The 70135-nt window shown below is 36.8% G+C and overlaps 7 protein-coding genes across 12 annotated transcripts in view; 1 reads left to right on the forward strand and 6 right to left on the reverse strand.

The window, feature by feature from the left end:
- Positions 1 to 1659: 1659 nt before the first annotated feature.
- Positions 1660 to 2446, reverse strand: ETH (ecdysis triggering hormone). The gene is made up of 3 exons (XM_028301014.1): positions 2139 to 2446; positions 1969 to 2032; positions 1660 to 1880 (listed from the first exon to the last, which is right to left on the reverse strand). Exons 1-3 carry the CDS (start codon positions 2340 to 2342, stop codon positions 1807 to 1809), a joined length of 342 nt encoding a protein of 113 aa, XP_028156815.1. The 5' UTR covers positions 2343 to 2446; the 3' UTR covers positions 1660 to 1806.
- Positions 2447 to 3692: 1246 nt separating this feature from the next.
- Positions 3693 to 12817, reverse strand: LOC114350282 (uncharacterized). 2 transcript variants are annotated; one of them, XR_003655691.1, is made up of 9 exons: positions 12278 to 12817; positions 11766 to 12177; positions 11240 to 11385; positions 9272 to 9367; positions 8952 to 8989; positions 8035 to 8122; positions 6870 to 7081; positions 4783 to 5077; positions 3693 to 4280 (listed from the first exon to the last, which is right to left on the reverse strand). XR_003655691.1 is itself a non-coding variant. In XM_028301016.1 (9 exons), the coding sequence occupies exons 1-9, from the start codon at positions 12491 to 12493 to the stop codon at positions 4160 to 4162; spliced, it is 1335 nt and encodes a 444-aa protein (XP_028156817.1). In that variant the 5' UTR covers positions 12494 to 12804; the 3' UTR covers positions 3695 to 4159. The 2 variants fall into 2 exon arrangements, 1 of the variants encoding a protein (XP_028156817.1); XM_028301016.1 differs by lacking the exon at positions 4783 to 5077 and adding an exon at positions 6086 to 6091 and having other exon boundaries at positions 3695 to 4280; positions 12278 to 12804.
- A 154-nt stretch (positions 12818 to 12971) lies between these two features.
- On the forward strand, positions 12972 to 32361 carry LOC114350269 (uncharacterized). 5 transcript variants are annotated; one of them, XM_028300997.1, is made up of 15 exons: positions 12972 to 12989; positions 13258 to 13299; positions 14657 to 14983; positions 15052 to 15126; positions 16220 to 16564; positions 17388 to 17438; positions 18789 to 19106; positions 19193 to 19252; positions 21319 to 21387; positions 22168 to 22725; positions 27114 to 27201; positions 27519 to 27761; positions 28736 to 28905; positions 29605 to 30045; positions 30763 to 32361. In XM_028300997.1, exons 2-15 carry the CDS (start codon positions 13271 to 13273, stop codon positions 31694 to 31696), a joined length of 3708 nt encoding a protein of 1235 aa, XP_028156798.1. In that variant the 5' UTR covers positions 12972 to 12989; positions 13258 to 13270; the 3' UTR covers positions 31697 to 32361. The 5 variants fall into 5 exon arrangements, with proteins under 5 accessions (XP_028156798.1, XP_028156796.1, XP_028156799.1 ...); XM_028300995.1 differs by lacking the exon at positions 12972 to 12989 and adding an exon at positions 13005 to 13160; XM_028300998.1 differs by lacking the exons at positions 12972 to 12989; positions 15052 to 15126 and having other exon boundaries at positions 13005 to 13299.
- Positions 32362 to 40022: 7661 nt separating this feature from the next.
- trsn (translin) lies at positions 40023 to 48132 on the reverse strand. The gene is made up of 7 exons (XM_028301010.1): positions 47966 to 48132; positions 47699 to 47786; positions 47515 to 47611; positions 47216 to 47331; positions 41791 to 41873; positions 41124 to 41215; positions 40023 to 40277 (listed from the first exon to the last, which is right to left on the reverse strand). Exons 1-7 carry the CDS (start codon positions 48041 to 48043, stop codon positions 40115 to 40117), a joined length of 717 nt encoding a protein of 238 aa, XP_028156811.1. The 5' UTR covers positions 48044 to 48132; the 3' UTR covers positions 40023 to 40114.
- Positions 48133 to 54111: 5979 nt separating this feature from the next.
- HINT1 (histidine triad nucleotide binding protein 1) lies at positions 54112 to 56956 on the reverse strand. Its single transcript, XM_028301011.1, has 3 exons — positions 56802 to 56956; positions 56275 to 56386; positions 54112 to 54352 (listed from the first exon to the last, which is right to left on the reverse strand). The coding sequence occupies exons 1-3, from the start codon at positions 56913 to 56915 to the stop codon at positions 54192 to 54194; spliced, it is 387 nt and encodes a 128-aa protein (XP_028156812.1). The 5' UTR covers positions 56916 to 56956; the 3' UTR covers positions 54112 to 54191.
- Positions 56957 to 57108: 152 nt separating this feature from the next.
- On the reverse strand, positions 57109 to 58757 carry LOC114350278 (histidine triad nucleotide-binding protein 2, mitochondrial-like). The gene is made up of 3 exons (XM_028301012.1): positions 58546 to 58757; positions 58095 to 58209; positions 57109 to 57466 (listed from the first exon to the last, which is right to left on the reverse strand). Exons 1-3 carry the CDS (start codon positions 58627 to 58629, stop codon positions 57300 to 57302), a joined length of 366 nt encoding a protein of 121 aa, XP_028156813.1. The 5' UTR covers positions 58630 to 58757; the 3' UTR covers positions 57109 to 57299.
- A 7449-nt stretch (positions 58758 to 66206) lies between these two features.
- gly (acetylglucosaminyltransferase) overlaps positions 66207 to 70135 on the reverse strand; it is an 18639-nt gene continuing 14710 nt past the window's right edge. The window contains exons 4-9 of the mRNA XM_028301013.1: positions 69405 to 69483; positions 68463 to 68612; positions 67760 to 67850; positions 67472 to 67576; positions 66900 to 67073; positions 66207 to 66454 (exon numbers count right to left, since the gene is read on the reverse strand). Of these exons, the coding sequence (XP_028156814.1) occupies positions 66341 to 66454; positions 66900 to 67073; positions 67472 to 67576; positions 67760 to 67850; positions 68463 to 68612; positions 69405 to 69483 (713 nt within the window). The 3' untranslated portion in view covers positions 66207 to 66340. The remainder of the gene's footprint in view (positions 66455 to 66899; positions 67074 to 67471; positions 67577 to 67759; positions 67851 to 68462; positions 68613 to 69404; positions 69484 to 70135) is intronic.

Here is a 70135-nt window from a genome sequence, read left to right on the forward strand (position 1 = left end):
AAAGTGGAGTGAAAGTAAAAATCGTTCAAAATTTTAAGGAAATAAAATATTTTGATTAACTTTTGTGTAAAAACTGCAAGGATTCTGGGGGTTTTAAGAGTTGGGGTGAACAGCAGCACTACTTAAGTTGCCGATATAAACAGAAAACCAGGAATAATTGAAAAATTGTGGTCGTGGTAATGTAATATATCATAAGGGGTGTCAATTTTCGTTGAATTTCATAATTTATTGTGTAAGTAAAAAAATAATTGAGATAGATTTTTTTCCTTATTTTTCCTAAAGTAGTCATGACTATGTCCATCCTGTGGCGTCGGCTTATCCTTGAATTTTGGGACACGTTGTATACATAGTTGGTCAGGGAATTTTAAAAAAATTGTCAGGGAAAGTCAGGGAAAAGTCAGGGAATTTTTTCGAACATTTGCAGTGGACACCCTGGTAATGCAAAACAGTTCTATTATTGTCGTGAAAGAAAAGTGGTTCACAATGTGTTAAAGTATTTGTCGAAGAGAAATGCTAAGGGTTCGGACAATATTTTCATTGAATAATGTTTCCGACAAAGGTTGTCAAATTGACTGACATGTTTATCGTATAGTACAGTCCACTATGAAAATTTGCTGTGGTTTGTTTCAACTACCTATTTTAAAGATTTTGTCACTTTCTAAGAATTGAATTTTATAGGATTGGGAGAGAAGTACCGAGTTTGAAGCGTTCATAAGCAGACATTGCAGTTGAATATTCAAGTTCTGAATTTGATTATTGATGAATAATAAAATAAATCTACTAGCTCGATTGATGGTTTCATTTAATTTATTAAAATCAAGTTACCTATAATAATGTTTTTTCGTTAATTTATGAAAATATCAAATTAGCCCGTAATCCTGAATCCTGATACATAAAGTTAGCCTATTAATTTAACACAGGTACGACTGTACTCAGTGTTGCACTATCAAATGCAATTGACGCGCCTCTATGCCAGGGTTTTTATGTTCCTGGTCAGGCTATAACTGCAGCACATTAAATTATAGCCTGACCAGGAACATAAAAACCCTCGCCATGTTGCGGAAAACTAATGGTACTAATTTCTTTTAATGGCAACAGTAACTGAAAACTTCATTGACATGTCACCTTGCATGTCAGTCTATTGCTGTCAAAGTGTAAACAAACTTTATTTTAAATGTGCGCAATTGACATATTTATCGTATAGTACAGTCCACTATGAAAATTAGCTGTGGTTTGTTTCAACTACCTATTTTTAAAAAAATTGTCACTTTCTAAGTGTTGAATTTTATGGGATTGGGAAAGAAGTACCGAGTTTGAAGCGTTCATGAGCAGACATTGCAGTTGAATATTCAAGTTCTGAATTTGATTATTGATGAATAATTAAATAAATTCTACTAGCTCGATTGATGGTTTCATTTAATTTATTTAAATCAGGTAACCTATAATAATATATTTTCGTTAATTTATGAAAATATCAAATTAGCCCGTAATCCTGAATCCTGATACATAAAGTTAGCCTATTAATTTAACACAGGTACGACTGTACTCAGTGTTGCACTATCAAATGCAATTGACGCGCCTCCATGCCAGGGTTTTTATGTTCCTGGTCAGGCTATATATTAATTAATCAATAAACAGCGTATTAGTTTTATAATGCGTATAATTCCAATATAGCACAGTGCGCTGTTAAGACGAAACAAAAGTTATAAAGTATAATGAGTCGAAGTACTCGCAGAATCCAGTCCGTATTTCAGTCCCTATCTGTTTATTTAGAACAATTACTTAGCTCTCTACATCAACATCTTTTTATTTCTTCATGTTTTCCAAGCGGTTATCGTAAATGCCTTCAAGATATTCTTGGTTGTAGCTGGGGCGGCTCTCTAAAATAAATAGTTGAGCTAGATAACATTAACAAGTAGATAGAACTAAATTCAGTAAAATAATGCAAAGAAGAGGTATCTTTATTACCTGCATATTGCTCAAATGCTTCTTCAGGCAACTGATAGAACTTTGGAATGTCGTTGCGATTGCCCTGTTGAACAAAATATTTTAATTAAAAAAAAATAACCGGCATTTCTTGATTAACAAAAGTAACACCCTGTAGACACTCTAACGTGGCGCTAAACAGTCATACTCACCGAATCATAGTTCCTCCGGCCCATTCGTGGTATATTTTTGTTCGTTTTGATAACATAACCCATTTCTTGATCAAACGGGCCAGCACTTTCGTCACTCCTTCCAATTCTAGGTATATTATTTGGCTTAACAATCGAACAATCTACTTTCACCAAAACGTAGAGTAGGCAGTATGCTGCTAAAACGTAAGCCAGACTAGATTTCATTTTAAAAAGTTAGGTTAAAATGGCGGGAACTCCGAACGAACTTCGTGAATGTTTTCCAACTTGTGATGAATTTAGGATTTTGGCTGCTGGTTTTATACAGGACATATTCGATTGATCCCGTATTTTTGTGAGATCGTATCATCTTGGATCGAATTAGAATACAAATCGACAGTTAGATGTAATCTATAAAATGCGGGCATCGGAAAAGTTGGATTTTATGAGCACTATTTTGCGAATAGATTGACTGATAGTGATAATGTGAGTTGTAAAACTAACAGATCGCAATCTCTGTTACATAGGCAATTGGTTTCGCATCACAATAAAGCTACGACAGTGGTATTTTCAAAATAGGCAGCCACTAGCCTCTATGTAACATTGTAGTCATAGACCTATAATACAAGTTTTAGAGGTCCATGATTCTAGTGATAAATTCAGTTTTGTGATCGCTTTGTTACATCTAACGTTTCATCATAATTCTGAAAAAAAAAAAACAGTTGGCATAGGTTTCAATAAAACGAGAAAAATTTAATGGAAAATAATGTGTATTTTGCTTAATTTTTTAAATGTATTTTACATCTCTACAATGGTAGTTAATCATTTACCATCATTTCTCGCTCCTTTAAAAGGAAAATACAAAATAAACCTTAAGTAGTAAAGGTCAAGAAGTAGATCACAAAATAATCACTTTTATAAGAAACTATATTTAGAAACTTTATGACAATATAAAGTTCAGAAGGATTGCAAAATATTGTTATGTACACTGGTATAGATCGTTTCATCCACGAAGACGCGCCCCAACTAGGGTTGCCAGGTGTCCGGCTTTAGCCGGACATGTTTGGCTTTTTACGGTCTTGTCCGGCCAAATATTGGCTTGTCCGGCCGGTCCGGCTTTAGGCTTTTTGTTTGGTTGCCGCACCAGGCGAAAGTCGAAGCGCACGCATCAGGATGTTGGGCAACTGATGATGATCGTACTCACTCGTGTCGTGACTATGACCCCCTGTCACATGTCCGGCTTTTAGGGTAAAATGTCCGGCCAAATGAAGCACAGAGTCCGGCTTTTGTGTTTTTGGACCTGGCAACCCTAGCCCCAACATTTTTCCGCTAATGTTTGAGTATCCATGAGTGCACACGCACACTACAATAATGCCTTACGGATTGCTCGGATCAAACTCCCCGCACCCCGCGCGACCGAGACCAAAAATTGGGGGGCGCGTCTTCGTGGATGGAACGATCTGCTACTGCGCACCTGGCGGGCGTGACGTCACATCGACGCTCTGGTACGGACAGGGCGAACGCGGGGAGGTACAGTAGCGGCGTTAGGGGGGGGCGGTGGGGGCGGTCCGCCCCGGGTGCCAAGCATTAGGGGGTGACACAAGTCGCGCAGATCAGTACTCACTGGCGCATCTGCATGGAAAATCTGCGATTGTCTTTGAATCGGTAGGTAACCCCAAAATCCTGGGGGGTGTACCAGGGGGTGCCTTAGGACTTATGACGGGGGGAGGGGGGTGATCGCCCCGGGTGCCAACCCATGCTACGCCGCCACTGGGGAGGTATGCGGGTGAGTGAGAAGGAGAGTCGCATTCCAGCGAGATGCGCAGTTAACTCGATCGGGATAGGCAGATCAGCCGGCCTAGGATGCGCGCCGTGATAAAATCTTATCGATCATTTTAGACAAATGTATGGGCTTATCGCGTAAAATCGATAAATTAGCACGACAAAAATATATCGCGGCGCGAATCCTAGGCCCGTCACCTTTAGGCTATTATCGCCTCTCAGCTAGTTGACTTAACGGCTACATTCCTATCAAATGATATGGCCTATCTCTCCCACTGCAAGTCAGCGGGTATGAACACTTTGTACTTGGGTGTGACTCCGCCCTTTTCTATGACGGCGCGCGCTAAGGAGAAGGGATCCAACTTCTTCTTCACCACTAGGAACCTGGGGACAAGAGGGGAATACTTAGTTTGGTCAAACGCCACACACAATAAAAATTTACCCCAGTTAGAAAAAATCTTAGATCTGTAACTGGTTCGCTCTTTTATTGCGTCGGGAAATACTTTGCGTATACCCATTGGCCGATGGGGACAGTCAGTGGGTTACGTGGGACTCTCCCCGCCAGGGCGGGGCCTACCCACTAACCCGACGGAGTCCTCCGGGGCAATTGAAACGAAGCCGCGAGTTATTGTCCTGTACCTTTCTCTGTCTGCCCCATAGCCAGTCGTGCAAGCTGTCTCAAATGTTTTCTCGGTTAGAAAAAAAACGTAGATCTGTGGCTGGTGTGAGTACGTGTTCGTTACAACTCTCGCTGCGCGACTTGCGGTTAGCGTCAAATAGTTTGTGACACCCAAAGTGACCAATAAGTTCGCACACGTCTTTTGGAATTGGAATAAGGTTGTATTGTCAACTTTTGGCCACGCTGGGCACTGAATTATCTACCCACCTGTCTTTGTCCGCGCCATAGCTCTTTGACTGGAGCCCAGCGCGCTGCGCCGCCTGGTGTAGGGTCGCGCGCTCGTCCTTACTGAACTCGGAACTGAACACCAGGTCTAAGTGTAAAGTGTCTGAGGCGAGGTAGCGCCGCATGAGCTCGTGTCACACAGTACACCCATCTGTCTCTATAGCTGCTCGTGTCATTAGTACACCCACTTGTCTCAAACGCTGGGAAATCGCTAGATTTTTGGCTGATGTAAGTACGTTTTCGCCTCAACTCTCGCTGCGAGACTTGAACCACCCACCTGTCTTTGTCCGCGCCATAGCTCCGCGACTGGAGCCCAGCGCGCTGCGCCGCCTGGTGTAGGGTCGCGCGCTCGTCCTTACTGAACTCGGAACTGAACACCAGGTCCAAGTCTAAGGTGTCGGAGGCGAGGAAACGCCGCATGAGCTCGTGTCACACAGTACACCCACTTGTCTCAATCCGCGCCATAGCTGCTCGTGTCATTAGTACACCCACTTGTATCAAACGCTGGGAAATCGCTAGATTTTTTGCTGATGTGAGTACGTTTTCGCCTCAACTCTCGCTGCGAGACTTGCACCTCCCACGTGTCTCTACCCGCGCCATAGCTGCTCGTGTCATTAGTTAGTACACCCACATGTCTCAAACCCTGGGAAATCGCTAGATTTTCGGCTGATGTGAGTACGTTTTCGTCACAACTCTCGCTGCGAGACTAGCACCACGCACCTGTCTTTGTCCGCGCCATAGCTCCTTGACTGGAGCCCAGCGCGCTGCGCCGCCTGGTGTAGGGTCGCGCGCTCGTCCTTACTGAACTCGGAACTGAACACCAGGTCTAAGTCTAAGGTGTCTGAGGCGAGGTAGCGCCGCATGAGCTCGTGTCACACAGTACACCCACCTGTCTCTAATGCTGGCAGGCAGAGTGCGCTACAGTAAAATATTGCCCCGTTTATAAAAATACATACATCTGTGGCTGCTTCGTTTCAACTCTCGCTGCGCAAGTTGTAACACCCACCTGTCTTTGTCCGCGCCATAGCTCCGCGACTGGAGCCCAGCGCGCTGCGCCGCCTGGTGTAGGGTCGCGCGCTCGTCCTTACTGAACTCGGAACTGAACACCAGGTCTAAGTCTAAAGTGTCTGAGGCGAGGTAGCGCCGCATGAGCTCGTGTCACACAGTACATCCACCTGTCTCTAACGCTGGGAGGGGGTGCTATGGTGCTTATTGTTACAAAAAAATCGTAGATCTGACTAGTTTGAGTACGTGTTCGCTTCAACTCTCTCTGCGCGACCTATACCTGTCTCTGTCCACGCCATAGCTCCGCAACTGAAGGTAGACGCTAGTCTTTGCTGAACTCCTGAACACCAGGTCCAGATCCAGAGTTATTTAAGACACTACAGCCACCCACCTGTCCGTATCAGCGCCATAGCTGCTCGTGTCATAGTACATCCACCTGTCTCAAACGCTGGCAAGCAGAGTGCGCTACAGTAAAATATTGCCCCGTTTATAAAAATACATACATCTGTGGCTGCTTCGTTTCAACTCTCGCTGCGCAAGTTGTAACACCCACTTGTCTTTGTCCGCGCCATAGCTCCTTGACTGGAGCCCAGCGCGCTGCGCCGCCTGGTGTAGGGTCGCGCGCTCGTCCTTACTGAACTCGGAACTGAACACCAGGTCTCAGTCTAAAGTGTCTGAGGCGAGGAAACGCCGCATTAGCTCGTGTCACACAGTACACCCATCTGTCTCTAACGCTGGGAGGGGGCGCTATATCGCTTTTTTGTAACCGGGGTCAAGTAAGTACACCCACCTGTTTCTGTCCACGCCATAGCCGCTCGTGCAACCTGTCTCAAACACTGGGAGGGGGCGCTACAGTAAAATGTTTCCTCGGTTAGAAAAAAAATCGTAGATCTGTGGCTGGTGTGAGTACGTGTTCGTTACAACTCTGGCTGCGCGACTTGCGGTTAGCGTCAAATAGTTTGTGACACCCAAAGTGACCAATAAGTTCGCACACGTCTTTTGGAATTGAAATAAGGTTGTATTGTCAACTTTTGGCCACGCTGGATACTGAATTATCTACCCACCGGTCTTTGTCCGCGCCATAGCTCCTTGACTGGAGCCCAGCGCGCTGCGCCGCCTGGTGTAGGGTCGCGCGCTCGTCCTTACTGAACTCCGAACTGAACACCAGGTCTAAGTCTAAAGTGTCTGAGGCGAGGTAGCGTCGCATTAGCTCGTGGGCCGCGCGGCGTAGCTGACGCGTGTCGGACGAGCCGCTGCCTAGGCCGGCCCTGTTCACCTGAAAGATAAATAAATAAATATCCTTGGACATTTTACACTGTACTTCTAGTCCCAAACTAAGCAAAGCTTGTACTATGGGTACTAGACAACGGATATAAACATACTTAAAAGCCTTTTTTTTTGTAAATACATACATATTACACATAGAAAACACCCAGTCCAATACAAACAAATACTTTCATGCACACAAATGTTTGTACTGTGCGAGAATCGAACCCACAACCTCCGGAATAGTAGTCCGTTTCGAACCACTACACCAAATGGCCGACAAGATAACAACACGGTTTCCACCAAGGCAGAGCGGCCTTTTCCTGAGATGCGGATTTTTACACGCGTACGGAACTGTTCCGCATTTAATTATTTCATACATGGGAAATGATGTTTAATGATCAAAAAATAATGTAGTGTACTTTTATGTTGTGTCTTATGATTCGCATGACAGGAAAAAGGCACTAAACTGTAGTCTCCAGCTCGACGTCTTGAGTTTTGACGAAGCCTCCAAGGAAGATGAGTTGTGCATATCTTTAACCTTTTCAACGCCAATGACGGATACATGCGTACATCAGGTTGACGCCAACGACGGATTAATCCGCCTTAAAAATGATGTCAGTAATAGGCTAGATGTAAACTGAATAATAATGAATCATCATCATTTCAGCCACAGGACGTCCCCACACGGCAGTAATGAATACAATTATTATATTGATATCATAATTTAACAAGCGTGGCGTCAGAGTGATGGCTTTTGTATTTGACGTGGCGCTGAAAAGGTTCCTACAAGGTCCTAGTCATATTTTATAATGTTTGTTAGGTATAACATGATAAATGACACCTTGAGATTATTGTGAAGAAGAAGAAGAGTTATAAAGATTTGAGAATGCCTAGGTCAATGAACAAAATAAAATCATGCATATTCGATGATCGTCCGTCCAGCAGGTAGTTAACACTTACCAGCTGCATGTTGGGCTTGATGGGCTCGGCGATGCCTTGAGCGTCTGCACCTAGCCCGCCGCCTTTCCAACCCATAAGCTTCATCATTCTGTGGACGTGAATGTTATTATAATTACTGATCCAACATATTATACTACTATACCAACCAAAATGAAAACTTTAGTCAGTGTGCTTAGTGCAAGTGTGCGCCGATCACCGGCGGTCGATGCTGACGGTGCAGCAGAATGTACGATCGTGCTCGTACAGCAAGTATACACCAAAAGTCAAGCGAAAAAAAAAATTTTCATGGATTTATTAATGCTCTGATGACTGATTGACGACGTTCAATACAAACTTGCACTAAGCACAGTTTTTAGAAATATGTGTTTTACCAAGTCGAAATCTACTAAGTTTTTTCCAAATAAGAAAAATTTAATAAAAATCTCACTGATTACAATATTATTTTTAAGTACCTACTATGTATTTTAATAATAATCTTCTATACAAATAAAGACTCAATGTGATTGCATGGACAATCTCATAGATCTCGTCTCTACCGTTGTTAGAGTTGTGTCGCGCAGCGAGAAATGGGGCGAACAACATCTGTTCATTCTGTATACGCTCGCTGAGCTGACGTCATGCGTAGCCTACCTAACTGACAAGTGCTTTCTCCCGTCTCGGTCTCCTCTCTGTCTGGTGCGAACAGCCCACCAGCCCACCTTAACTTTCGCTGCGCGACACTACACAGTTTGGGAACCACTAAAGTCCGGTCGCCGAGCACGTAGAATTTCGTCCAATGACCCCAAGTTACCCATTCTTATCTTATCTTATGCTGTCGCGAATGTGCGACGGGCTGTGCGAGCGCAACAGCAATAAAGCGCAACAGCCATTGAACGAAATTCAACGTGCTAGGCGACCGGACTTTAGACTGGACATACTTGGTAGCGACGCTGTTCTCGATGGGCGCTCCGAAGATGTCCGGGCGCGCCGTCACCTCGCTCATGGAGATGCGCTCGCCCTGAGCCAGATACTGCTCCTTCACCAACACGCTGCTGGCTCGCTAGCGGAGCCCTAGCTTCAGTACATACTTGGTAGCGACGCTGCTGGCTCGCTAGCGGAGCCCTAGCTTCAGTACATACTTGGTAGCGACGCTGCTGGCTCGCTAGCGGAGCCCTAGCTTCAGTACATACTTGGTAGCGACGCTGCTGGCTCGCTAGCGGAGCCCTAGCTTCAGNTTCTCGATGGGCGCTCCGAAGATGTCCGGGCGCGCCGTCACCTCGCTCATGGAGATGCGCTCGCCCTGAGCCAGATACTGCTCCTTCACCAACACGCTGATGGCTTGCTTGCGGAGTTTCTGAATACAAAACAAATACAAAATCAAAATCAAAATTAAAAAAAAAATCAAATCAAAATCGCACTAAATAATTTAATTTACACGTGTTTTCATGCGATGGCCAAGTCAATATATTTATGTAAAACGTTAAAGATTTCCTGGCCTGGACTTGGTATTACATGGATCTCACAACTTTTTACCGTAGAACAACTGAGTTGCGAGACTTGGTTTTTTTGACAAGTATTGTTTTTGATGGGATCTCCGCTGATCGTAGAGACCTGAAACTTGGACGGTGTGTTCTTTGTAAGACGTAAGCATCTGATAAGAAAGGATTTTCCAAAATTCTACCCCTAAGGAGGTAAAAAGGGGGGGCAAAGTTTGTATGGGATAACGAGATTCCTTCGTTCAATTCATAAGCATTCTATAACAGAATTAATGGAAGATGTGTTTCGTATTTTAGTGAAATGCACCCCCTAACTATGTTAAAAAGGGGTAGAAAGTTATTTTAGTGGTGATTTGCTTCAAAGTTGATATTAATTACTCATTAGTGCATTTTTTTTACAATCATGTCATGTTAAAGACTATCATACTCTAGGGGCTTAACCTCGGAGTGGGTGCCCGCTGCGTGCGCTCGCCTAACAATGCATAGTAATGCATGACGGTCAATTCATGCCGCGGGCACCTGCTTGCGCTGTGTACATAAACTCATTTTCGCGCGAGAGTTTTGGCGGAGGCCCTCGAGGTAGTGGGAGTAGTCTTGAGGAAGAGCTCCTTCTCCCACGGCCAGTGGCATGCTAGAAGCTTGGTGATTCTAGCACCCGTAGGAAAATAAAAAAAAAGTTTACCAATAATACTGCGGTAGGTGTAGTTTTCGATTTCGTTGTAAAAAGATAATACCACCGATCAAAGGCCGAGCTGCATATTCATAAAATATAAGAAAATTTTATTTTCATGTTTATTTAACCTTTAAGATTTTTATATTTTATAAGTATTCAAACATTTCGATAATAACGTTAAAAACATTTAAAAATCGTATGAGAACGTTTTCGACTTCTCCGCGGACGAAGTCGCGGGCAAAAGCTATTTGTAAAATAATTAGACTAAATTATTAAAAGTGCCTACCCAAAGTCATTACAATGCCTGCATAGCTAATGAAAATTCAGCCTTCTAGTTTTATCCACAACGAAGTTACAAGCAGTCGAAAATGGCCTGAATTGCTTCGAGAAAAGGATGGTACGGCCGTGCCGCTTTTTTGCTCGACTTGGTGGGGGCACTGCCGTGCCCCCAGACTGACTGGCTGTCTTGAACTGACTTGACCCAAACTGGTAGGGACTTGTAAAAGAGCTTTTTATGAGCCTATTTTGAATTTGAAAATCCCCATTATTAAAGTTAAAAAAACTTTTTTTACTCTAATAATGAGAATTTTCAAAGTGAAACAATAAACTTGTATTTTTAACCATGCATGAGCTCATCACAATTTTTTTCATTTTTGTTAAAAAAGTGGACTTTCAAATAAACCTTTATCCATTATTTTAACCATTAGGCTAAGAACTCACGGCGCGATTTTCAAGTCTACTTCTACCTAAATCACTGGTACAAAATGGTCACCCGCCGATCGATCGCAGAGCGCGCGGGCAGAAACCACCGAGGCTGCGGTTACCGCGGCCCGCGCGATTCTACTATTTGCCCGCCGGTGCCGCGGGACCCGCATACAACCGCGCCCGCTGCGGGCGCAAACCGCGTCGTGAGTTGTGCATTAGTTTCTACATAAGTATCTGCATTCTACAGAAGCTGCGGGCCCGCAACCGCCGCGATCGCGGGTGAAAATCGCGCCATGAGTTCTTAGCCTTAGCTTTCTAAATTATTAGAAACTATTAAAATTGTTGAACTTACATCCCAAGCCATCTTTTCCACTTGACTCCGGGCGTTGGCTTTGGACTCTCCCTTCCACTTAGCCAGCTCCTTTCCGTTGACGGTCATTGTGTAAGCGCCATTCTCGTAGGCGCTTTGTACTGCAACACCACTCAACTGGAAGCTGGCTGAAATATTATGTAGATTGTTGGGGCTTTTTTTCCTTGTTTGCTTGTGAAAAAACCTACTTAAACATCTTACATTTTAACTAATTATAAATAACTAAATGGACATGGTAGAGGATAGAAAAGAGGTTAAATAATAAATAAATGATAAAAGTTTATTTGAACAAATTGTTACATCGGCTATCATCAACAGGTACAAAGTAATTTATTGGCTACATAATGATGAGATATGGTTGAACTTTATAAAGTTTACACTGCATGTCTTTTGCTTGGGTTAGAAGGAAGCATAAAATATAAAACTATCCATAGCAATTTTCAGTCTTTTTAGAAGTACTTATAATAGTAACTCAAAATATTCAAAGAATAAAAGCTATGTACTTTACCTTGAATATTGTTCAAAAGGCCAGCCCACGGCCGTATGATCAACACCATCCTCCCGAAAGGAGTCTGGAACATGCTCTCTCTAAATGATCTAACGTCTAAACATTCCATTTGGAACAACTCCTGTAAGTACTCGCTACTGTAATTTTGTTCAGTTGTTTTCTCTTTCTCCTGAACTGTGTTGTCTTTTTCAGGCTGTTTTTCAATTTCATTTTCATCGTTTTTCGTTTCAGTGTCCGGTATTTCCTGGCCGGGTCTTACGAATTCAATTCTAGCAGATTTACTCTGTGGACCTTCCGTTACCACGCCACCTTGACGTTTGACTCCCTTCGCGCGGTCTTCCGCAGCTGTAGAAGCGGATACAAACGTTCTTTGCAGTTTGTTTTTCTTTGAATTGCGGTAAGATTGCGCTATCTGTAACCGGCAACAAGTTTCGTTGATAAATTCATACCAAAACAAACTTTGTCAAAACAAGTACTGAGGTTTTGATATCGTCAGTATAAAGGTAGCATACCTCATGTGAGAGCCCCGCAACTTCGTGCATGAGCTCACTAGGATATCTGCAGCCCATGAACTCCATATTTGTGAAGACTCTGGCCAAACAAACCAGTCTTTCTTCAGGATAATCTTGTTTCCACCTCTCTATAAAAGCTCGCCGCAACTGCCAGTGTTCTTCGCTTTCATGCTCTTCCCTGTACTGGTCTATATTCCAGTTGACGTCAAAAGACATTTTTGTGGTAAATAACTTAATTAATCATACAGAATTTAGATTTTAGGTTGTAAAAACAATAATACAAATTTGCATCAAAAACTACTGTAATTTGACGGTGTTTTGACGTTTTCAAACCGGTGCTGCTAGTATTAAACAAAAAAATCTACCATTTTCGATATGAAACCTGACGAAAATCACGTGATATTTTTCACAGTCAAGTTTAAACCTAAACAAGACAAAAATCTTGGATGGACTCATTCTGCCGCTCTCAACAAACAATGAGTATTGGTCTTTATGTGGGTTAAATAAAGTTATCTTCTTTAATGCAGTCTCAAAACAGCTTCAAATAAACGAAGTCCTAAAAACGAAGTGTTCAAGTGATTTTAATACTAGCTCAGTGACAGTCCAATGCTTTGTTGTCAACAAAGCATTGGTCAATTGACATGTTTCCAGTTTGTTAATTTTGATTAAAAAATCAAAACGTCATAAATTTTTTCAGCACCCGCTTTTGCAGGTAAACGGCAGTAGTTTTTTGTAATTTTCTCGTTACCCGGGGATTTTCATTAAAATCTCTGATAATTTAATTCTGTAGTTCCATTTTAGTATAGTAATACAAAAACTCAGAAAACATTAATAATGAAAGTGACTGTGATTCTCTAATACATAAGTGTACGAGTTTGTTTTAGTATGTAATACCTATTGCATTTTAAAGTTGTGTTAATTTTAATCATGTTTTCTGAACATTAATCTACATTTTGTGTTAACTACGCTGCTCCATCCAGATATTAAGACAAAATGAATGTGGCGGGATGCAGTTTCAACAGGTACGTAATACTTTTAACGCTCTGCGATGCAAATGATTGATTTCTTATCAATTTATAACAATCATGCGTAGTCGGTGCAATCCTTGCGATCGATTTGTGACTTGAATGTAGTCGGAATTGCCATAGTATCTACCTATAATATCTGCAAACGTTCACTGTAGTCTATTTGTGTTAAAAAATGGTTTCCATTCTGTTTTGATATTTTTTCGAGATAATACAGTGTTTTTGTCAAGTTTTGCTATGCGCAAGTTTAATATGCGGTCAAACAAGTCTTCTGTGAGGTATTCTGTAATTATTCTAAGCATACTTGTTTTATTTAGTCACTTCTTTTCAATCATCAGACTACTAAAGTTGTGCAAGCTAAATGTACAGTTTATTAGAAACAAAGTTCAACAGGTGATTGAAAAATCTCTGATCTTTATGATGTAGCCATTAAATTAAATAATCAATATTTGATAGTCATCAAGATGGATATCAAACTATCTTTTTAAAGATAAAAAGATAGATCTTATTTCTTTATATTGAAGAGAATTGAGAATCTTTACAAAACATTGAACATTTGTAGTTATGCATTGATGTATTTTCTGTACTATTTTTAGAAATTTTTTTTTGCTTTTTGCTTGGTGCGATTTTTATTTTAACAAACTAATGTTTTGATATTCTTCTTTGGCATTGTACACTGATTTTATGTTATAATTGCATGTATCTATGTCTATTACTGTAATAATCATGTGTGAAGTATCTCTGAAGATCTAAAATTATACAGGGTGTAAAATATCAAAAAGCTTGAAACTATTCTGCCTTTTCAAGGTGAGAATGAGTGAATAAGCACTTACAGGGCAGATATGTATTATGTACCATCCTAGACTGCATCTCACTTAACATCACATGTGATTGCAGTGAAATACCTGCCTTTTTCTGCATAAAAAGACATCCAACAGAATTGTATGTGTTGTGTAATTAAATAGAGGATTGAACTTAGACTCTATTAACCCATAATAATATCACTTTAAATTCTGTTTTCAAAGTCAACTGACTGTAAGATTTTTTATTACAAATGTTATGTTTTTTAGTATCTCCAAAAACAAATTATAAACAAAAATCTTAGATACCTAGGTTCTGAAAAAAGTCATCATAATTTTATTGTATATGTATGTAGCAGATTTGATTACCTTTACTTTCTAGTACTGCCAAACAATTTTTCTGCTTAGTCCAAAAGTAAACTGGTTGAGAATGCTTTATTTATTTTGGCATTAAATATGACATAAATAAATTATGGAGTTAAGTACATGGTACTCTGCTTACTGGTAGTTTTTAACGCCTCTTTTAAAACTTGTAATGTCTCTAAACCATCCAGAAAAGAAGATGAAGAGCCCAATCCAAAAACGATGCAGCTATCGCAGCTCATCCAACTCATAGATCCAAAACACTTGTCATACTACCTCGAAACAGTGGCATCTTTCCTAAAAAACTCAAAAAGGGACTTGTGGTTTCCGAACATATCCCCCCAACTCGATGCCTTCCTGGTTCGAATGATACAGGACACACAAAACCTGAGGAGTCTTCTGAACCACCTCGATGTGAAGTCCAAAGCGCTGGCCGTTGATATAATTGAAACGTTGGACAATCATAAAGACGAATTCATAGTCGTTCACAGCTATGTCAACTCGAATTTTAATAAAAAGTAAGTAAATACACATCGAGTGAGTCTTTGTTATATTTTACGCTTAATTAATTGTTTTTGTTTTTTAGTGTACTGCTTTATAGAAAGGTTGTGAATAATAGATTATCAGATTCGCCTGTCGTCAGCAATTTGCAAAGAATGTGGTAAGTGGCATTGTTTTCTTAATTATTAACTTTTCTATGCCAATCACCGCCTGGTTCAAGTATCACAAAAACTCGATTCTATGGCCGTATACAGAAAAAAAGCTGGAAACCTATAAGCGCTGACAAGCGCTGCGCTGGTCGGTTCGTTCACAAAGGAAGCAAGTTGAATGGCATTTTATATGGCAGCGTCCAGCGCTGACCAGCGCGTGTTGTAACTTGTCGGCGCCGTTCAGTGCTTATCGGCGCGCGTTCATATATTTTCCTGCGCGGGTTACCAGCGCTGTCAAGCGCCGCTTATAAGTTTCCAGCTTTCTTTTGTATACGGCCTAAGTTAAGAGCGTTCCTGATTGGCGCGGCATGCGCGGCACAGACACAATAATTAGGAACGCTCCATTGAAATATAGGCGCTCGGTAAGCTATCGGTACCACGTATGCCGAGCGTGCTGATGTCGTGCCGACAAGTCAGAAAGGCTTAAAGAGCTCACAGACGACGAGTGACATTATGTCGGCGACTGCTTGCGATAGTGAACTGTCTGTAAAAGTCTCCGCGGACTGTCAGTGCGGATTGCTCCGCACAGCCGATCTGTATGAACTGCTAGGGAGCGGAGCGGTTGCTCCGGACCGCATTACTCTAAAACGCTCCCTAGAAGTTCATACAGATTGGCCGTGCGGAGCGGGTCCGCACCGGACGGTCCGCGTGGCACTAAAACCAGTCTAACATGTTGACACTCTGACTATACTAGTGACTGCGCGTTTTCGAGGAGAATCGCGATGCATCAGCGACTGTAGGCGACCATCGGCGGTATTCGCGATGCGTTGGCGACAGTCGCCTAATTGGAAAATCTGTCGTGTGATTATTTATCGGTGACTGTCGCCGACCTAAGTCGCAAGCAGTCGCCGATATACTGTCGCTCGTTTGTGAGCTCCCGTAGATACAAATTCTATCCTGTGATAGATCTAAATATTCGAATTCAACCAATATAACTTCTACATTTCAAGCCATGGATCGATTGAGACATTTTGAACCGTAATACGAATCTGGGACACAATGAAAGTTCAACATCTTAAGTTCTTAACCAACATGGTATTTCAGCCCAGTCCAACGCCCATCAACATCGGAAAGGGCGAAAGAATCTGCCAGACAAAACCCACCAGACAGGTCTACTACGGACAACCCGTTGTCCTACTCTTTCAAGTCCCAATGGGTGGACTTCACACTGAGATTCATTCAAGACCACACTGCTGACTGCCTAGAGTTCCCAGAAATGAGCATAGATCAAGCGGAGTTTGTGTACTCACTGATTCAAGAGGCGAAGCTTGATAGCGAGGAAGATCCGAAATGCAAGGCTTTGTATGTACCGTTGCAGAAAGCGCTGAAGGTTTTTAATGAGAACCACGAGTTCAAAGTCAGTTTTCTGTACCTGGCTGGGGATGAAGTGTAAGTTTTTTTTATTAATATTTAGCTAGGTAGGGCACATAGTACGCAGAATTGACGGCCGATGGGGCAGCAAGTTTTTGGAGTAGCGTAGCGTAGGACTAGGACGTCCACTGACAAGGAGGACCAACGACCTCATAAAGGTAGCAGGAAAACGCTGGATGCCGCTACCAACCGGCCATTGTGGAAATCATTGGGGATGCCTATGTTCAGCAGTGGACGTCCTATGGCTGAAATGGTGATGATGATTTGGCTACAGCATCACAGGACCGGTCGTTGTGGAAATCCTTGGGGGAGGCCTATGTTCAACAGAGGATGACATTCTGGAACTAAAAACGATAGGCCTCTTTAAGTGGACGGACGATCTGGTGAAGGTTGCGGAAAGAACCTGGATGCGGGCAGCGCAGGACCGGTCATTATGGAAATCCTTGGGGGAGGTCTTTGTCCAGCAGTGGACGTCATTTGGCTGCAACGAAGGAACAGATATAGCACATAACTGAATATATTTCTTTCGTAAGGGATAGGTGTTAGTTACGTCAAAACGTCAGACTTCAGATGTGCTTCAAACATGTATGCCATCATTCATTACGTCACTTGTCACCCATCCTAAACTTCTTTGCAGCAAAAAACTACTCAGCTATACCTGTAGCTTATGCTTTGCTCTCTAATTTTTTAAAAGCTTATGCATTACGTTTTCATTTTAATTTTTATGTGCCAAAGAGAATATAATGTTCTGCCACAATTTTTAGTTAAAAACCATCAATTCTTAGCGATATTTCACGTTATTGCATTACAAACAATTACATTGTGTTTAATTGTATTTCAGCCGGCTTAATTTAGAAAAGGTGCCGCTTAATAACAACAGGGGTGAGGCACAGTGAGTATAACTACTTAATTATACTTTTATAAGTGTAGCACTTAACTCAGCCAGTGTCTAAAGTATGGAAGCGGCACGGAAGGGTGTATGGGGCGTCAAACGTCAGCGAGACTTCAAATGTGCTTCAGATTTGTATGCTCTGTCACGTCATAATATGTCAATGTCACCCCTCCCGTGCAGGGTTCGATAATTATCATGATAATTATCGTGATAATAACAGATGGATAATTATCGGTTGATAATAACAAAAAAATGCGCTCGTGAAAATAAACTGTATTCGAAGTTTTCGAACGTGTATTTCCGTTCTTGCGTCTAGTGGTGGGCGCTAATCAATGTAGATTGTAGTAGATAGTTATAAAACCTATTTATTTAGCTCCACAATGATCACTAGTTATCTAGCGGTATAATATTTATCTATTTTCCAAGCTTTATGCGACCAGCGATGGATAACTTGACAACAATCAGCAACCAAACACATAAAGTAACATTTCTTATAAAACAATTGTTGATAATTATCCGATAATTATCATGGAGCGTAATTATCTTGATAATTTCGAACCCTGCTCACGTGCCGCTCCCATACCTCAGGCACTGAGTTAAGCGCTAGACCTATAATAATAGTTCGCGCAGCGAAAGTTGAGGCGAACTCGTTACTCACACTAATGTAATGCATGTGTGTTGTGTGTATTCTGTGTTGAAATTCTTCAAGTTCAAATTTTGAACATTAGCTACCTCGCTCTTGCTAAATGTGTGCAAGTGAGACAGAAAGTATTTGTCAGTCAGATTACGCAAGATGGCAGCGCGGCGAGCGTATACAGACAGATCCCAACTAATATTATAAATGCGAAAGTAACTCTGTCTGTCTGTCTGTCTGTCTGTCTGTTACGCTTTCCCGCTTAAACCTCGCAACCGATTTTGATGAAATTTGGCATAGAGATAGTTTGAGTCCCGGGAATGAACATAGGATAGTTTTTATCCCGGTTTTTGAAACAGGGACGCGCGCGATAAAGTTTTTCTGTGACAGACAAAATTCCACGCGGGCGAAGCCGCGGGCGGAAAGCTAGTACATTATATTTGTGTTGGTCGCCACAATTCTCGCTGCGCGACCTATATTTATTATTTTTAATTATGTTCACGCACTGTTGACAATGTTGGGGGAGGCCTTTGTCCAGCAGTGGACGTCATTATTGGGCGTATACTAAAAATTTTAAGAATACAAATTTGAAATTTGTCCCAAATAAAGACAAAGAAATCGTTTTATGATTATTTCTGAAAAAGAGTTTACAATTCTCGGTTTCTATACAGGGTGTTTAACACGAGTTCGAGTTCTCAATCTGTGCCATTTAACAGGTGCCCAGACAAAAACGCGCGGAAAGAAAACTCGCCAAAAGAAGTCACTCCGGTTTTCATTCATGGCTCTCTGCAAACGATTTGGGAGTTCATCAACGAGGAAGCAAATGGGAGTATCCTCTTTAGAAACGCCAACGATGCGGAGTGTTCGTTTTTGCAACGTATTCTGACCTCTATAAGGTCTAAGAATAAGAAGCTACACGCGTCATTTCTAGAAGAGAGCAAGGTGATGTTAAGGAAGATTGTAGCAGGTTTGAGAACTTGCCCGTTCGACTTGAAGTTGGCATACATTAGACTCGAACAGAACAGAACGCTAAAGTAAGAATAATATGGCCCTGATACTTCTTTCAGTATTTTTCGTTAAGTCATAAATTCATATTCACATTTATTTTTATTTTTTACAGAAATGTGTGTATAAGTAAAGTGCCAAAGGAACGTAATTGCACTAGTACAAGCGCGTGCAGGTATTTATTTTTTTGATTTTTATTTCTTTTATTTTATTTATTAAGGCATACTAACAACATATAAATAATATAGGTACTCTTATAACTAACACTTATAAGCATTTGTATTTTTTTTAAATAAAAAATTATATCTAAAGTCGCCAAGGGCCAATAAAAATAGAAATGTAGGTCGCGCAGCGAGAGTTGAAGCTATCAACACAAGCAAAGATTTCGTGAGTCGAATCACGAAAAGGCGTAGTTAACAAAATGGTGATATTGAGTTAAACACACCATGTTATAAAACATGTATTTTATAACCTCACAAAAGATCGTAACTGAATTCTTTGTCAGGAAGCCACTATTGACAGTTAAAAAGGGTCCGAAATGCATTTTTCCATACTTCAAATTTTCTTTAAATGACGCTCCTGTAAAATTTATAAAAATCAGTTACGCCATTTTGTGATTCGACCCACGATTTGTATCTGGGGCGTAGTGTGAGTTTACGTCAAACACATTCGATATATTCGCATGCGTTAAGAAATATATGAAGATTTTAGTTCTTGAAAGGAGTAATTCACCAACTTGGACCACAAGCCTACGGCGAGTTGCGGAAAATCAAAATTATTTAATATTTCATTCGTCAACCGCTAGGGGCGCTTTACAATCCGTCTTACATTTAATGTCACTTTTACGCAGTCGATATCGAATGCGTTTGACGTAAACTCGCACTACGCCCCCTGTATACGCTTGTCGCGTTGACGTCTTGCGTATTCTGACTGATTTGTGTGTTCTGTGTGTTTACCATGAGTTTACGTTATGTGTGCTCGCTAGCGAGTAGTACGTCAAAAAAATCTATGAAGATTTTATTTCTTGAAAGTAGCCGCTAGGGGCGCTGTATAATATGTCATACATTTAATGTCATTTTTTACGCAGTCGCTAGCGAGCACACCTAACGTAAACTCATGGTAAGCACACTGTGTACAATGAGGGTTTTCGCGAACGAAAAATCCGCCAGATGGCAATACGTAGACGCGAGGTCCAAATGCTGCATGATTGGTTATTTTTGACATGACATTGACAGATATGTCAAAATCCACCAATCACGCAGCAGTCAGACCCCACATCCACGTCCCGCCATCTAGCGGATCTTTCATTCGCGAAAACCCTCATTGCATCAGTGTTAGTTGTGTTCGTCTTAACTTTCGTTGCGCGAGCTGTGACAGGCCTAATTTTCTATTTATTGTATTAAAAAAACAGTGTCCCAAAAACAATGGATAACCTTGTAACTATTGATAGGCCTCACTATGGTCTCTCTAATATAAAATTTTGAACAGGTAAAAAAAAATATTACGGTTTTCGAGATGTTTGTTTTTTTTATTTTTAGAAAAATGAAAAATCTTGAAAACTGTGATATTTTTACTGACGTCAAAATTTGTTATTAGTGAGATCATGAGGAGGCCTACCGATATTTGCATTGTTTTTGGGACACCCTGTATAAATCTTTTTCCATTATAAAAAGTTACAACTCTGCAAAAATACAAATTAATTACTTCACATACGCTTTCGATTATTTTGTTTAACAGGCTGAGTTGCACCACTTTATTTTATTTTAACTGTAACAATAACTATAACCGGTGCTTTTTGAATGGAGTATGACAGATTTTTGACGTTTAAAGATGGTGTAACTTAGCCAAAGCCTAGGCGCAGACCACCGATTTTTCGTCGGCCGATATTTTAGTCGGGCAGTTAATCAGTATGGAGATGTATGAAAGTGCGCACATTACCGACTTGGTATCGGCCGATTCATCATACAAATTAGAATCTATCGCTGGTAGGGCCCAAAAGATAAGGAGACATGTAAAGTGCCCCATAAGGGCTACCTTTTCTTTTTTTTATTATTTTCTATAATATAATTATTACGTTCATAAGTGCCACTTGTGGTCTAAACTGGATAAATATTTTTGATTTTGTATTTTGATTTTGAATCGTGCCCAACTATTGGCCAACTAAAATTCGGTGGTCTGCGCCTAGGCTAAAATTAATTTATTTAGCTTTTAATTTATTTTAATGTATTAAAAAATTTACAGCACTCCAATCCGCCAAAATATTAACGCTCCTGAAAACATTGTGCCAAGACCATCTGGCTCTCAACAGCCGTACGTATTCGTATTTAACCATTTTAATTGTAATTTAAACTAGCGGCCGCCCCCGACTTCGTACGCGTGGACCCCGATTTACCCCCTTAGGGGTTGAATTTTGTAAAATCCCGTCTTAGTGAACACCTACGTTTTAAAATTAACCCCCATGCAAAATTTGAGACTCCTAGCACTTGTAGTTTCTGAGATTTCGTGATGAGTGAGTCAGTCAGTCAATCAGTCAGTGACCTTTCGCTTTTATAGATACAGATTGTCTATTTCAGCGTTTCTTAACATTGTTTGTCCACGGACCCCTTAGAAAATTAAGCACAATTTTAAAGACCGCCTTAATAAAGCAGGAATAAATTTCGATTACAAGACTTTTGGTGGCATTTACTTACGATTGTTATATGGGCCACAGATAAGGATGCGGATCCCCATAGTACATACAGGGTGACTTTGTTGTATTTTTAAATTGTTCCGTAGAGCTTATTAAAAAAAATTGGATACTGATTGCAAAATCACCCTGTATGCTCGCGGACCCCCATACCTATGCTCACAGATCACAGGTTAAGAAAGACTGGTCTATTGTATTCAATAAATTATGCCATAAGTACAAATAAAGAAGCTTTCGTTTTAATCTCGTGCTATGAACCAATCACTTTTTGAACAACCGTGAACAGTTCATACCAAATCCCAAACTATTTGTAAATGAATAAATATTAAAGTCTTCTTCTTCTTTTATTAAGTTTAACAACATTGCAGTTTTTAATTTTTTTAAATAAATTAAATCATTTTTAGCTCAACATCAGCTCAGAGCTCCAATCAAAATAGAGCCCGAACCACAGAGGGCTGGCAAGTCGCAGACAGACCCCCGACCATAAACAATAAAGTTGAAAAACATGATGACCACGCTGTACCCAGTACTTCAAATGCGTCAACAAATAAAATCGAAAAGAGTGATGCTCAAGCTTCAACAAGCAATGTTAATGTAAAAGTGACAAAAAACACTGCTACAAACCTGGCCGGCAATAATGCTCAAATTAAAAATGATACAAACATAAAAAAAGAACCGGTCATAGACAATACAGGCAGAGAAACTTCTTTGAGCGTCACTGTCAAAAATGCGTCCACAGATAACTCGACCTTATACAATGCATCGGACTCTGTGGATTCCGGGGTGGGCATAGACAATGGGATAGAGCCAGAAGGTGCTATGAAAAGTGGGAAGTCAATTGCTGCTGCTGTATACAGTTTGAAGACTAAGAGGGATCGGAGTGAAGCTAAAGGTCTAGGTCTGAGGAAGGCCAGGCTGATAGAAGCGCTGTCGGTGCCTTTGGAGAGCGATGTGGCGATGAGGTTTGTGCTTTTTCTATTTTAAATATACAGGGTGGAATTTTGTGATGCCACCTGGAGGGAAAGTACATTCTCTTAATATTGTAGATATAATTTTTTTTTTCAAAGAAATCATTCCTTTATTTTTGAAAAGAAATAGAACTGCATTCATAGATTTTCAAAAATTTGCTTGCCACACCCGGGGATCGAACCAACTAAAATCTCTTAAAAATGACACCCTGTATTTTTATTTCATTGGTCGTTTGGGTTATAAGGATGAAATCTCTCTAACAAACTTGATAAATCCAGGTGGCCATTACAAAATTCCACCCTGTATTTGGTATGGCAACACTGAAACGAATAATAAGGGTGCTGTTTTTTAGCCTGGTAACCCCTCGTGGTAAGCTAAATGTGCTTGTGTTACGAGTGGATTCACCATAATGTCCTTAATAGTCCAGCGGTGGTATTCGAACCAGCGTTCCTCAGAATTCAAGTCAACCAGCCATTTTAATTTTGTATGGCAATGACGTCACTATTTTGCTAACTCGATTGACTGTTAGCAAAAGCCCACGGGAATAGGGATGTTTCCTGGGTCAAAAAGCAAGAGTTTTAATTAGTCCGTCAGTTAACTTATCAAAAAATACTCTACACGTATTTTTCACTTTTTCAAAGTAATGAAAATTTAAAGAGATAAAGCGCGCCAAAGTTCATAAGAAGAGGCCCGTGACGTCAATGCGTGCATAAAAAGTGCCGCACGTTGTGACGTCGTGCGGAACTTCAACGCACCATAACTATGTAATTATTTGTTAGATTGACAAATAAAAATATATGTGTCCAATATTTTTTAATATTAAACATTACGGACTAAAAAAATTTTTTTAGGAAACTAGCCTATTATGACTTTTGCTTGGAGCGTGCTTTTATCTTCTACTAAATTATGTACTTCTCTTACAAAGTTCATGCTTTAGTAAAGGATGAACCCATTCAAGCTAAAAATCTCAATACAGAAACCTGGCCTTAAAATGTTAATTCATATTTACACTAGCTTTCCGCCCGCGGCTTCGCCCGCGTGGCATTTTGTCTGTCACAGAAAAACATTATCACGCGCGTCCCTGTTTCAAAAACCGGGATAAAAACTATCCTATGTCCTTTTCCGGGACTCAAAATCTGTGTCAAATTTCATCAAAATTGGTTCAGTGATTTAGGCCTGAAAGCAAGACAGACAGTTACTTTCGCATATAATATTAGTATAGATAGTATAGATTTTACCAGCTCGCACTAAGCGTTTCGATGAGTCTTTTATAAAGCGAGCTACTAGGGACTGGAATTCGCTGCCTGCTGCTGTCTTTCAGGGCAGATATGTACAGTCACGGAATGAAAAGGTTCGTCAGTTTTCAAATTGATTCCTTCAACGAATCGCGAGCACATATTACCTTTTGAAACTATGTTACAGAATAATCTCGAGTTAGAGAAAATAATCTTTAACTGTTCGTCAGTAAAGTTCAAAATTATTCAGATCAAAGTTGTTTGACGATTTATCTTGTCAAGAGATTATTGTGATTGATAAACTAAAACCTTCTTGTTGGTTCAACCTGCCATTATTATTTCTAATAAATAAAAAAAACTATTGTCAATTGGTCAATGTCATCATTGCATTGCACTGATGGGATAGAAAAATAAACAAGCAAAACCTTTGGGTCTAGACAAAGTGCAAATTATAATCGCAAACCAGTCGCAAAGTGGTCGAAAAGCCCCTTTTTTGTATGGAGTTTTGACGGATTCGATTTTCGATTCGATCAAAAAGTGCGTTTTGTCTAGGGGGGCTTATTCGTTAGCAAACGTCATATTTATTTAAATGTTAGCAGCACTGTTTCGTGCACTGTTATGTTGGCAGGTTTGACTCTTACAGTACCTAGTGCAAGCGAAAACCGACACTAAGGTGACGAACCTTTTCATTCCGCGACTGTACCATCCTAAACTGCATCCCACTTAACATCAGGTGCGATTATGGTCAAATACCAACCTTGTTATGCACAAAAAAAAAGTTTAGATATATGTGGTTGGTGATTGCCTCAACGTTAAATGCATCTGACTAAAATTATATAAATATTTTAAGTATATATTATGCTAACCTCTATCCGTCTCTTTCACTCATGCCAGCGTGCCTTTTAAAGAAAGCGAGCCCACGCCAAGGTAAGTCCTAAAAGTATTTTACTTGTTTTTTATTATATGATCCGGTGGTTAGCTACCGGACCACTATGACGGATTTGGATGTTGCCTGGGTCAAATATTCGTATTATTTTTAATTAAATATAATTTTGACTCATTTTATGTATTGCTAATCTATATCCGTCTCTTTTACTCATGCCAGCGTGTCGTTGAAACGAAATGAACCAACTCCAAGGTACAAAACTACATTCTATTTAAACTATAGTCTGGTCTGTGAGCACGTAGAATTTCGTCCAATGACCCCAAGCTACCCATCCTTATCGCTCGCGCGTAATTATGTTGCTGTCGCGCTCGCACACTCACTGCGGGCGCCCGTCGCACAGTCGCACATTGGACAAAATTCTACGTGCTCGGAGACCGGGCTAACTAACCACTATTTCTTTATAGTTCATTATTTTTATATTACTTGCTAACCTATCTGTCTCTGTCGCTCATGCCAGCACGTCATCGAAAGATAACAAGGCCACCCCAACAACCCCAAGGTACAAAATTTTACAATTTTTTTTTTATATCTAGTCCGGTGGTTAATATACAGACAGACCACTATTCATATTACGTATATTCCTTTCTAACCTATTTATATCTCTTTCACTCATGCTAGCGTATCACCGAAAGAACAGGAGGCTGCTCCAAGGTACAAAAAGTTACAATACTTTTTCGAACTACTTCGGTGGTTAAAGTACCAACCACATTGTCGGTTACTAAAGCCTGGTCCGTGAGCACGTAGAATTTTGTCCAATGACCCCAAGCTACCCATCCTTATCGCTCGCGTGTAATTATATTGCTGTCGCGACTGTGCGACGCGCGCCCGCAGTGAGTGTGCGAGCTCACGGACCAGGCTTTACTACTATTTCTTTATTCGTTTAATATTTATGTATTGCTAACGTATTTCTGTCTGTTACTCATGCTAGCGTGTCATCGAAAGAAAAGGAGGCTGCTCCAAGGTACAAAAGTTATTTCGAACAGGACCGGTGGTTAGCTTACCTACCACTATTTCTTTAATCGTTTATTATTTATGTATTATTGCTAACCTATTTCTGTCTTTGTCATTCATGCCAGTGTGAAATCGGGAAACGAGGCCTCTCCAAGGTACACATGTTTACAAAACTTATTTTGAACTGATTTGGTGGTTAGCGTACCGACCACTTTGTCTGTTACGGTTTTACCATCTCTTTAATCCTGGGCGCAGATTACCGACTTTTAGTTGGCTGGTAGTTGGGCCCGATTCTATGTAATTTGTATGAAGAATCGGCCGATACCAAATCGGTGTAATGTGCGCACTTTCATACATCTCCATACTGATTAATTGCCCGACCCAACCATCGGCCAACTAAAAGTCGATGGTCTGCTAGGCGCAGAAGGCTAGGCTAGGCTTATCGTTTATTTTATTTATTTATTGCTTGATAACTTCTCTCTGTCTGTCACTCACGCTAGCGGGTCCCGGAAAGACAAAGTCACTGCAAGGTAAAAAACTACATTTATTTTGACGGTGGTTATCGTACCGACCACTATTTCTTTAATCATTTATTATTATTATTGCTAACCTTTTTCTGTCTCTTTCACTCGTGCAGCGTGTCATGGAAAGGGAGCGACACTGCTTTAAGGTTTAAAACGTAATTTTTCTTCGTTTTTTATAAAAAATCTTGTTCATTAAGATCCTAATAATATGGTTCTTTAAAGATATAAGTAGACAAGTCAACAAAATTTTGTGAATTTCTTTATACAGGGTGACTACTTTGTAAACAGTATCCATTTTTTTTAATAAGCTCTATAGAACAATTTAACAATACAACTTTATAATTATTTTTAATCGTGGTAGTTTATTTAATATATTTATATTGAAAATCTAATTCGCGGGTGCCCATATCTTAAGTTTTAAAGGATAAGGCTTATTTTCGCGCATCATTATGTCTATTAAGTTTTGCAGTTAACTGTATGTACGTATTTTTCTATGAACGAAGCAAATTATCCACGTGAGGCAAGTTTTAAACCACGCGCAGCTATAAATATAATTAATATGACAAAAAATGAGTTTTCTTTACTTAAATCGATTAAGTTACTGATTCTGAGATTTGGGCACTGATTACAAATTCACCCTGTATTTGTTCATGTATAATTGCCCTAAAATGGGCCTGTGTACTGAATAAACTATTTGAATTTGAATATGAACTTTGAATTTACAGGATGATGCGTCAAATGGGCTGGAAGGGTGGCCCATTGGGTACGCGAGGCGACGGCATATTGGAGCCCATCATGCCGGATCTGAACCGGGTCAGTATTTATGTTACATTCAACGACAAAATAACATTCGTAGCAGGTTCAGTTTCGTAGTAAATTAGTTGTAACATTCAATGACAAAGTATCATCCGTGATAGATTCAATTTGACGTTAATGAATTACTTAAATTGATGAATTGTTGTACAACATAATTACTTCGCCACTGGAAGCAATCGCACATTTTTAAAAAGTCATTAATGTTTTGTTAAACCACATTTAAGCTTAGATAGTAGCTTTTTTTACTGGATGATTTTTAAACAATAAAAACTTAAAATAGTTTTTTTAAATCACATTTTATGTATTATTTACAGAAATCAAACGCTGGTCTTGGCCACGTTGCGCCCAAAAAGGAGCCCAAGCCTCAAAAACCACAGGCCCCGCCCCCAAAAGCACCTCAAGCCACGCCCCCAAAGCCACAAGCCCCGCCCCCAGCCAAACTGGCGAAGACTATCCACTGCCACAAGCCGCCGAATCTTCGTGCGGACTTATTGGGACACATCCATTATTTGATAACCGAAGAATATATTGAGAGAGTGGTCGTGTACTCTGCTAAGGTAAAGTATCTTAAAAGTCGATATTCCGGTCGCCGAGCACGTACAATTTCGTCCAATGACCCCAAGCTACCCATCCTTATCGCTCGCGCGTAATTATATTGCTGTCGCGACTGTGCGACGGGCGGCTGCAGGGAGTGTGCGAGCGCGACAGCAACAAAATTTGGTGTCATTGGACGAAATTCTACGTGCTCGGCGACCGGTCTTTAGAACATAAAGATAATATTCCAAACTGTCAAACGAAACCGACTTTAGGACGTCACTGATGTCATTTGTGTGTCAGTTGTCAAGATTATTTCACTGTTTTGTACATTAATCAATCACTGAACCAGTCACCACGTTTCTGAAGCACTATTTTTCATAATTTTCATAAACATCCACGATTCATTCAAATAAAATTCAAGAAAATCTCAGAGCTCTTTTCAGCGTGCCAATAATTGCCTCCGAACTGTCAAATAGTTGCAAAAAAACTGTTATTTTTGACGTGACGGCGACGGCGTCACGCATCTCTTTTTATCACAGTGTTGCTGCTAGTGACATCTCGCTCGCTCAGTTCTTTATTCTTATATTTCGCTAGGTATATTAACTTTATGGTCTAGATATTAGCACGTCACCGCCTTGTTTAATATACTTCGCTATTTTGTAGGCCCTTCTTATAAGATACACCATACAAGAATGCGCGGAATTTCAATTTATTTATATCAACCGGTAGACAGTGGTTACTGAGTTTGTTCCGGCGTTTCTTTTCAGCACTTGCCATTATGTTAGTCTCGAAGCGCTGGTAGGGCCCAAAAGATAAGGAGTCATGTAAAGTGCCCCTTAAGGGCTACCTTTTTTTTTTTTATTTTGACGTTCATAAGTGCCAAAAATATTGGTCTAAATTGAATAAAACATTTGTGATTAGATTTTTGAGAGCAAAATATTTGACGAATTGTAATTTAGTAAGTACTGATTAAAAGGAATGTTTACTTTTCAAGATGGGGAAGAAGGACATCACCTTTCTCAAGGGCGTACTGAAGTCTATTGAGGCGCGGACTCAGCAGACGTTCAACGACGAGGTTCAACAGGAGACGTTCAAGAAGATTCTGGCTGAAATGGTGGCGGCGCCGGATTTGCAGGTCGGCTGCGTGATTGGAGGAGACAAAAGGTAAGCTATTTCTCTCAAAATAGTCTATAGTCCGGTCGCCGAGCACGTAGAATTTCGTCCAATGACCCCAAGCCACCCATCCTTATCGCTCGCGCGTAATTATATTGCTGTCGCGACTGTGCGACGGGCGCCCGCAGTGAGTGTGCGAGCGCGACAGCAATATAATTTCGACCGGACTTTACAGTCTGTGATCAGTCACTTCTTGATAAAATATGATTAAAAAGTATTAAAAACTACTTGACCAAGGCCTTGACAAAGGTTGCGACATTGATATTGATATTTATTTGATTTAATTTAAATTAGTATGAAAAGTTCATAAATTAAAAGATGAGCACGCTCAATCTTAAAATCGGACCTAAAAGCAGAGATTGAACTGATCAACATTATTTCATTAACAATTAATACGTTTATTCGAATTACAATAGTTTAGTCGAAACTATCGTATACATCAATGCTTTTTATGCGGCGATAGTGTTTTTGATACATTTTAAAGTAGGTTTTGTATTATACATTGATCTCAACACTTTTTTGTGTGCCTTCTAACATCCCTGACATTATGACCCGCTATAGACTTCTAAGGGCCTTTCCACACTGGCGGATTGCAAGCGGAGCGGCGGCGCCAATGTGGCAAGGCCCTAACACTACTAAATAAGACTGTTTCACCATTTGTACAACATACTTAAATCAAATTGCTTTCAGGTCCATATGCTTCACCAAACACGGCGTACCCAGCTCCCAGAAGACATGCGATCAGCAATATTTGCCGCTTGAGACCGTCATATCAGTGGCTTCCAAATACCGCCACGCCAAATTGATCACCACCGATATCATAATGGACATAGGAAAACATTTAGGCCCGCGAAACACTGTCAAATGCAATAAAGCTATCGGCCATAGGATTATATTACTAACATCAGTGCTAGACTTGGTCACTGGAAATAAACTAGAGAAAGAATTGAACTTTGATTATATTTTAACGTGCAAGCAAGTGGGATACGTCAATGAGATGGTGATTGGAATTAATGCGAGGGTAAGATGGTCGCATAGCACTTGTTTTGAAAATCATCTCATGGTTGAGATCCTGAAGGTTCTGAAGGAGACGACGCTGGTTCTGCAAGCAGTGTTCGCCAATAATAACCAGTGAGTATAATTTGTTATAGTCTGGTCCGTGAGCACGTAGAATTTTGTCCAATGACCCCAAGCTACCCATCCTTATCACTCGCTCGTAATTATATCGCTGTCGCGACTGTGCGACGGGCGCCCGCAGTGAGTGTGCGAGCGCGACAGCAATATAATTACGCGCGAGCGATAAGGATGGGTAGCTTGGGGTCATTGGACAAAATTCTACGTGCTCACGGACCAGGCTTTACATTCTTTCTTTTCACACTAACGCTCGTATTTTCAAACGATGCTTGCTTAAGTGAAGCAGCAAATTAAACGCACAGCGTTGAATAGAGCTCTGTGATTGGTTCGTGTGTCACCCTGTGCGTCCACGCGCACTGTGAGACCTCATAGTATCTAATGTTTGTGAATACGGGCTTAAAATACGCACCACCAAGATCAGAAAACACCTAGAGTTGCGTTTTTTGGTTTATGAATAAGACATAGACTTAAAAATGTCTCGAGGGTAGGTACTAAAGAGTTTGAATTTACTTGTAATATTGTAAATTACTTACATATGTTAAAACTTATAGAAAGTCCGAGCAATTGCTGGTATTTTCAAAGTTTTAATACAATAAAATAAAAGTTTTTCTTTTATCTGTTTTTATTTAGGGACTTATGCGAAAACGTGCCATTTTTACTTACTTCAATTATTGGTCAATATTTATATTTACGCTCTTATCGTCTTTGTTTCAGACTGTTAAAATTCCAGAAGACATCCACAACTGGTGCTTACCAACCGCGTTTCACCAACAGCTCATTGGAAGGCAAAATCGACAATAAAGACAGTGCTATCCCTGGAACGTCCAAACAAACTATCGAGAAAGACTCTCAAGCCAAAAATAATAAGAATGATGCCAAAGTTGACAGTAAGACTGGACAAGAAGTGATCGTTATATCGGATAGCGATGAATCTTTTAAGAAAGAGGCTAAAGGTGAATGCAGCACCGCAAACACATCTTTCGAGTCTGAATTCGAGAAAGATGTTAACGAGCTCAAGGAAGCTATAAAAGCAGCCGATGACAATCTAGATGAAAAAGACCATGTCAGTGCGAAAAGACTGCGATCGGATTCGGACGGGTCCCAGGGCAATAAGAAAAAGACCAAAATAAATACCACCATCAAATACTTGGGGATCGCTCCAGACAGCTATCCTTTAGAAGAAGTTGGCATCGATGAGATAATGACCTTCCAAAATAAGGTGTGCGAACACATAGAAAAAAAGAAGGAAAAACCACTACTGGAATGTCTTGGCATCAAAAATGGCGCCATCATATACTGTTGTCATGACGAATTCGCCAGATTTCTCGTCGAGAGTGTTGCCAACAACATGAATTTGAAAACAATCAACATCACAAATCTGTACAAAAACAAAAAGAAACAATACAAAATGTCTGCGAGGATCAACAGCTATGTGGATCTAAATTTGAAGAAGCTGTTTGCTACAGTCGAAGACTACAATCCTGGTTTGAAGACGGACTTGTGGGGAGTTATTGATGTCCAAAACAACACCGGGTATGTTAATATTTCTTTAGAAATAGACGAGGAATCTTTTGAGTACATATCTGACAATAACTTCAGCATCTTCGCTGGTATGGATAAGCTTAGATTCAACTTATTGTGGGAATAGGATCGCCAAAGATTAATGTTGAGTTGCACCACGTAACTTTAACCGTAACTATAACGACGGTGTTTTTGTATGGAGTTTTGAAGTTTGTTGTAGTTGAAGTAAGATGGTGCAACCCAGTCTAAGATTTACATGGAGTTGTGAGTTTAAACTAGTCACTAGTCCAGTATTGTTAGGTCTCAGCATTGATTTTGAAGGCTACAAGCCGTATTGACTGTACCAATGTTTTACATTATATTTATTGGGATATGTGCATTTATAACTACGGTTTAAGACATTTATTTTTCAAAAAAATAATTCGAAGTTTACTTATGTAGAACATGAGTTATCTATTGAAAAATACTGTCTTAATACTGTACTGACTCGAACACAGCTTTGCGTTTGATGATACAATCCGTTTTCACCATCAATCTCTAATTTTTAATTAAGTGACCCCTATAGTAACACAATAAAAATTCCTATCGAATTTTGTTTTCATAGGGGTAATTTAAAAATTAGGAATTGATGATGAAATCGGGCATCACTCATTAGCTTAATGGTCAAAGTAGTAATTATAAGTCCCAAGAATAATTGTCAGGAATAATATTCTCTGATATTTATTTAGCTAGTCACTAAAAAGTGGAAGGGCGTGGCCCAAATATTAAATTTACTTTATTTAAGAAGACACATAGCAAACATAATAGTAACACATAGATAATTTTAATAACTTAAAATAAGTTGTAACTGGCACTAAAATTCGCATTAACGTATCTTTTATGATAACTTTTTTTTATATTCAAATGAACCTATATCTTTCAAATGTGACATTTTGTATTTTTTTCCTACAATTTAGTTTAGTGTAGTTTATAAAACTATTTTTAAGATCTGAAACTAAGTCATTAGTGTGATTTATTTAATAATATTGATCTCAATGTTGCTCAATATTGCAACAGTCAATACAAAATCAATGCTGATACATACACAATGTAAGTCAACAACCAAAGAATGATAGAAATGTCATATTTTGAACCCTATGTTAAAAGCATAAAGTTTAAAATCTTTTGGGGGAAATATGACAATTTTTAGGTAGGTTGAAATAATATCAACCTTTTTGATGTTTAAATGGTGTTTAGATGTCAATGTTACCATCTTTAGACCATAATATTATACGCCAACATCCGAATATGATACTATGTATTGAAACTTATTTTTTCATTAGTTTTTAGGATTCCTGCATTTTTAATGCAAAAAAATATTTCAAACATGATTTTACATTTAAAATAAAAATCATGTTCAATTTCTCAAAATTTTATATTTACTTAAAATTAAAACTTACTGGAAATGGTGACATTATTTTACAGTGTCAAATAAAAACGTATTTTGTAAAATATATATATTTTTTATATAAAACTAAAAGTGATATATATTTTGAAATTCTACAACGTGTAGTTAGGTACATTTTTAAAATCGTATCTATCTATCTATAATATTTTGGGGCATATTAACTGAATTTTAGAAAATTTTGACATTTCACTACAAATCTTTTATTTTGCACAGCAAAAGGCCTAACTACATAAAAAAGTATTTTTGAAACTACTTAGTGCCATATTAAAAAGTATTTTTAAGTATATTCTTATTAGGAACCTTGACACTCTTATTTAATTTAAAATTAAAATAAATTATAAAATTACATTACTTTTAAAAGTTGATTTCCAATTTTATGTTCTTGATATCTCAAAATTTAAAATTTTGCTTACGGGCGTAAAATATGTAAAACTAACTGAAAATACAAAAAAGGCATTTATGCACTGATATTATTTGATATTTTGATGATATTTGATATTTTAAAAGCCTCAGTGGTATGCATGTTTTCTAATATGGATTCAAAATTTTGTAGTTTTTTTAATTTCATTATGGTGGATGATATTACAAAAATCGTTACATTTTCTGTTATAATTTGAATAAATAAACATTGGACACAAGAAATTAAATTTGCATCTAATTAAATTTAACATTTAATTCATGATTTGATTAAATATCATCCGTAAAATTTAGTTTTAGGAAATAATTATATTTTTGTTAGTCAACACATAAATGATCTGTAAGAGACAACCCTATTCGCTGTCACTCACAAACTTTTATGTTTACGAGACGCTGGTATGTTTGTCTTTGATTGACAGTTTTGTATTTGCTTGAAGTTCCTGTTTAAAATTAAGTTTGTTACAATGTTAAGTTGTTTGAAAACGTTATATTTTTGTTACAAGGATATCTTTAGCATAATCTATTTTAATAAGACATTTTTATAACAAATGGACCTATTTGAAGCATTCTTTTTCCATCTGCTTAAGGAAAAGTTTTTTTAGTCGCTAAGATCTTAAATACCTATTTTACTACTTACTTATTATTTTATTTTAGTCTTTTTCTAAATTTAGTTTGCCTCAGTTGATGGGGGAATTTATTTACTTGTTTTTTTTTTGTGCAATAAATTATTTTTATAAATTACAGCCATAAAGATGGATGAAGAACGCTTCGAAATACGATCTTATTATGTTACTACATATGTAGTTTATTTTCTGTTGACATTCCTTTAAATTACAAGTAGTTCTAACCACGCTCAATTATAAAATTTCTAAAACACTATAAATCGTTTCATCCACGAAGACGCGCCCCACCACTTTATTGTCTCGGTCGCGCGGGTTGCGGGGAGTTTGATCCGAGCAATCCGAGCGGCATTATTGTGGTGTACGTGTGCACTCAATGGATAAATTAAGCGTGTACCGATAACACTCAAACATTAGCGGAAGAATGGTGGGGCGCGTCTTCGTAGATGGAACGATCTATACAGGGTGTTTCTTGTAAGGTGTCAAGCCGAAGGCAGGTGATAGGTGAGGACTAGACCTATCGATTTCACCCCCATGTATGTTCTACGATTTTTCATAGTTTAGAAGTTATCGTTAATTTTGTGATTTTTTCAAATTGTATGACCCAGTAGGCTTTAAATTTTTTTATCTTTTTTTTGGGTCAACTTTTCTCAGATTTCTTTTTTTTCACAGAATCCCTATTAATTGCAGATTTTCGAAAAAAATGATCAACTTCCTATCTTTGATGCAAAATACAAAATTTTTGCTAGAAACATAAAAAAATATGTTTTTAGCGGAACATCCTAAAATTTTCAACTTAAAAGTTAAAAAAAAAAAAGAAATTCCATAGGTCCAAAATAATTTTAAAAACTGCGCAGTTTTCTGAACTTTCATAATAACACAAAAAAACATGTACTTAATAGGCCATTATTTTCTGTAATCGCTCCACTAAAGTGGTAAGTCGGAGATTCCGTTACATGTTTTTGAGTGGAGCGATTACAGAAAATAATGGCCTATTAAGTACATGTTTTTTTGTGTTATTATAAAAGTTCATAAAACTGCGCAGTTTTTAAAATTATTTTGGACCTATGGAAGTTCTTTTTTTTTTCAAACCTTCAAGTTGAAAATTTTAGAATGTTCCGCTAAAAGCATATTTTTTATGTTTCTAGCAAAAATTTTGTATCTTGCATCAAAGATAGGAAGTTGATTATTTTTTTCAAAAATCTGCAATTAATAGGGAATCTGTCAAAAAAAAGAAATCTGAGAAAAGTCGACCCAAAAAAAAGATAAAAAAATTTAAAGCCTACTGGGTCATACAATTTGAAAAAATCACAAAATTAACGATAACTTCTAAACTATGAAAAATCGTAGAACATACATAGGGGTGAAATCGATAGGTCTAGTCCTCACCTATCACCTGCCTTCGGCTTGACACCTTACAAGAAACACCCTGTATAATTTTTTATACAACTTAAATTATTTTAGAAATATTCACTTTAGCGTAAGATTGTACTACAGGTAAACATTGCATTTATTTTACTAAAATTTACGTAGTTCTCTAAATACCTATCTCTTTGATGTCTTTTTTATATACATAGTAAATATCCAACCAAACTTTGTAGTACTAAATAATGAAACTAAAAACATCGGTGGAAGGTGCAATATTGATCGCAGCTTGCTTGAAAGGATTTTTGATCAATAGCAATCGCTTTAAAGGCCCGGTCACACCAAAATACATGTTGATTAATGCCCGTTTTCACTATCAAAACATTTTTTAAGTGACCCCCTATGGTAGCATAAGGAATTTTGTTTTCATAGGGGTCACTTATAAATTAGGGATGGATGGTGAAAACGGGCATAGAGCTCTCAGTAAGCAACTGATTTTTTAATTTTTTAGTACTTACTAACAACTGTTAAACTGACAAAAGTTAAGAAAAGGGTAAAATTAGTGACTATTTCCTATGAATCCCATCATTTGGGACGCTAATGCAATGTAGCGCTTTAAAAATATAAAATGGCGTTCCTACCAAGACTACTGACAAACAAGCATAATAATGACTTGACCACTTCACTAATGCTGGTTTTCTATAGTCAATCGTAACCCAAACCCGTCCGTCATCTGTCAAATTTCAATATTTTTTGGTGAAAATATCTACGGTTTTCGATGTTTTTACATTTTCATATTGTTTATAAGACTTTAAAGAATATTTAATTGTAACCGCATCAAAAAATGTGGATATGTGATCGAAAACAGATTTAAATTTGACAGTTGCAATCCGGATTTGGACAAGGATTGAATGTGGGAAACGGGCGTAAATGATGACTACGAAAGATGCACTCGCATGACGCAATAGTGGCGCCACTGTCGTGCCACAGTAGCGCCACTGCATCGCTTATGTCTAAGTTGCCGTATAAAATGGCTTCACCAGGCATTGATCTTGGCAGAAATAAGCTATGACCCTCAACCATAATAATAAGATGATACTCATATTAAACATAATATAAAATAACCCACCGTATAGTATAGTATTGCCGTTTAGTATTAGTTAACTACAAACTCAATTTTTATCTTAATGAATGTCTATTTAAAATTGGTGTCTAATTATGTAAGTACACAGGGATGGGAAAATGTACACAGTATCCGTTGAGAAATACGCAGTTCCTTATCTAAGATTGTCCGTCTCTTTCACACGCATTGGGAGACAAATGAGTGATTCACTCATTTGTCTCACTCAGAGCGAGTGTTACCTCTAAGGGCAATGTTTTTTTCTTAAGTCTTGAAATAATCGAAAACTAAATTTAATTGAAATCTGCTATTTTCTAAGATATTGTCCGCCTCTTTCACACGCATTGGGAGACAAATGAGTGATTCACTCATTTGTCTCACTCAGAGCGAGTGTGTCTCTGAGGGCAATATTTTTTTCTTAAGTCTTGAAATTATCGAAAACTAAATTTAATTGAAATCTGCTATTTTCTAAAATATTGTCCGCCTCTTTCACACGCATTGGGAGACAAATGAGTGATTCACTCATTTGTCTCACTCAGAGCGAGTGAGATATAAGTAGGTACATACGGGTGTATCTAAGGGCAATATTTTTATCTTGAAGTCTTGAAAGTTATTGAAGAACGACTTCTATTCTATTTTATCTATTCTTCGTCCCTTTTTTCGCACTGGGAGACAAATGAGTGACTCACTCTTCTCATACTCACTTGTCTCACTCAGAGTGAAATATTCTTTATCTTCTAGATTTAATAAATGTTTAGATGACTTTTTAGAAGTTAATGTAACTATTAATTTATACTGAGTTTTTCTTGACGGATACTTGTGCTCGGAAGCGCAGGAAACTTTTGTATTACTGGAAAGCAGGTATGAATCTGTACACGTGTATCGTGTACGATGAGTGTGTGATATTTATGCAGGTACTTTATGATGTACTTTTAGATTTAAGTAAATGTTGATTATGGATATTTTTGTTTTATTTATTACCCTTTAAAATCCACAATTAGAGCGATTTTACAACAAAATTCGTCGCTTGCCTCTCTAACTGACGTATCTGCCATTTTTTTCGAAACTGAGTTATCTACCTACACCATCTTAATCAATTTCGCAAGACGAATCGAATCGCCTGAAAATTTTCCAAAATGTCAGTTAGAGAGGCCAGCGACGAATTGTACCTTCGACTATGCATAAATGTGTTTTATTCTTTAGAAATTAAATAACAGGAGGCTCAATAAAAACAATTAATAGAGAAAATCATTTATTTTCTTATAAATCAACACTTTTTAGGGACTTACACGTGACAACTTATATTTATTTCAACAACACTTTCACATTACATAAGTAACTTGTATGTAGTATTAAAAAAAACCTAGTGTTAGAAGAGAAATATAAAAATTTTTGAATCCAGTCTTTATAAAATAAATTAGGACCATGAAAAAAAATTAACTATAAATTTTCAAACAATGTACTTATTATAAATGTATTAAAGTGCAAAACTTACAGATATCTTTTAAATAAAATCGAATTTAAATAAATCTTTAACTAGCACATTATGATTTCAGTCTCTTCTGAGGTCCACGAACGCAAAATCTAGGACTAGCCATGCCCTGAATTAAAACGTTTTATACAGAGTGTTAGGTAAATGGGTATATGAGCCGACACTAGCCCATGGGCATATAAATGGTATGGTGAAGTCAGAAAATTTATATCATCATTTTAAATATTTTAATTTTCATACAAATCGGATTTTATAAAATTTATTTTGTATGAAAATTAAAAAAAAATAAAATGATGATATCAAATTTCTGACTTCACCATACCATTTATGTGACCATGTTAACATGGGCTAGTGTCGGCTCATATACCCATTTACCTAACACCCTGTAGATGGTTATAATGTCAAAACTTTTTTCCTGCCAAAGAAAAATACTTCATTAAAAAACATAACCCTCCTTCTGGCGTAGTCGGTTAAAAAATACTGCTTCAAGACAATAGTGCAACTGGAAAATTTTAAATTCACAGCAGATTTAAAAAAAAACTTACAGAATTAGAACTTCTCTTTTAATAATTAATTTTAGTTTTGATTTAGAGCTAGCGTAGTCTAGGATTAAGTATGTACTAAAAGTGGACTTAAAATATTTTAAATAAAAAAAATCACAAACAAATACTATTCATTTTGACCAAATGTTAACACTGAATATACTTAATAGCAAACAACACAGCATTCTATTGTTCTGTTTTTGTGTTGGATGGGTTATGGGACTATTTTTTCTTACTATAAACCATCTGTCAATTTTATAATTTAAGTGCTAAACATTTTTAAGTCAGTCAAGGCAAAGAATAATGTATTTATTTGTCTGACAGGTACCTATGTAATAATTACATATTAATAAAGCATAAATAAATAATTATTAATAATAGCCAATTTCAGACCTAAGTATTTATAGCTAAAAATATATATATTTTCAGATAGCAGCTTATTAAAGTTTGAAAAGATATTACGTACTACAACTACAAGTTGTAGTACGTAATATCGTTATATTGATTTAAACCATATTCCAAGTCAATAAGATTTATTATTTGATGGCTACTGCCTTGTAAAGGTATAGAATCCTACGGATCACATACAAGCCCTTAGAGCGCTATGTAATACTATGAATCACGCACACTGGTCTATACTACTCTACCGACCACAGCAGTTAGAATAAATATTTAGAATAAATATTTTGGGAAACATTATGCAATGGAATGTGTAATTATTATTGAATAAACAAAATAAAAAACCCAACTGCGTAAAAATTATTTTATATTAACGCAGGTTAAATTGGGTTTTTTGTTTATTCAATAATAATTTTATTTTAATTGTTTTTAGTTAAATAGCATACATTTTTGTAAGCTACTTAAAAAGCCCTTTATTTTGATACCCCACTCGATACGTTGTGAGAAAAAAAAATTATAAGACAATATGGCGCCTAAAATCCGCCATTTTTTTTTTCAATTTTAATATAGCCAGTGTCACTCTCATGATTAAGACGAATCTAACGACACCTCTCACGCTAAAAATCGGTGAAGCCGTTTGGGCTGTAGGCCGTGCCAAAGAAATATACATACATACACTCGAAAAACAACCCTCCTTCTGGCGCAGTCGGGTAAAAAGCAAGTCAATTAATTATTTTTATGTGTGAATCAATGTAGAATAGAAAAAGTGTACTTTGAGAGTATTTATATAAATTATGACTCTTCTAAACAACTTATTTTAGTTTCGTCATTGTGCACATATAAACAACAAAGTCATAATTCCAAAATATGAATAATTAATGAAATCATGTTCATTGTCCATATTGGCTCTATTTAGTCACAACACGCATTTCTTGTTACTTATCTTATTACTATTACTTGTCTTCTAGGATTTTAATTACTTGGATTTTTAAATTTTTGGAGTTACATCACTTTTGACCTGGATGCGCAATTTTTAATACTTACTCAACAGAAAAAAAAAAGTTTAATCTTATTAATCTTAACTACTTAGCTCTAACAGCTGTAGCCAGTAGCGTGCCCTTAATTAATTAATTGACAGTTTGCTTAAGCAGCCTCGTTGCTTTTTTCATCTTCAGGCTTGTCTTCTTGTGTCTTTGGTAACATCCCGCGGATGCTCAGGTCATAGACAACCTCCTCTATCTTTTTGACGTCGTACTTGAGAGCGTCGAACCGCTTGCGAAGGTGGTCGTTCTTGAGATTTAACAGTCTGTTAGAAAAGGATAGTTTAAAATTGACGTTTACACTTAACACCAGGTGCAAAATAATAATGAGGCACACACTAAACAGCAGGTGTTCAATAGACATGTTGACACCACCAATCAATTGACGTACTTTTTAAAACTGTCAAAACGAAACTCTCCCATAGATTTTGTATGGCACTACAAGCAAGTGACGTCACTATTTTGTCAACTCAAATAAACTACTTTTTTCAATTACAATGCGACCAAAAATCGTAATTTACAGGTAATTTAAAATTAATTAAGTTTTTAAGACTAGAACTAAGTGTCTTTTTAGAAAAGTTGTGATTTCGAATTATTGGCGAATGGTGTCAAATTGTTCATTTCAAGTCAATTAGTCAATTGGAATTTTACTTGTCCAGTATTTATCGCCCTAGGGTACCTCGTTATGTTCACAGAAAAAGTTTTTACAGCGGTCATAAATCAACCTAAGTCTCGCCTATGTCTAAAGAATGTATTTCTTATCTTCTTCATCGCTACACTCTTAGCTGAGTGATGGTTTGGTAGCAAGCTTCACAATCCGTCGCCATTCCTCCCGCATTGCAGCCTTTCTTGTACACTCGTGGAGTAGACCATTGAGTGCGCTCTTCAGTTGATCAATCCAGTGCATGGCCGCTCTCAAGAACTTAAGAACTCTAGTCTATATATATAAAAATTAAACCCGTTTCGCGTTGTCACGGCATCACGTGTGAACGGCTGAATGTTTGTGGAAGTCCAAGGATGGTTCTTACGGAAAAAAATATTAAGAAAATCTCTACGCTAAGGCGGTACGAAGTTCGCCGGGTCAGCTAGTAAACAATAAATAAGGAGCTCACCTGAAGCCGGCGTTGAGCTCCATCACGAATCGCGAGATCTGCAGCGGCCGGTTGTAGTCGCCGCGCGTCACCGCGTTCACCGCTAGACGAGACTGGAAATATCATGTTTTTGAGTTGGACAACTATCACGATAAACAACATTTTTCTTAGTTATTTAATTTTTAGCGTTAAGAGTCGCATCTCAAACTAATTTGAAAATTATAAATTTTTTCAAATTATTTATAATTTTCAAACATTTTTCTTGTCCCGAAGCAGTGGTAGGGTTAATACTAGGACGTGTAAGTGCTTTACAAAAGCCTAATTGCAAAAATAAAATTAGTTTAATGAGTTTTTTATTTCTTTCTTAATTTTTACCCAAGTTTTGGAAATAAGAATAAATGATTTTACAAATACCTTTGCAACATAAAAAATAAATCCAGAATTTAGTGGTGTTAGAACTAGTGATCTAAATGAATTTTTTTACCAATAAGGAGGTACCAATAAGAAACTACACTTATGTAAGTGCTCTTCAGTGCTAACTTCATTGATTGATCACAACATATCTCACATATAAATTGGTGTGGTCTGCAAAGTCAGGGCATACCATTTTTTTAAATTTTTCGAAAATATACTGTTGTGCCCAAAATGTCACTTAGATCACTCTGGTTCCAACATCGTCATTTCTTACCAGTTCTGAGCAGAGCTGCAGTAGCCCAATGAGATAATCTTCAATGTCTAAGTGGAAACCTTCCTTCTCTTCAACTGCACTGACTGGAATAAAACATTTTACTCAGGGTTGCATGATTTAAATCAAGTTGATTTGAATCACGATTTTTATTGCATGATTTTTTTTATATAAATCACTGATTTAAATCAATATCCGAAAATGGAATTAATCAGGGTGTCCACATTCTGGAAAGTCAGGGAAAGTCAGGGAAAAGTCAGGGAAGCTCATAGCAGTCAGGGAAAGTCAGTGAAATAGAGGGGTCACCTGGAAAGTCAGGGAAAAATTGAGATTTTGTCTACCAAAACACTGTTTGTCTCCCGAAATTTCCCAGTGATTGTAAAATGAGGGATTTAATTAATTTATGCTCTAGAAAGACCTTTGATCTTGACTATCGAAGCATTTTTTTCTTCGGGTTTGGAGTGATCTACATTAATTATGACTTTGTTATTAGTCATAATTATATTACTCCTTTTTAGTTTTTTATCTAATGAAGTAGATTGATCTAAATTATGACATAATTTTGTTCATAATTAGATTACTTTCATATAGTTCTTTTTTCAGGATTAGAGTGATCTATGTTATGATTTTTTTTGTCATAACTAAATTACTCCTTTTTGTTTTAATAGTTGTACTTTTTTGTTTCAGTAAAATGATATAAAAGTGGAGTGAAAGTAAAAATCGTTCAAAATTTTAAGGAAATAAAATATTTTGATTAACTTTTGTGTAAAAACTGCAAGGATTCTGGGGGTTTTAAGAGTTGGGGTGAACAGCAGCACTACTTAAGTTGCCGATATAAACAGAAAACCAGGAATAATTGAAAAATTGTGGTCGTGGTAATGTAAAATATCATAAGGGGTGTCAATTTTCGTTGAATTTCATAATTTATTGTGTAAGTTAAAAAATAATTGAGATAGATTTTTTTCCTTATTTTTCCTAAAGTAGTCATGACTATGTCCATCCTGTGGCGTCGGCTTATCCTTGAATTTTGGGACACGTTGTATACATAGTTGGTCAGGGAATTTTGAAAAAATTGTCAGGGAAAGTCAGGGAAAAGTCAGGGAATTTTTTCGAACATTTGCAGTGGACACCCTGTTAATGCAACACTGGGAATGCATATTAATCAACTATAATGTTCGAAAACAATGTTGATTTAGGTGTTCAAGTGTGAAATAGCCGTTTTGTATGAAAAATTGGTAAAAAAATATTTTTCCATAGATTTTCTTTTTGGGAAAAAAAATATTGATAATTGTATTAAGATATTCATGTTTTTGTAATGGAAACGGACACCACTTAAGACGAGCTGTTTTTGACGAAAGTTTTTTCTTGTTTCAGTAAAAATATGACATACCTACCATCTTACACAATTTACTTTTTTTGGCTTGTTCCCAGTACTGTACCTCAGTTGTACCTAAATAAACATGTTTTCCGCATGAAAAACTAAGGTAATTGCAAAATAAATGTAATAAAAATCAAATCAAAAAAATCTGTATTTTTTCAAAAAAATCTGATTTATTTGATTAAAATAAAAAAAACATGATTTTTTTCCACCCTGATTTTACTAAATCAAAAACATTGAAATTATTACGTAACAACTAAAATGTGGAATGGACACCGACCACATGGTACACATACTTCAACATGAATTAAACTTTCTTCCAATCAAATATTTAGATTGGAAGAAAGTTTAATTGCATATAGGAGTCATTTAATGTTTTGTTTTTAAGCATAGTAACTATTTATATGTAAACTGAACATCTATTATCGAAATTTCCTGTGTCGAGCTTGAGAGTTACATCATTGTTTGTGTGTATAGACCCCCTTCTGGGGACTTTGGTATTTTTGAAGCGGCTATTGAGGATGCTCTTAATAAAACTTGTAACAGCAACAAAAAGGTCTTAGTTTGTGGAGATTTTAACGTCAATTTACTAGATAGCTCATCATCATATTCTGTAAGACTACTTTCCCTTTTTAAGTCATTTAATTTGTTTAGTCAATTTAAGGAGCCAACTAGAATTACGGAAACCACAGCTACTTGTCTAGATAATATTTTCTCTAGCTGTGTCCCTGACAAAAAAGCTGTCATACACAATCTTACGTCAGATCACTGTGGTATTAAAGTAGAATTTATTTTTAATAATTCTAATAATACAAGTAACAAAAATGCCGTATGTAGACCTGTAACCATTAGTCGTCTAGAACGTTTTAAGAATAATCTTGGAAATAAATTGCATTTAGTGCCGTACGTACAGGGAGACCCAGATGCTCTTTACAATAACCTTTTCGAATGTATTAAAACCGAACATGACAAAGTTTTTACTGTAAAGCCATTAAAACCAAATACCAAATCTAAGTTTAGTGACTGGGCTACTAAGGGAATATACAAAAGTCGAAATACGTTATATGAGCTTTATGGCATGAAAAAGTATAATAATAGTATATCTTTTCTTGAGCATGTTTTTTTGTTTCAGTAAAATGATATAATAATATTTTCTATTGTTGATGTGAAAGTGCAACTTATAACTTATGTTTATTTATATTTTTTTTATAATTATTTATTGATTTGATTATTGAGTGCAGACTAGTGAGCAGTTCACTGTGAGTGCTATTAAGTAATACAGGGTGGAAACGATAAGTGATCTCATTCGATTATTTCTAAACTACACAAGATATCGAAAACCTGCTTACTGATCTTGAAAGTGCTTCACGAGCTCTTTCAAACGATATCAGTAATTTTCGTGATATCAACAAAATTTTTTCACAGTCAGTCTTATTTTAGCTTAAAGTTTTTGTTAGGGCTGAAAAAGGGGGATACATTTTGATTTACATCTTCCTCATTAACTGGATCTATCCGAAAAGTCAACGTGTCCCAAAGTTCAAGGATAAGCCGGCGCCGCAGGATGGACATAGTCATGACTACTTTAGGAAAAATAAGGAAAAAAATTTATCTCAATTATTTTTTAAGTTACACAATAAATATAAAATATCATAAGGGGTGTCAATATTCGAAATTCTTCGAATATTGACACCCCTTATGATATTTTACATTACCACGACCACCATTTTTTATTTTATAAAAATCGTTCAAAATTTTAAGGAAATAAATATTTTATTTCCTTAAAATTTTGAACGATTTTTACTTTCACTCCACTTTTACTCATCGTTTTGTAAAAAAAAAGTATGAACACTACTGCGGCAAGTTTTTTATAAAGTTGACGCAACTATCCAAGATTCCAAAATGGTATAATACTCTAAGAAGTCTAGTCGCAAAAAAGATATGCGTACCATTTTTACAAGCACTTCGCTTGTTAGTTAGTATGGGATAAATCTTGCAACTGAATTTAAAACCAGTTCTCCTCAACCGATTGAGCTGAAATTTGGTATACTTATGTAAGTACGATGAAAATGCAATATTATGGTACCATTGAGCTGAAACTGGAGGTGGCCACAGGAACTTCTAAACGAAACGGCGGAATTGCATCTAGGTTGGCTTCGTTCGATTTGTCTTTTAGAGCACTTTAGTGCTAGATGATGTCCAGGGTTCTGATGATGAAGTCAATTATAATTTTCAAACGAAGTCAAGCTTGTTTTTAAAAAAGTTTTTTTTTTATTACAACTTTATTTTAAACTTTTTAGTTGTTTCTCAATCTCATGGCCTAAGTGCTCGGGAAGACAAATCCAACGAACCGAAACTCGATAAGCTTCCGCCGTTTCGTTTAGGACTTCCTATGGCCAGCTCCTGCCACCTCTTGACTTCATCATCAGGACCCTGGACATCATCTAGCACTAAAGTGCTCGAAAAGACAAGTCCAACGAACCCAAACTAGATGCAATTCCGCCGTTTCGTTAAGAGTTCCTATCTCAATGTCTCTCTGACTCTGACTCCATCCAGCTCAATGGTACCATAATATTGCATTGTCATCGTACTTACACAAGTATACCAAATTTCAGCTCAATTGATTAAGGAGAACTGGTTTTAAATTCAGTTGTAAGATTTATCCCATACTAACTAACAAGCGAAGTGCTTGTAAAAATGGTACGCATATCTTTTTTGCGACTAGGTTTCTTAGAGTACCATTTTGGAATCTTTGATAGTTGCGTCAACTTTAAAAAAACTTGCCGCAGTAGTGTTCATACTTTTTTTTTACAAAACGATGAGTCAAAGTGGAGTGAAAGTAAAAATCGTTCAAAATGTTATGGAAATAAAATATTTTGATTAACTTTTGTGTTAAAACTGCAAGGATTCTGGGGGTTTTAAGAGTTGGGGTGAACAGCAGCACTACTTAAGTTGCCGATATAAACAGAAAACCAGGAATAATTGAAAAATTGTGGTCGTGGTAATGTAAAATATCATAAGGGGTGTCAATTTTCGTTGAATTTCATAATTTATTGTGTAAGTTAAAAAATAATTGAGATAGATTTTTTTCCTTATTTTTCCTAAAGTAGTCATGACTATGTCCATCCTGTGGCGTCGGCTTATCCTTGAATTTTGGGACACGTTGTATACATAGTTGGTCAGGGAATTTTGAAAAAATTGTCAGGGAAAGTCAGGGAAAAGTCAGGGAATTTTTTCGAACATTTGCAGTGGACACCCTGTTAATGCAACACTGGGAATGCATATTAATCAACTATAATGTTCGAAAACAATGTTGATTTAGGTGTTCAAGTGTGAAATAGCCGTTTTGTATGAAAAATTGGTAAAAAAATATTTTTCCATAGATTTTCTTTTTGGGAAAAAAAATATTGATAATTGTATTAAGATATTCATGTTTTTGTAATGGAAACGGACACCACTTAAGACGAGCTGTTTTTGACGAAAGTTTTTTCTTGTTTCAGTAAAAATATGACATACCTACCATCTTACACAATTTACTTTTTTTGGCTTGTTCCCAGTACTGTACCTCAGTTGTACCTAAATAAACATGTTTTCCGCATGAAAAACTAAGGTAATTGCAAAATAAATGTAATAAAAATCAAATCAAAAAAATCTGTATTTTTTCAAAAAAATCTGATTTATTTGATTAAAATAAAAAAAACATGATTTTTTTCCACCCTGATTTTACTAAATCAAAAACATTGAAATTATTACGTAACAACTAAAATGTGGAATGGACACCGACCACATGGTACACATACTTCAACATGAATTAAACTTTCTTCCAATCAAATATTTAGATTGGAAGAAAGTTTAATTGCATATAGGAGTCATTTAATGTTTTGTTTTTAAGCATAGTAACTATTTATATGTAAACTGAACATCTATTATCGAAATTTCCTGTGTCGAGCTNGACTTTGAATGAAAATATTTAGTTGGAAAAAGTTTAGTTGCTGCAAATTTTTTTAAAGACTACATTTTAAGGATTCTAAGCTAGATATTGCTTATACTTACTGCCAAGGATGTCAGCAACAGTCTCATGTGAAGCCAGCACGCCAACCTCTAGCCAGATGACAAGAGAAATCAAAAAACTGTAGCGTTGTGTCACCCAGCGCCAATGGTCATGGTATCTAAAAATGATTATTTCCGATCAGTGGGTACGATTTTGTATCTTCAAACCTGGAAGAACCTTAAATTGGAACCTTTTAGAGGGTCAGTGGGAAAATAAAGATGTGTATGTGTTGAAAATTATACTTTCTACACTCGGCAGTTAACTTTAGTACTTATTTTTCTATTTAGAAATATTTTCTTACTTGAAGTAGTCTGTAGGGGGTACAGCCTCCTTTAGCTTCATGTAGCCTTCACGAGCTTTTTCAAAGAGGCCTCGGGTCTTTTGGCATGCTTGAGCGACTAAAAAATAAAAGTTAAAAAGTAGTAAAAATTCAAGTCCTACATTATAAAAAGTATGGTGATAGTTCAGGACATCAAAGTACTTACTGCCTTCCTCTTTGTGGTGTATGATTTGTAAATAAGTTACCGCTTCGCGGGATATTTGGTCTATTTCCTTACAAATCGTTCTTATAACCTAAAAATAAAACCAAACTGGATTAAAACCGACAAATAAGGGCTAAACTATGAGAGGTACACTGTAAATCGATAGCGTGACTAATAAATTACGATTTATGATCATGTAAATTAATAAAAACATAAGGAAATCAGTGAGAAAGCTAACATTACACGTTCATGATTATTCATAAATATTACCTCACGAGTTTCTTGGTCGGAGTCCAGGCTATGTTGGAATTTTGTAAAAATGTCGGTGATCAACACGTTTTCACTCATTTTTACAGCAGTTTTCTAGCTTCAGAATAGAAAATAAATAAATTATCGAGCACCGCCGGATTTACAACACTTCAAAACAATAATGGCGGAAAACTAAATGTTGCTATTAAAAAAAATTAAATGTCATTTTGTCACACATTGTGATAATAGTTGTTTTTAAATATCACGTGAAATTATACTCGAAATTTGCAATTTTTTAGCAAGGCAACACTAAATTCGCGTTTTGTTTCTTCAAGTTCAATCCAATTACAAACTGCGTTTCGGAAGCGCGGGAAACGTCGGTTTCGGTGGACGTCTTTTTTTGGAGAAATTATTTTTTCATTAATTTTCTATTTATAGGATCAGATAAGTAGTGCAGTGTAGTTTGTTAACTTAATTTTTATTTATATATCATATTAGTGTATCATATCTCATCACATATTGGGTAAGTTTTAACTTTTTAACTTTCCATTTCGTCCAATGGACGACGATCCTCATGACCCGGGTGGGACAGCCCCCCCGGTATCTAATTACGTTACTATTTCACGTAATAGTTCATGTCTGGACACTGAAGGATCGGTAACTGATAATAATAACTGTGAGTCAAATGTTTCGCATGCGAAACGCAAACGAACTTTATCTAGAAAAGTTTGCAAACATTGTAACAAAAAAAGGAGGAGCCGTCATAATAAATCTAATGTGTTCGATTCAACAAACGTTTTTGAATGTCAGTGTATTCTTAGTAGCAGTACTAATGAATTACAGGATGCGCCCATAGTTTCTTCATTAGATCCATCTCCATCCACTGCGAATTTGTCGGCCAATGAAAACTTAACCAACTCCCCAAGTGCCCCAGTTGCTAGACCTTCTTATGTAGCTTCAGATTTGGCACCATATGTTGTTCACATACAAAGAGTTCCATCTGACCCTAATGAAAACTGCACCATTCATCCTATATCATTTGGCTTTTTCTTAAAAAAGAATGGGATTAGAAACATCATTGATGGTAGTTTAAAAAGAATTGGAAGGAACCGATTATCAATATCTTTCTCCAAATTTGAAGATGCTAACTCATTTCTAGACAACGGGAGTTTGAAGTTCAATAAATATAAAGCGTTCATACCTTCTTTTAATGTGACACGTATGGGTGTGGTGAGAGGTGTGCCGACAGACTGGACTGAAGAAGAGATTGTGAGCAATATTTCAGTACCAATAGGTTGTGGGAAAATTCTGAAAGCTAGGCGTCTTAAAAGGAAAAATATAGTTAATGGTGAGGCTCAGTTTGTACCTATAGAAACAGTGGTGTTAACTTTTGACGGTCAGGTCCTCCCTAAGAGAGTGTTTTTATGTTTTAACTCACTGCCCGTTGACCTGTATATCTATCCCACCATTCAATGTTTTAGCTGCTGTCGGTATGGCCACGTGAAAAGTCAATGCCGTTCAACTCCTAGATGCTTTAAGTGTGGTCTAGGCCACTCAGGACATACCTGTTCAGTGGAGGAAGATGAAATAAGGTGTTGTTTATGTTCAGGTCTTCATATGGCTACTAGCAAAGTATGTCCTGAATATAATAGGCAAAAGAACATAAAGGAATCTATGGCAAAAGACTGCATTACATATGCTGAGGCACTTAAATTACACCCTCCTTGTTCTAAATCTTATGCAGATGTTTTAGTATCTCCTACACCTCAGAATTCATACAATCATGTGTCATCAAATTACTCTAATAAGACCTCATACAAAAAAACTGTTTTCTTAAAGCCTAGATCTCCTCCTAGGTTCTCTAAAGGTTATGATAAATCTGCTCATGATGAAATCATTCAAGGATATAACTCTGAAATCTCTCCAAGTAAAAGTATTTTAATTAACAGCGATGAGAAATACTCAAACTCTTTAAGTAATTTATCATTAAAAGAATTAATTGTAGCCCTGATTAATTCTCTGCAAACTAATTTGTCATCCCTACCGTCCAACGCTGCCTCAATCAAAGATAGATTATTAGACAAAATTTCACATAACGAACAAAGCTTCAGCAATTCAATGGAATTGCCGCAGCATTTTAACTAAAAAAAGTGACCTTTTATATTTAATAAATAAAGAAAATCCATTTATTATTGCTCTACAGGAAACATGGCTTAAGCCTGTTTCCATTTTTAAAGTGCCTAAGTTTTCCTGTGTTAGAGAAGATCGTAGTGATGGGTATGGAGGCGTGGCTATTCTTATTAGTCACTCTACTCCGTTTTCCCATGTCCCAATTCCTCAGCACAGTAGTGATTTTTCTATTATTGCAGTTTCAGTAAATCATATAACTTTTGTCTCAATTTATATTCCTCATCCTACTTCCCACATTTATGATGAAATAGATAACATTATTGGCAACCTTCCTTATCCTATTATTATTATGGGTGATTTTAACGCTCAACATGAAACTTGGGGAAGTAGTAGTTCTAATTATTACGGTAATAGGATTTTAGAAATTTTAGATAACAATCATTTATGTATCTTAAACTCTGGCGTTGCAACCCGCAGGACTGCGCCTCATGAAGGAGTGAGCGCTCCTGACTTATCTCTTTGTTCTACTAATTTAGCCTCGTCATTATCATGGTCAACATTACCTTCATCGTATGGCAGCGACCATTTCCCAGTTGTCATTGAATTCCCAGATATTAATAGGAATGTGAATAATCGCGAACCTCGAATGAAATACAGACTGGACCGAGCTGATTGGAGCCTATTTAAGGACAAGGTGGAACAAGGTCTTTCATCTCTACCGGTTGTTAGTGAAAACAATCAATCAGCATGTGCTGAAGCTTTAGCCTCTTTATTAATCGAATCTGCTAATCAGGTATTTCCTATTAAAAACGGTCGTCATACTAATAAAATCCCCTCACCACCTTGGTGGGATAGCGAGTGCTCAGATGCTGTTAGGAAAAGAAAGGAAGCGGAAAAGAATTACTGTGCTATTTCAACAGAAGCTAATTTTAACTTATTAGTTGAAATAATGTCAAATACCAAAAAATTATTAAAACGCAAAAAGTGGGAAGGCTGGAGAAACTTTTGCTTATCCATCTCGCCAGATGTTTCCCCTTCTTTTGTTTGGACTAACATAAGAAAATTTAGATCTGCTTTTAAAGAATCCCAGCCGCCGTCTCTTAATGATACTTTAATTGAAGAATTTTTAGATAAACTTGCTCCACCTTCTGTTGCTGAGAATCTTTCTATACCCAATGATGCTTTTTTATTTACAAACATTGAACATACAGTTCTTAGCGACCCTTTTTCACTTTCTGAGCTTAAAGGAATTTTAACTTATGTTAAAGACTCTGCGCCGGGTGGCGATGGGATCCCCTACTCATTTCTGTGTAACCTTAGTAATTCTAGCTTGTTATATTATCTAACTCTTGTAAATTCTATTTTCAATTCTGGTTGCGTTCCACCTTCATGGAAATCTCAGGAAGTAATTCCAATTTTGAAACCCCATAAGCCACGAGAAGACTCCAACTCTTACAGACCAATTGCGCTCTCATCCATTCTTATGAAAGTAGCTGAGCACTTAATTAAAAACCGGTTGGAATGGTTTATGGAGAGTAAAGGCTTGCTCAGCAAGAGTCAATACGGTTTCAGAAAAGGGAAGAGTTGTGCAGATAGTATTGGCATTTTTTGCACTGATATTAGATTGGCGTTTTCATGTGGCGCTTCAGTTCTTTCGGCTTTTCTTGATATAACAGCAGCATATGATAATGTGTTGTTAACTGTTCTTAGAAGTAAACTTTTACAACTACAAGTTCCCGGTTTGCTCGTAAATTTCATCCTAAATATCTTATCTATGCGAACTATAAATGTTATTCATGATAACAAAATCTCATCCAGGTTATTAAGTAAGGGCCTTCCTCAAGGTTCCGTCTTGAGTCCTTTATTATTTAACATCTATAGCTATGATTTAGAACCTTCTATGAATAACAGTGCACATATTTTACAATATGCTGATGATCTGCTCCTCTATGTTAGTGGTAATAATATACAGTTAATGTGTGAGTCTCTTACATATTCTCTCTCCCTATTAAAATCATGGTTAGACAAAAATGGCCTTAGCCTTTCCCCTCCTAAAAGCTCAATAGTTTTGTTTTCTAGAATCCGTTTTCCACCCCCAATTAGTGTTTATTTTGATAATCAACCAATCCCGGTTAAAAATGAAGCCAAATTTCTAGGAATCATTTTAGATTCCAAAATGACAGGTCTTCCGCATTTCTATTACATCAGTTCTAAATGTGAGCGACTATTAAATATTCTCAGATGTCTAACTGGTGTCTGGTGGGGCGCTCATCCGTTCTGTTTAAAGCTTTTATATAATGCCCTTATCAGGAGTATCCTCGATTACGGAACTTTCTTTCTTGAACCCTGCAGTATAGTGGGGCTTCGTAAATTGGATTTGATCCAAAATAAAGCTCTTCGATTAGTAACTGGTGCCATGAAGTCGAGCCCTATTATTGCTCTTCAAGTCGAGTGTGTCGATCCACCTCTTAAGCTACGTCGTCAATACTTAAGTGATAGATTTTTATTCCGAGCATTACAGTTTTCGAATCACCCTCTCCATTCAAAACTTACAGCTCTTTTAGAATATGTAGAATCTTCCTCATACTGGTATCACAAATCTCCTCCGTGTCTAGTAATCAGTTATCGTAAATACATATCTCTGCAAGCTCCTACCCATAGTTCCTCTTATCTGCCAATTTTTTGTAGTAAATATGAAGAGTTAATGTTCTCCCCAGAGATTTATTTTGATTTGGGTGTTTACAAAGATGATCGAAATGCCCTCACAAACTTTAATTTTATGATTGACAGGGATTGGTCTAACTGGCAACACATGTATTGTGATGCATCAAAGCATTCTACCAATAGCCAAGTAGGCGTTGGAGTCTATCATGAGCAATTAAAAATAGTTCAAAAAATCAAATTTCCCCCAGAAACATCTGTATTTACAGCTGAATGTTTCGGCCTTTTCAAATCTCTTGAATACATCTTAATTATGAAATTGCAACAAACTATTATTTTCACTGATTCAAAAAGTGCTCTTCAAGCTCTTGTTAAATTCCCTTTTAAGTCAAATACTTTCTACCCTGTAATCATGGATTGCAGGCGGCTACTATACAATTGCTTCTTAAAAGATTTGAAAGTTGTATTTGGTTGGATTCCTGGTCACAGTAATATTCCCGGGAATGAAAGGGCCGATCGCTTAGCTAATGATGCAATTTCCTGTGGTGACCTGTTTCCATATAAAAATTACAGTCATGACTTACTTTCACTTCCCAAACTCTCCCTTAGGGAATCTTGGGAAAGTCAATGGACTGACAGCAGTCAAACTAAAGCGAAACACTACAGGAATATTCAACCACATGTTCCTCTCAAACCGTGGTTTTTCAAACTGAAGCTGGATAAGGCAGGGACTAGTAGCCTCATTCGTATGCGACTGGGTCATGTTTGCCTCCCCTTTCATTTGGCTAGATTAAAGATTGTAAACAGCGACAAATGCGACTGTGGAGACGCAAATGAAGTGGGTGACCTAAACCATTGTCTATTTTCATGCCCTAAATATGACCGCTCCTCTTTTATATCTTCCTTACTGACCCTCCGTGTCCCTTTTCCTACTTGCATTAATTCTCTTTTATATACGAACGACCTCTCTATATATAAATGTATCTCTATTTATTTATCTAATAATAATTTAAAGGTTTAGTTTTCCTAATTTCCTATTAACACTTCCTACCAGTTCCTACCTATACTGATCCTAGCCCTAAATTCCGAAATTCCGCTTTTTTATTGACATCCGTTTCCCTACCTTGACATTGGCAAATGCGCAAACCGCGCGAGCCATATTAAAAAAAAAAAAAAAAAAAAAAAAAAACTGCGTTTCGTTATCAGTACTTTTTATAATTTTTTTCCTCATTTTTATCTTAAATACCTACAAAAATCATTAAGTTATTAAAGTTTACTTACTTAAAATACATCTGGAAGTTGTATAAATCAACCCATTTTCTGCTTGACCCAAAGGTTGACTGGGAGAGAATGCCGTTTTGATAAATAAACGATAGTTTAAAAAAGAAAACAACTTTATTTCGAACGCTCAAATGCAAGTAATGCAACCCAAGTTACAGTCTCATTTCATTACTTATTAGCCTGGGGGCCATTCCAGCTGACGTCCGCCAAGGATATGCAGGTGGAGGTGGTAGACGCTCTGTGCTCCGTGCTTGCCGTCGTTGATGACCAGCCTGAAGCCAGATTTGTCCAGGCCTTCTTGGGCCGCCACCTTGCGTGCTGCGATCATGAGGTGACCTGCAAATGGAAGAGTTATCATTACTGTAACCTTATATTCAAATCCAAATAATGGGCTGGACAGTTGTTGCTGTGGAAATCCTTAGGGATGGCCTTTGACCAGTAGTGAACAACATTTGGTTGAAACCAATGCCCTTTTCAGGGCAAGTAATGTAAATAACTATGATAAATTAATATGGCTTGCCCTGCCACCACTTCAAAACATATTGGCTGCTGCTTAGAAGTGGCAGATGGCAGAGGAAACTTATTGTTGACAGCTCAAGGTTATTTCACTCGAGGCGAATGCTAAATAAATACTATGTTATCTTAATAATAGAATTATGCCAACAAAGTTTATCTTTAATGAGCATAAAATAGTCTTGTAACCTTCCAGTTCCCATTTTACTAACATAAAAAAATGTGTGATAAACAAAAACTATAAAGATTCCTGCTTATTATTAACTTGTAACAAAAAATATTGCAACTTCATTTCATTAAATGAAAGCAATGCAACATAAAAATTATATAAGTAGTATATCCGTTAAGCTAGCACCCATAACACAAGAATTAAGTTGCTTACTTTGGGGCTAGCTGGCGCTGTGTGAAATTGTCCAAAGATTTATTATTAGAGTATTTCTCAAAAAAAATGTACGTAACGAAACAGTAGTAACGAAATAGTAAGGCAATAAGGCTTGTTATACATTGGCGAAATATTGTGAATGCTCTTTATTTATTCAATTCGAAATATTTGTAAGTATGCACCCAAATACGGGGTAATATTAAGGGGTTAGAAATAAAATAAGGGAGTAATCATTCATACTATTTTAATAAAATTATTTTTGTTCCATCATGTTTATCCATTTTGAGTCGTTCTCTGTAAGCTTTTTGCCTTTCGGCATTGGTTTTTGGCGGCATTCCTAAAAAAACAAAAGAAGTAATCACATAAAAACGTAATCTAAATGATTTGATAATTTTTTGCTGGTGGCACTTCTGTAAAGCAGATAGTATCCAATCCTTTTGTTATTAACGCTCTATATTTTTTGAAATTAATTAAGTAGTGAATATTACTATGCTTAGTCAGGTAATAACAGTATACACTCAGCATTATGTTGTACTTTTTCGTAACGTAACGAAATTCGCAAAAAACGTAACGAAATATTAGACAAAATGAGATCAGAAACAAGTATTTTTTTGATAAAATTTGTTACAGCAAATATAAAAGCTTACTAAATGTTCGTACCACACGTATTACAAAAAATGGTTAAATGAAGACTTACCGTTCTATATAAAATCGCTGATTTTACTGCCTGTTACGAAAAAGTAATCCCACAAAACACACACGTTTTCACTAATTTTCGCGATAGATGTTATGGCGGAGACGTCAGGCCAACAGCCATTCAGAGTGCAGCTATTGTTGTCCGTGTAAAATAAATACGGAATTGTTCAGAAACCATGGGAAAGTAGAAATAAATCGTAACTAAAGAGTAAATAACGAAATAGTAAATGAGAGCGACTCATTTTGTTTTTTTGCTTTAAATTGCCAATTCATTATGACACCCCATAGAAAATCAATTTGATACAGAAACTGCGATTACTGTAGAACGATAATACAAAGAAATTTACAATAATTTAGTTACGTATCGCATTTTATGACCAAAAATACATGAAAAAGCTAGGGGTGGCAAACAGGTTTTTGTATGAAAGGTAAAAAAGGACTATTTTTAAAATATCTAAATATTTGGTAATAAGTAGGATTATAGCTATAATTCTTCGTTATCTTAAAGATTAATATTCATCCTTCAAAATTGTGAGTGTGTTTTTTTTGTGTGATGATTTATAAATATAAAACTTTTGAACTGTTTCAAAGCACACTTTTTTTTTTCAAAATGTACATTTTTTTTGAGAAATACTCATTATTATATTTGTAAAATAATGTTAATTACCTAGAAGCTGCTCATCTTCATCTTCGGCCTTGGACAACTGTGCGATCGGCTTGCGAGGGATCACCAGGATGTGCGTCGGGGCTTGTGGGTTCACATCGTGGAAGGCAACGCACTGCACAAAAAATACTCATTAAAATTATTCTGTAAATACAATACTTTTTAAGTTTTGTGTCAGTCAAGAAGTTTAGAAGCGATTGTTCTGTGTATTGATGATGAAAAGGATAGTGTGCTGCTTATTGTAGTACGAAAGCGGGTGTACAAATAAATACTTCTCAATGGTTGGGTCTCTCTTGGTTCATCATTGTTGGTTATGTCAGTTGCCAAGTAAACAAAAAGAGAGAAAAATGAGAGGAATCAAAATTGCATGCTATTCAAAACACGTGCTGCAGACATACCAGGTAATCTTTAAAACTAATTCTAATTGGAAAAATAAGTTCAAGAAGATAGAGAAAATCTTGACAGAAAACAGCTGTTGACAGAACACCGGTCGGTAAAAGTGTTACGTGAAAATATATTTAATTCATTACCTGTTCGTCTTCGTAGACAAACTTAGCAGGTATTTCCTTCCTCAGAATCTTCCCAAATATAGTATCGCCACCAGGGGCAGCAGATTGCGCGAGTTCAACTTCACCGCCCGCCATCTTTTTGTAACTGCATTTTTTTTCATGTCCATTTTGACGTTTCAATCGTGCGGTCCGAATCGGACCACACTGCGTTATTTTATTATAAACAAAATCGTGCATGGGGTGCAAAATACCCCCATGACTTTTTGAATACCATAAAAGTGTTAAAAATAGTGTTGAGCTTTTTTTTTCTATAAAAGAGAGAACAAAATTGTATTTACTTATTTATTTTATTGCTTATTTGATAAAATAATCTAAATCTAATAATACGTCAAAAATATCCCAGCACGTGAAAATAAAATTCTAGTTTAGAATAATACCTATCATTTATTTAAATACTGTGCCTTATATTTAAATCTTAAGCTTATTTATTTATATCCTAGTATCTCGCCCGATGCTCGCTTATAGCCTACAGCCAGGCCCTGTAGGCCACATCATGTGAACGAGAGACCTGCCAAAAAGATGGATTCCGTTGAACCTCACCGTCCTGTGATCTTCATCTACGACTACATGATATCCTGCTAGTCCTTTTTGTTTTGCGATATTCTTAGCTACTATTAACAGATGACCTGAAACAATTAATATAAGTAACCTCACTCAAGAAGAAAGCAGAAAATTATAAAATGTATTTGAATCTTAGATTAATAAAACATTTGATGATTAGAATATAATTTACTCATGGGTCATGCAATATATGGTATCATATTTTCGCACACCAATTAGCACCACTGGCGAATGACAGTCACAAGACCTTTCTAGAGTAGGACTACTGTAATTACGGCCCTCCTACAGCCTCCTCCACTGTTGAGTAAGGTCCTGTCACTACTCGTTATTGGCAAAGACAGCGGAGAGTGATTTCACTAGCTGGGAATAATGATTAAAACACATACAATCATGCATTATACCCGTTTATTTTAGCCACTCAGTACCTACACCACAACCACTAACAAAAAGGCCACATCATTTGACGATGCCCCATGACATGAAAATGCAAGTGATCGACTGTAGGACCTCCTTGAGGGCCTTCATTCATGATCACCCGAAACCCAGTTGGATGCAGCCCTTTACTTTTCGCAACCCGACGACATACGATGAGCAAATGTCCTACAAACATGTAATAAAATTTTGAAAGATACAAAAAAAATGGAAATAATGCATGGAGTGACTGTTACCAAAATGTGTAGCTTAACCACGTACCTAATATTTTTTCATCCTCAGGTGAAGCTAAAGACAATCTTGGTATCACTTTCTTGGGGACTACAAGAAAATGAGTTGGCGCCTGCTGATTTTTAGTTGCGTCAAAGGCCACACACTGAAAACAAAAAAGAAACACGAATAGTTTTTAGCGAATAGCCTACACTATTCTATTACGTAAGTAGATAAATAATATTTATCTGAAATAAAAGATCGAGCAGTTAAAACACAATACTTACTAGAACGATTCGGACTATCTAATTCTAAAACTTTCTACTTAGGCAGCTATGTTCTTTGAACTAAGGCTTTCCAATTTTCTTCCACTTTTAAATTAATTTTGATAAGCTTTTAGAAACCTACACAATAATAATCACATGCCTGCATCGCCAATGTATCTAAACCATAGGTATAATAAACACACATTGATTGATAATTTTATCACAAACTTACATACCTGCTCATCTTCGTAAATATATTCAATACATCCTTCAGTAAAAAAGTTATGGAAATTAGATTGCACAGCGTTTTTCACGGACATTTTTATAAACAAATTGTCAATAATCAGCTTGTTCGAAAATAAATAATGATTTAACAAATGACAAGTAAACAAAAATAACTCGTCACGCCACCTTGCGCGACCTATGTTGTGGTTGTTGTATGACTCAAGGCGTTTCACGGTGATTCACCCATAGGCCAAAAATCCAAAAATGTCACTGTCTAATCCGGGCCCGATGATATCCCTAGGTTATTCACTAGTAACCAAGCTATCAAAAACTATAAATAGTAATGTAATAAGGTCAAGGTTTCATTCACTTTTGTGCATCGGAAGTGAGGGCATCTCGAGTCTATTTACCGCGAGATGTGAGTCGTCGAAAGTTAATCACTATGTTATTGAGTGTTACTGTGCCAAATCAAATGTTTAAGTGTGTTGATCATATGGAGGTTCAAGAACAAGGCTATGTACTTTTATTATCAACCATTTTTATTTTTTATAATGCTCCGTTTATTTTTATTTAATTTTTTTAGAGAGCTACTTTTTTCGAAAAAAAAAATCCTTAACTTCTATTTCAATTAGACTTATAACTTTTGAAATGCCTTGTACTTAATGCCATGAATTATTTTTTTTTTAATAGAAGAGACTGTCCTTAATAAGGGCATATATGTTTCATCTGCCGCTTTTTGCCTCTTTTTAAGTTATAGGGTATCAAAGTGTAATTTTCGGTAGTATTAAAAATAAAACATTTTTTAAATATTACTTTTATGTTGTTTTAGGTACAATTTTCAAATGTTTCGTTTCGAGGATGATGATATTGACCTTTGGCACTCTATATAGAGTAGTTCAAAGGAAAAAATGATCATATTTTTAACAATATGATCGAAACTTCGTGCCTAGCGGATAACGTTGAAAATATTGATTTAAAGACTTTCAGTGGTAAAATTAACTATGTATGTACACGAATTTAGTTTTTATGGGCAAAAGCAATTCGAACTAAATATAAATTAATAGAAAAGCACTCTAATTGGTTGAATAATGTCGAAAATATTGATGTTGAGCTAACTGATTTTCGTTTACCTCATCACGATGACGCTAGATGGTTTTTCTTGAACTCTGAAATTTCAACTGAAATTACTGGTATCAAGAAAAGTCTACTAGATCGGTGCTGGACCATACTTCAGTGTCTAAATTCAACATATAACATTAATAAGACGAAATTCGAAGAGTTCGCTTTAGAGACAGCTCGACAATTAGTTGCCAAGTATCCTTGGTATAATATACCTGCTTCCGTTCACAAAGTACTAGTCCATGGTACTAATGTTATAGATCACGCTTTATTGGCAATCGGGGAGTTGTCTGAAGAACAAACACATTAAATCATTTAGACGCAATTACACACGAAAATTGAGCCGCATCTTGACCAATAAAGATTAGGTCAATAGGCTTCTTCTTCATTCAGACCCCCTCTTATCAAGTCTACGTAAGTTAAGAGTTAAAAAAAGATGCCCTATCAAAATGTGCACTGGATTTGTTATGTATTTAAAATATTATTTTTTGTGTTGAAAATTGGAATTGTTATGTATTTAAAATTAATTATAAGTATTCTTGCAATTTTATTTTATACCTTTATAGTTAACTATTCATATAAATAACCATTATTACAACATTCTAACATTAAAAGTCGCAGTATTAAATGTTTTACATTTTTTTTGTATAAAACAAAATTACTATGAGACATTTTTTCACTTGAAAGTAGACATTTGTGTTGCGAAATATCATAATTATGTTGAAATTTTAATTATTTGTGTATATTCTAACATGTTTCAACGTATAAAATAAAGAAAACCACTTTATTTTGAAGTTAAGTATTTATGGCCGCCTTAGTACGGAGCGTGAATCACAGTGCGTTTGTTCGAATTGAAGGTTTCAGGCAGGAGATAGCAGTAATACGTCACAAAATGATTGCTGTTATCATTTAAAGCGACCGCTTGTGCCTAAATCGATTCCAGCTATTGCCTTCTTATGTGAACATTACTTATTAAAGTCTTCAATCGGTTCACTATTCTTAAGACGATAAAAACATCCTTGAAAATTGACTGATTGAATTAATTCATCAAACACGAGTTTGTATTGAAAATAAGACACAGTTTTAACAATATCAATTATATTAATTAAAAACACATAACATTGGCTATGTTACAGCACAATTACAATGTAATATATTACAATGCAGATCACAGTCTTATACGGTACTCAAACATGAAATTATGAGCTTAAATCATTATTGAACAGGCAAAAATATCCTCAGCAAGGCAAAAAAATAATATTTTTTACTTTATTTGGAAAACAAACAGCTTTACTTATTATATCGAGTGGGATGGAACACACTCGTGATATAAACAAGAAATAAACATGTACAAAGGCTTCTAACTACAAGTCGTATAATAAACGCATACATAAATAAACCACTTTTTTGAGCTTTTTCTATTGAAATTTGCTAATGTCGAATTGGGGTATTATGAACCCCAAAACATACAAGAAATTGGAATGGAAAGATGTATAAAAAGTATTGATATTCTTTAAAAATAACACTGGTCAACAGTGGTTTTGGTGCCAAGGAACTGTATATATTTTTTGATTGAGGACCTTATGCTGGTTGCTTTAGTAGCAAATTTTTCGATTTCCTACGTGTGGTTTTCTAGATTTTGACGTGTATAGAAAAATACAAAATTTCACCAAAATCAGCGTTTATAATATTTTGAAATGCTTAAAAACTTTATTTTCCACGACTTTTGTGAATGAGGTGTAATGGAACTATCACGTTACATCCTCCAGCAGTAATCAGCCATCATATAACGATCCCATTTGCTTTGGTACCTCTCTTCCAATGGTTTTTAGGTCTTGATAGCATCGCTCTCCCTATTCTTAGCTATAGCATGCTATAGTGACCCAAGATTCTCTGGGAATTGGTCTAGATGACTGTGGAGGTAGTGCTCTTTGATGAAAATTATGACATCCTGAGTTTTTAAGGCATGTCTCACAATTTCAGAGTAGTTACTGGACTAGAGATTTCGGAAAAAAAATTGTAATTTCAATTAACAAAATCTATGCAAATCGTTCCAAATAGTCCATCGAACTTAAGAAATCAGTATCTTTTATTAATATTGTTATTTATGGACCATTAAAAATTACTTAATAAATTAATTTAAAAAAAAATTATGCTCAAACTAGGATTTTTTTTTTGTTCTTTCCTCACTTTCTCCACTCTGAACTTCATGTTCGGCTTCTTTGACCATTGTAACATTGCCTTAAGTGTTCACAGCAGATTATACAAACAATTTTGGGTATCCACGACTTGAATATAACTACAATTTCCGACTTAAAGTAAGAAAAATAAGCACTTTTAATGAAATATTGCCTGAATTTTTGAACTTTTTAACTGTGTACACACCACAAATGTAACAAAAATACATTCTGATTATTGATACAACTTCTTGGCAATGTAGACATGATATTAAAATAAATGCATTTATAAAAATGTACCGATAACACTACAAACTGTGCAACCAAAATACCGAATAAAGCTAAATTTTAAAACTGAGGGTAGATCCAAAACTACACGTAGGAAAAAAAAAAGAAAAATATTTTTATTATTACTAATACACACCTAATAATAAACTATCAACAGAATCTCGGCACCATTTTCATTTTGATTTTTTGTTGACCAGTGTAATTATCGTGGAAATAAATTGAAACAGAATGTGACTCTAGCTTATAAAATAACTCAACTTTTATTACCGCACTATTACTTCTTTTTACAAATTAACACAAAAAATATTATGAATAAATTATGGGGTGCACCAATACCCCATTTTTAGTCGGCTTTAGTAAAAAATCAATGCGATCGTCCTAGTAAAAAATAAATAAATAAGTTATACATAGCTTTTAATATAATCTTGCGGCGAAATGCTTGACGATTCTTTACTGCTATCGAATGAGACATAATCAGCCTTTCATAAAATATGCAATTTTACATTATTTACACTTAATTTTACAATACAAGTTATTAATTTTACTTCAATGGTCAGTTTTGGTTGTTTATTTCATCCGTAGCTATGCTTAAAATCAAATTACATACATTTTAAAATTATCCTAGAATGATTGTTTGTATTTTGTCAAAATGCGCTTGACTGTAAGCCTTACAATAACGTGCACAAACAGTCACACAAAAAATACACTCGAAAAACATAACCCTCTATCTGGCGCAGTCGGGTAAAAAAAATGACAACTCGATAAAATAATTAATGGCTGACTAATTACAACCATTATTGTAATCAAGGTTTTCATAATTGCACTCATTTGCAACCAAGTTGGCGCCACTATCGAGTAAAGTTCTATGGCGCCAGCTGGCGAAATAAAAGAAACCTATTGCTGCTTTTACACTGCGCGGAAATAAGCCAAGTCAAGTCAAAAAAACAGTGGGGCGGGGATGAAAAATGAATGAATTTCATCCCCACTCCTCTGTTTTTTTGACTTGACTCGGCTAATTTCCGCATAGTGTAAATCCGCCATATAACATAACAATAGTATGTACATACTATACAAGCAAGACTAAACACATCCACTCGTTTATATTACCGCTTGTTTTAATAAAATAATCACAAATGCATATTAATATTGAGCTACGGACGGATTGTATTCCGAAAAAGATATGTTAAATTATTTAGACCTGATTGATTTAATTCCAGTTTATTATGTTATACTCTTACCATTTTGCTATAAAATCCTGTCAAGTCAATATTATAGGTATTGCGCTTGACTGAGTTAGTGCCTGAGGTATAGGAGCAGCACGAGAGGGGTTACGTTGACATAATATCACTCTGTCTGTAATATAAGATTTTAAACTTTCGCTTTCCATTTCAATTAAAATAATAAGACACGGTTAAAAATCGACAGACGAGCAAATCCGCCGTGGAGTTACACAGTCCAAAAATTCTCTCCACTGATCGGCATTATCACACTAGGATAGTTCGAGAAGCGATTGAAATTAAGAAACATACAAATTTCAATCGGGAGGACGGAATTAAATTGTCACCAGTGTGGAATCCGGTGATTAATAAATGCAAACCGCAAATGTCGTCAAGTAGGTACGAATACGGATACTGTGAGTGTTGTGTGTCGTGGTAACATCATTAGTGGTAGTGTAACAAATGACAATATGAGGGTAGTTGAAAATTTTCAAGCCCGCCCGAACGGTCGACGCCGCGTACCGCCTGCTGTCTGCTTGTGACCACGGCTGCAGCATCGCAGGCGAAACGTCAAGCCGTGAGTACATAATGTAACTAATTAATAAACGTCGCGTTAAGACCCATGTCTTACTATTTTAATATGACTCTGTCATAATAGAGCATACAAAATGTGAAGGAGATTTGAAGTCGCACTGACGTTCGAAAGTCAAAAAAACACCCTCCCATACCCCAGGCACTCAGTAGAGAGCTAGACCTATAGACTTCTAAATAAGCTAAAAGTATGCTATTATAATCTAAATTGCCTATGGAGAGAGCTCTACGATGAAGGGAATCATATATTTATTTTAAATGTATTATAAAAGTATATTTTCTAACAAGTGGAAGAACATAACATGTTACAGGAACTACATTGTGTTGTGACAAAGTTACTTATGTCATGTATGTGCTACAAATTGAGCATGAAATCAAATTCACTGTTTTAAAATGAACTGGCTTAAGATCGTAGCAAACTTATGAACTCGGAAAGGGATCAAACCAATTCGCTGTCAACCGCGAGGCAAGGCGTTACGGCGCGGATAAGTGTGCGTTGCATTACGGAGTTTTAAATTTAATACAAAGAATGCTGACCGCCTTCAGTTGACAGGGTAACGATTACGATCCCTTTCCGGGTTGATAAGTGTGCTACGTCCTTCATAATGCTTCAAAATAATCACATCTACAGGATGGTCAGAAAAATGACGTAAAGCTTTTAATCACTATTTGACTTAAAAGTCGACGATTATGCAAAAATATCGAAAATCATAATAAAGTAATTCATGAAGCATCTAAAATTGGAAAACGGACTGAAAAAAATATGAAACTGAACCTCTCTTTTTTTCACAACGACCAAAAACGTCATTCTCGAGTAATAAAAATTATTAACATTTCAAATAAAACCACTACCTTTTGCCTATTCACATTTTGTGTATATACAGGAATATTTTCTAACCAAGTACATTACAAATAGTAGGTATATTTAAATTAACTTTATCTTTGTAATCAATAATATTTACAAAAGGACTAACTAACTCCAACTACAGTGCTTGCGAGTCATAAGTTTTATAGCCTGACCAGGAACATAAAAACCCTCGCCATGTTGCGGAAAACTAATGGTACTAATTTCTTTTAATGGCAACAGTAACTGAAAACTTCATTGACATGTCACTTTGCATGTCAGTCTATTGCTGTCAAAGTGTAAACAAACTTTATTTTATGTGCGCAATTTTTATGATTTTGTGAATTCCATTGCTAAAATCTTTTTATAGTCGTGAAAGAAAAGTGGTTCACAATGTGTTAAAGTTTTGTCGAAGAGAAATACTAAGGGTTCGGACAATATTTTCATTGAATAATTTTACCGACAAGGGTGTCAAATTGACTGACATGTTTATCGTATAGTACAGTCCACTATGAAAATTAGCTGTGGTTTGTTTCAACTACCTATTTTAAAGTTTTATGTCACTTTCTAAGTGTTGAATTTTATGGAATTGGGAAAGAAGTACCGAGTTTGAAGCGTTCATGAGCAGACATTGCAGTTGATTATTCAAGTTCTGAATTTGATTATTGATGAATAATAAAATAAATCCTACTAGCTCGATTGATGTTTTCATTTAATTTATTTAAACCAGGTTACCTATAATAATATTTTTTCGTTAATTCATGAAAATATCAAATTAGCCCGTAATCCTGAATCCTGATACATAAAGTTAGCCTATTAATTTAACACAGGTACGACTGTACTCAGTGTTGCACTATCAAATGCAATTGACGCGCCTCTATGCCAGGGTTTTTATGTTCCTGGTCAGGCTATAACATAAATGTGATAACCTAATGATTGTTACATTGAACTTATTAAACAAAAGTCAAATATACTTTATTTGTACATTAAATTAAATACTAACGCAAAATGATATGATTCGCAAGTACTGTAGTTTCACATTTTTTTAAGGGGCTCAATTTTGGCAAAATTAAATTTTATTTTTACTCACCTAAATAGTATAGATTTTTGATGAATAGAAATACACTTTTTTTAAGTCAATAAATACATATAAATAATCTCATATTTTGAGAAACGCCACGACCACTAAAAGTTTTATTAATCAGTACTAGAGTATCCACACTGTTGAAGTTCACCAAGAAATCTACACATTTTCGCAGTGGGGTGTATTTGTACCCCAACACAGAATCGGTAACATTGGTACCCACGAAATTACACATTTTGATAGTGGGGTACCCGTGCACCCCAACACCGAATGGGATACTTTTGCACCCCAGTCGATCCACGCCATTGTTATTTGACATTATTCTCGCGACGGGGTGTATTTGTACCCCAATCTGCAGCATTGTTGGTTTATTTCACATCATTTTCGCGATGGGGTGTATTTGCACCCCAGTCAATGTGCACTATTGATTACATATTTGCCAGCATTCTCGCGCCTAGAGACGAGTCTAGCGCGAGAGGCTCTTTTCTACCCCCACGTGGGGTCGTATTTGGTCCACTGGAAACTGGGCGCGAGGTACACGCGGCGACCCCGCACGAAGCAGGACACGATGCCGCGGTATGCCGTGCGAGGGACGCCACTCTGTTTATAAATATGAATATTAAATACTTATGGAAAAAATGTATCTATGAGCGATTATGAATAGACATTTATTTCAATTCCACGTCATTACTATTGATGGATTAAATAACTCTAATACAAGATAGAGAAGTCATAGTAAAAGAAGAAGCTTCCAGTTTGTAAATAAACTACTCCAAGTAAATAATAGAATATAAAGAAGTACTTTATTCAGCGTTAAACTTTTGTTAACTAACATGTTTTTAACATAATGAACAAGTTTTTTATAGAACATGATAATAAATTGATGATTCAATGGCTACTATAGGACATTCGTACGAGTCAAGTATGGATTCAAGCCTGTGTTTTGGTCTACATATTCGAGTTTAAATAGAGTTTTGAACATGTTATGAACCTAAATCATCTGGATTTGGGATTGCGAAGAAAACTTAGTGTCATTTTATCTCACCCTGAAGTCGTCCATAAGTCCCAGCTTCTTGGCCGCCTTCTGGTACGTCTGTGCATTGGAGTATGTCACTTTGACGGCAGGCGGAGAGCCGCCTGCGGGATGCGCTATGACCTCATCTGCTGTCATCTCGGGCAACGCTCGCACTGTTGACGCTAACGCTTCGTCGTAGTTATCCTAAAAGTTCAGTCAAATAATGTAACAGTACTCTTTTAGTAGTGCTGGTTATAAAAAAAAATACAGGGTAAAATGGCGCGTAATGAGAAACAGTAGTGGAATAGGCCCTATATCTGTATTATAGGGTAATGATGGTGGTGGTTTTTTAGGTAAAAAAAATATATTTTAAAAACAAATAAATTCCAGGAAACACGATTAAAATAGTAGCCACCTATTTTAAGCAAATAAATTATTATAATTATAAATGTTATGTTGGGGTCTATGGAACCCCAGTTGGGGTATATTGGCACCCCAAAATTTTCTATAGATTTAAAATTAAACGAACAAGAGTGAATTAACAGGTACATTTCTAGAATATAATAATAAATAAAAAAGAAAGATAAGTATTTGACACAAACCTTGAGCAAATAGGTAAGGTTGAGCGCTGTAAACTCTACATACTCCATATTGAGTTGCATCGCACGCAGGTGCATATCGTAGAACAGACCCTTGCTTACACCGATCTGGAAAAGATAATGTTTTAGCTGATTATCCGGCTCGAAGGACCAAAGTCATCTTCAAGCGCATCAATTTCAGCAAAAAATAAAAAAAAAGATAATTAGCTCGTATAACAACCACATAAGATGTTACAATGACTAGCTTGATGTGCTCTCATCAGTATACTAAACTAAGTAATAGATAACTACCTTTCCAAATGTGAAAGTTCTGGAGACTTCTGGCCTGATACAAGCCCGTCCATCAGTATTTTGGGGATCTCGGAGCCAATCGTCGAAGAATCTAAAACAAATAGAAGAAATAATAAGTATTTTTTTTTGTTTCGCACCTCAAAAGAGAAAGATTTGATTTGATTTGAAAAGGAAAAATGACGTCGAAAATTGTCCATCCTCTTAGTGTGTTAATTTGGTGATATAAAGGTTGCACGAAAAACAAGTTCTTTTTTCCCTGACTTAGTGCAGTTTGCTCGAAACAAAACTACCAAACAAACAAAACTACAAAAAGTCCAACTACTCTCTGTGTGGCGCTCTGACCGCTTCAGAGGAAGAGCCCCAGCAAAATAAAAAATGAAATAAAATCTTTTTTTGTTTACAATTTCGAATTGAGAATGATTTTCAACCGACTTAAAAATAAGGAGATTCTGAATTTGGTGGGTATTTTTAGAGATCTAAGAGTAGGCGCACACCGTTGATTTTTAGTTGGCCGATAGTTTAGTCGGGCAGTTGATCAGTATGGGCATGTATGGGAGTGCGCACACTATGCCGATTCGATTTGGCCGAACTCTAAGACAAATGACAAAATACCAAAAAAAAAACACAAAAGCGTTTACATTTGTTTTTTGGAATTAAGGATTCGTCGTTCCATTTTGAATTAAGAATATTATTTTCCACTCACGCTTCGGGCCATTTAGCCTCTAATTTGAGCCAGGTCTCCCTTCTCAGGGTCCAGCCGAGCCCGGGAAAGAAGTCGGTGCGGTGCAGCAGTTCTGGATGAGACATATCGATCACATCCTTTTTGCCGTTGTCGTTCCACGCCGATATACACCTGTGAGGGTAATAAGAAATTAGGATGATGACTGGGTAATGAAATCGAAATTATACTTAGTCCGTCAGACAGATAATAAAAAAAATTGGACACGTATTTTTTAATTTTTTTCATAATCGACTCATTGCATTGAGTTCAAAATGTTAAAATGTCGCGTGACGTAAACGTAACTTTTGAGTAAAAAATCCACTCTAGCACTGTTATTATTTAATTATGAAAAAAAAAATACGAGTGTAATATTTTCTAATTATCTGTCTGACGGACAAAGTAATTGAAACTTTGTCATCTAAATCCTGGTCCGTGAGCACGTAGAATTTTGTCCAATGACCCCAAATACCCATCCTTATCGCTCGCGCGTAATTATGTTGCTGTCGCGACTGTGCGACGCGCGCCCGCAGTGAGTGTGCGAGCGCGACAGCAACATAATTACGCGCGAGCGATAAGGATGGGTAGCTTGTGGTCATTGAACAAAATTCTACGTGCTCACGGACCAGGCTTTAGCCTATTGCATTATTAATAACAATTATAACAAAGTTCAGAGTGTATTTGTTATAACAATCAGACGATAGAAGTAACCCGGGCGAGTTAACTGCGCATCAGGCAGCCGTGACGTCACATCGACGCCTTGGTACGAACGGGTCGAACACGGGGAGGTGTGCGGGTGAGTGCGAGGGAGAGTCACATTCCAGCGAGGTGCGCAGTTATCACGATAGGGTTATAGTATGTAAATATCATTTTAAACACGTGTTTAACATCTGTTTAATAAAACTAACTGCAATATAATATACTTACCACAGGCTACGGTCTTTGAGCAATAACGGATACGTGCCGAGGAAGTACTCGAAGAAATCTTGCGATATGTCCAGGTCATCTGAAAGAAAACAGTTTTAAATATTTCAAATAAAATGCCACCTATAGCCGTGTGGTAAGTGGATAACGGCAGAGTATAGAAGGACTAAATAGAGACCTGTGAATGTAGGCAGAAATATGCGAACATCAGGATTTCCCTAACCCGTCTGGCCAGCTTAAGGAGTTCAGGCCATGCGGCGTGCTTCATTTCGTCGTCGTTTCAGCCGAAAGAAGTCCACTGCTGAACAAAGGTCTCCCCCAAGGATTTCCACAAAAACCGGTCCTGCGCCGCCCGCATCCAGGCACCTCCCGCGACCTTCACCAGATCGTCGGTCCACCTATTTATTTATTTATTCAAAATCTTTATTGCACACATAAAAATACAGTGGTACAACAGGCGAGCTTAATGCCATGTGGCATTCTCTTCCAGCTAACCAGAAAATTAAACAAAACAGAGAATTTAAGTAGGCGGTGCAAAATAGTACAAATACAAAAAATTAAATCCAATATAATACATAAAATATTATAATATAAATTAATACAAAATATATATATACCTACATAAATACATGCATATACATAATATACGGTGGATAACGAGAAGGTTTAAGAGAGATCAAGACGACGAGATACGTTCAAGGAAATGCTTGCGCACAGAGTATTTGAACACAAAC

The sequence above is a fragment of the Ostrinia furnacalis genome, unplaced genomic scaffold (genome assembly GCF_004193835.3).
Source record: "Ostrinia furnacalis isolate ACB-3 unplaced genomic scaffold, ASM419383v2 OfSCF0859, whole genome shotgun sequence".
Lineage (NCBI taxonomy): Eukaryota > Metazoa > Arthropoda > Insecta > Lepidoptera > Crambidae > Ostrinia > Ostrinia furnacalis.

Bases quoted from the DNA above. Each gene is read 5' to 3' on its own strand.
- ETH (XM_028301014.1), bottom strand. From the start codon at position 2,342: ATGAAATCTAGTCTGGCTTACGTTTTAGCAGCATACTGCCTACTCTAC. The intron at 2,033-2,138 runs GTGAGTATGACT...TTTGTTCAACAG, and splicing joins GCCGGAGGAACTATGATTCG to GGCAATCGCAACGACATTCC. The intron at 1,881-1,968 runs GTAATAAAGATA...TATTTATTTTAG, and splicing joins AGCATTTGAGCAATATGCAG to AGAGCCGCCCCAGCTACAAC.
- LOC114350282 (XM_028301016.1), bottom strand. From the start codon at position 12,493: ATGTCTTTTGACGTCAACTGGAATATAGACCAGTACAGGGAAGAGCAT. The intron at 9,368-11,239 runs GTAAGTTCAACA...TTTTGTATTCAG, and splicing joins TGGAAAAGATGGCTTGGGAT to AAACTCCGCAAGCAAGCCAT. The intron at 8,123-8,951 runs GTATGTCCAGTC...TCACGTCCACAG, and splicing joins GAGAACAGCGTCGCTACCAA to AATGATGAAGCTTATGGGTT.
- LOC114350269 (XM_028300997.1), top strand. From the start codon at position 13,271: ATGAATGTGGCGGGATGCAGTTTCAACAG. The intron at 15,127-16,219 runs GTAAGTGGCATT...ATGGTATTTCAG, and splicing joins AGCAATTTGCAAAGAATGTG to CCCAGTCCAACGCCCATCAA. The intron at 17,439-18,788 runs GTGAGTATAACT...GCCATTTAACAG, and splicing joins AACAACAGGGGTGAGGCACA to GTGCCCAGACAAAAACGCGC.
- trsn (XM_028301010.1), bottom strand. From the start codon at position 48,043: ATGAGTGAAAACGTGTTGATCACCGACATTTTTACAAAATTCCAACAT. The intron at 47,787-47,965 runs GTAATATTTATG...TTTTATTTTTAG, and splicing joins CCGACCAAGAAACTCGTGAG to GTTATAAGAACGATTTGTAA. The intron at 47,612-47,698 runs GTAAGTACTTTG...TTTATTTTTTAG, and splicing joins ACACCACAAAGAGGAAGGCA to TCGCTCAAGCATGCCAAAAG.
- HINT1 (XM_028301011.1), bottom strand. From the start codon at position 56,915: ATGGCGGGCGGTGAAGTTGAACTCGCGCAATCTGCTGCCCCTGGTGGC. The intron at 56,387-56,801 runs GTAATGAATTAA...TTTTTTGTGCAG, and splicing joins TTGTCTACGAAGACGAACAG to TGCGTTGCCTTCCACGATGT. The intron at 54,353-56,274 runs GTAATTAACATT...TTCCATTTGCAG, and splicing joins TGAAGATGAGCAGCTTCTAG to GTCACCTCATGATCGCAGCA.
- LOC114350278 (XM_028301012.1), bottom strand. From the start codon at position 58,629: ATGTCCGTGAAAAACGCTGTGCAATCTAATTTCCATAACTTTTTTACT. The intron at 58,210-58,545 runs GTATGTAAGTTT...TTTTGTTTTCAG, and splicing joins ATATTTACGAAGATGAGCAG to TGTGTGGCCTTTGACGCAAC. The intron at 57,467-58,094 runs GTACGTGGTTAA...TAATTGTTTCAG, and splicing joins TGAGGATGAAAAAATATTAG to GTCATCTGTTAATAGTAGCT.